This window comes from Clarias gariepinus, chromosome 3 (genome assembly GCF_024256425.1).
Source record: "Clarias gariepinus isolate MV-2021 ecotype Netherlands chromosome 3, CGAR_prim_01v2, whole genome shotgun sequence".
NCBI classification, from domain to species: Eukaryota; Metazoa; Chordata; class Actinopteri; order Siluriformes; family Clariidae; genus Clarias; species Clarias gariepinus.
This window is the reverse complement of record NC_071102.1, coordinates 40,072,450-40,144,538: the sequence shown is the minus strand read 5'-3', so window position 1 is coordinate 40,144,538 and position 72,089 is coordinate 40,072,450. Positions and strand designations below refer to the sequence as shown.

At 38.9% G+C, this 72,089-nt stretch overlaps 4 protein-coding genes and 1 long non-coding RNA gene across 8 annotated transcripts in view; 4 read left to right on the top strand and 1 right to left on the bottom strand.

The window, feature by feature from the left end:
* Positions 1 to 2,181, top strand: part of gpr146 (G protein-coupled receptor 146) — a 13,719-nt gene extending 11,538 nt beyond the window's left edge. Inside the window, exon 2 of the mRNA XM_053493173.1 lies at positions 1 to 2,181. This exon is cut by the window's left edge and continues 611 nt beyond it. Within this exon, the coding sequence (XP_053349148.1) occupies positions 1 to 421 (421 nt within the window). The 3' untranslated portion in view covers positions 422 to 2,181.
* A 1,843-nt stretch (positions 2,182 to 4,024) lies between these two features.
* LOC128519493 (uncharacterized) lies at positions 4,025 to 5,634 on the top strand. The gene is made up of 3 exons (XR_008357854.1): positions 4,025 to 4,377; positions 4,494 to 4,587; positions 4,686 to 5,634. It is a non-coding gene; the product is annotated as an uncharacterized LOC128519493 (long non-coding RNA).
* Positions 5,635 to 25,049: 19,415 nt separating this feature from the next.
* On the top strand, positions 25,050 to 28,523 carry gper1 (G protein-coupled estrogen receptor 1). Of its 2 annotated transcripts, none has more exons than XM_053493026.1 (2): positions 25,050 to 25,146; positions 26,534 to 28,523. In XM_053493026.1, exon 2 carries the CDS (start codon positions 26,970 to 26,972, stop codon positions 28,056 to 28,058), a length of 1,089 nt encoding a protein of 362 aa, XP_053349001.1. In that variant the 5' UTR covers positions 25,050 to 25,146; positions 26,534 to 26,969; the 3' UTR covers positions 28,059 to 28,523. The 2 variants fall into 2 exon arrangements, with proteins under 2 accessions (XP_053349001.1, XP_053349000.1); XM_053493025.1 differs by having other exon boundaries at positions 26,529 to 28,523.
* A 7,053-nt stretch (positions 28,524 to 35,576) lies between these two features.
* On the bottom strand, positions 35,577 to 38,310 carry h3f3a (H3 histone, family 3A). 2 transcript variants are annotated; one of them, XM_053491744.1, is made up of 4 exons: positions 38,174 to 38,310; positions 37,156 to 37,300; positions 36,264 to 36,417; positions 35,577 to 35,939 (listed from the first exon to the last, which is right to left on the bottom strand). In XM_053491744.1, the coding sequence occupies exons 2-4, from the start codon at positions 37,281 to 37,283 to the stop codon at positions 35,811 to 35,813; spliced, it is 411 nt and encodes a 136-aa protein (XP_053347719.1). In that variant the 5' UTR covers positions 37,284 to 37,300; positions 38,174 to 38,310; the 3' UTR covers positions 35,577 to 35,810. The 2 variants fall into 2 exon arrangements, with proteins under 2 accessions (XP_053347719.1, XP_053347720.1); XM_053491745.1 differs by having other exon boundaries at positions 38,179 to 38,247.
* A 1,387-nt stretch (positions 38,311 to 39,697) lies between these two features.
* unkl (unk like zinc finger) lies at positions 39,698 to 63,106 on the top strand. Of its 2 annotated transcripts, XM_053491742.1 has the most exons (16): positions 39,698 to 39,804; positions 40,513 to 40,722; positions 45,169 to 45,345; positions 47,846 to 47,979; positions 48,075 to 48,210; positions 48,304 to 48,421; positions 49,657 to 49,741; positions 49,838 to 50,004; positions 52,010 to 52,198; positions 52,544 to 52,606; positions 52,709 to 52,886; positions 53,021 to 53,113; positions 53,201 to 53,434; positions 54,567 to 54,754; positions 55,012 to 55,269; positions 58,481 to 63,106. In XM_053491742.1, the coding sequence occupies exons 1-16, from the start codon at positions 39,740 to 39,742 to the stop codon at positions 58,634 to 58,636; spliced, it is 2,451 nt and encodes an 816-aa protein (XP_053347717.1). In that variant the 5' UTR covers positions 39,698 to 39,739; the 3' UTR covers positions 58,637 to 63,106. The 2 variants fall into 2 exon arrangements, with proteins under 2 accessions (XP_053347717.1, XP_053347718.1); XM_053491743.1 differs by lacking the exon at positions 52,010 to 52,198.
* Positions 63,107 to 72,089: the final 8,983 nt, after the last annotated feature.

Genomic DNA, 72,089 nt, shown 5'->3' with positions numbered 1-72,089 from the left:
CATGACGCTCATCGGGTACGCCGTGCCGGCCGCCGCCGTGCTCTACGCCCTCTGCTTGATCCTGCGCATCCGCAAGGAGGCCACGCCCTTGGACCAGGACTCAGGAAGGATGGATCCTTCTATCCACAGGCTGCTCCTGGCATGCGTGGGCGTCCAGTTCGTCCTGTGGACGCCTTACTACACCACGCTGCTGCTGCTCACGGTGGTGGACGCGCCGCGGGCGCAAACTGTCGGCACCTACGCCTTTCTGAGAGGCTTCTCACAGCTGCTCGCCTTCTCCAGCAGCTTCGCCATGCCGCTCATGTACAGGAAGATGAACAGAAACTTTGCCCACAAGCTTCAGAGACTGTTACGGAGGCTGCACTGCGGCAAGCAGTCGTGTCCTCACGAACACTCGGTCATACAGCAAGTGATCACGTGAGACGTCTCGGCACTTCCCGGACAAACCACAGACCTCTGTTAAACCGTAAAACTGTGGAATCTATCTCATGTAGAACTTTTCAGCCAGTTAAGTCTCCTTGGAGAAGAATACCGAGAAATCCCGACTCGCCCCGCAGTCTGGGAAAGAAAACTTGAACTTCTGTGTGGTGGCGTTGTGTTACAGGATGTTGTGATTTGATTTCAGTGCTCAGTGACCAACTTGAACTCATTAAGCTGAAAGCTGTGTACATCTTCATCAAGGCTAATTAGCCATAATGCTCTTTTCTGAAGCAAGCGTTATCATGAGACTTTTTTTTTTATTATTGTTATTAAGGATAACCAACTCATTATGTTATGATATTAGAAAACACAATTAATTAATCAAAGCCAGTGAAGATTACTGGTCGAGGGGCAAAAACCCTCCTTCAAGCTTTTTTTCTTTTTTCATTTTGTGAATCTGAAAAGAAACGGGTATTTTGAGACACTGAGAGGTGCGGTGTTAAACGTCGGCCAGTGTGACAAGATGCTAAAGAAAACCGAGCATTCCAGCTTAGTTAATCATTATTCAACTCTGACCAAAGTCTCATCGATTGTAGTGGAAAATATTTTAGGAGCAAACATTGCTTAGTCGAACACCATCAGGTCTAAACAGGAGCAGTAAAGGTAAAGGTAAGACGAGAGTCACCTGATGTATTAAAAAAATGAACATACTGTACGCTTCTCCACCAGATTTATCTGCTCGTACATGGACCTGAACCAGACCTTCATCCTGTTCATACAGAACTGATTAATGAAAGCACTGTGTTAGAAATTAAAAACTAAACCCAATGGGACATAACGAGACGAGCACTTTTAGCACCAAGAAAGAAGTTTACGAGGCAGAGAAACAGCTTTTCTGCTCGCATGTTGTACCATTAATCTACGAGTTTCACTGTGTATACAGTACTGTGCAAAAGTCTTGACGCCCTCATTTCTTCATATTTTGCTATGAAAGACTCACTATTTTTAAAACAGTCTTGAGGAATAGTTGTCCAGGCTTCCTGAAGGACCTTTTTAGAGGAATTTGTTTTTGTTTGTTTGCTGACCTATGAATCATTCAAGCATAAAAAGTCAAGGCATGAAGCAGTGAGAAACAGATGATCAGGCTGGTGATTAGTGTATTGATGAGGCTGAATGCTGAGTGGTGTGAACGGGCGAAAGGGAAAATGAGGTCGCTGCTAATGTTGTTACGTAAACAACAATTTTTCAAGTGTATCTTTAGGCACTGTGCAGCCTGTCGCAGTAAAACATTTGTTTTTGTTTCTTTCATTTAATCTACATCATTTAATTTAATTAACCATAAAGAAGGAGAAGAAGAAGACTTCTGCGCAGTACTGTACTGTCTTCTTGGTCATGAGCCAATACATTGTTACTACAGGAAGAATAAAATCCATATATATTTTCAAAACAGTACTGTATGTGTGTATTGACAGAGCAGATTATCATATAATTTTAATAAAATCCATGTATGTAAACAGAGCAAAGAAAATATTTATGTCTAGCTATCTAACCTGTAAACGATTAAATGCTAATCGTGAAGCTATGATCGTTGCTAGTTGTTTACACGCCCGGTGTAGTAAATGTATATATGAAATATATGTGTATATATTGTATGCCAGAGATTTTACAGGAATAGACATCATTTCAGAATTACAGTATTGTTTCTCAGAGATTTATGTAGTGATGATCGAGGCGAATATAATAAACTAACATGAACATTAATTAGAAGTTAATGAAGTTAATGCTAAAAGATCAAAGCTCAAAATAAAAAAAGTCAGAAAAAACATATTTCTTGGACAGTCTGATGTTTTGTGGAGATGATTATTAGATATGAGTGTGTGTAATTTTACAATGTGTTGTCCTGGAAAAGCACTCCAAAACCAACAGCACTGGGATTGTTCTGTTATTTTGCTCGGCAAATTAAGTATATTTGTTTAAGTTAATGTGTGTGTGTGTGTGTGTGTTTCCAAGAAGCGTACAGTAGCTTGGAACATGCACTGCATTTTGTTGCCTTTTATTATTTCTATTTAAACTATGTCAGTTCAAAACAAAACCATTACAAACACACACACACACACGCACACATAAACCAACCGTTAACTTAAGGTTAAATCCATATTAATTATTAAAAGGTTAAATGTTTTTAAAAGGTTTTAAACTGTTGAAAAGCTGCTCAATACAGCGCTTAAGGTGTTTTTTTTGTTGTTGTTGTTGTTTGGACTGAGGTCGGGACTGTAATAACTTAAAACTGAGTTCCTGTAATGTGCAGGTGGTGTCGAATGAGTGTGTGTACGGTCACACACACACACAGATGCATCTCTTCTGCACGCTGGCAGTTTTCAAGGATGAGGAACGTCACTCACAGATGTTCGGCCTTTAAAACGTTTTATTGCAGTTAAGAATCTCATGACTGTATAATCTTATACTTGGTTCGTAATCTTATGTTTGGAAATCCTAGATAAACGTAAGAGCATTTTAGATACACTTTCAGATATTCTGAAATATTTAGATCAGAGATCAGAGGCAGAGATCAGATCCGTCCAACCTCACTTTACTAACGGAACATTCCACACATTCTAAACATCGCCGCGACTTCCGAACGCCTACCGCACCACCATACTGACGGGTAAGAGGGTGTAAAAGAGCCTGGGCGGGTGTTGGTATTTGGGAATTCGTTGTGAGATTTGCAGAGAGAACAAATGACATGTTGTTTAGTTGGAATAAACCCACATTCACGAGAACAATGCGACAAAGGAGAAGACCGGGGTTATAATTATTCATTTCTTGGTTGTGCTGTGGTGGCATGGCGGTGTAGCGGTTAGCGCTGTCACCTTATCCCTCCAGGGTCTGTGTTCGATTCCCACCTTGGGTCCGTGTGCATGGAGTGTTGCTTTTCATTTCTTGTCTGAAACCAAACCTGGAGACCCGGATAAATAATCTATAAAGAAAAGAAAAAAAAAATAGAATTGGTAAGCTACTGCACAAACACACACACACACACACACACACACCTGCACTGAGGCTTAATTTTCAGCAAGACGTCAGTGTACAGTTCAGGCCATGCTGATCTTGCTAAAACCCCACTGCCTGCACATCTGGAAATAATATGATAATGAAGCCGAATGGAGTTGTTGCCATGGATACAGCTCCCCGCTGATCATACACAAGCCTCCAGGCTCGGACTGTGAGCTGTCGCATTTTTATAAACGCTTAAAAGATCAATCAGCGAGGCCCTGACCATCATCATGGCGTCTTGGTTTTCGCATGCAAAGAAATAAATGTGATCAGACGCTCATCAGATCGCGTCATAGTCTGTAAAGATGATGTCACACTGAAATCTGCGGCTCTTCCTGTTCTCCTACTTCACTACACCGTATTCTGGCCTCCGGCTGCAGGCGTCCTATTTAATTCCTCATCCGAAAACACCGGTCTGTTTACAGACAAGTCATGAAGTGCGTCCGTTTGTTTTGGTTTTGAAACCCCGCGCCGCCCACATGTAAAGGTTTACACAGCGGCCGTTAAATCTAGACTCGGTAAGACGTCCCTGTTCTGGGCGGGAGCTCAGTTCCACAGCGAGTTCTTCACTGGTCTTGCTTCAAAGAGTTCAAAAAAAAAAAAAAAAATGCTGTTGTTAAAAAGAGCAAGAGGTCTCAGCATGGAGCTGTGTGACAAGACCACCAAAGTAGCAGGCACGTTTGGTTTGTTGTTCAAAGTTTGCGTGTTTAAGTTGGCTTCTCCCCCAGATCTCCGAACGAAATGTGCACAAAGATTCCTGTTCCTTAGCCAGAGGCGAGCGGGGCGAAGCCACCAATCCTTTCCAAAACATGATCTGTTCTTCAGCATGGCACCGAATTCAACAGGCGCTCGGGATTTCAGACTCGTACCACACAGATGTTCATCAACAGTTTCCTAAAAAATGTAATTAGTTGGATCTGATTTCAGATTTATGCTCATTTACGTCTTTTTATTGTTATTGTTATTGATTTTTTAAAATCTTGGTCACTCGTTCTTTAAAACATGATTCGTGAACAAAGAGAGCGAGCAGCCCAGAGACTGACTGGAACCCACGGCTTTGACCAAAGACTTTGAGAGAAGCTGAAATCGAAGAATAAAGCTTAATGGCACGAGGTGAGACGAATCTCTGATGTTTTCTTTAATGCTTTCTGGGTTTATTAACCGCCATCAGCGAAGAAGAACTCCATAGATGTGATATCCTGGTGATTCAGTACATTCAGGTGGTCAGCTGACTTCATGTTATTTCCACATAACGTTGCCGTGTCTAGACCTGAGCGACTGATCAACCCCAGACCATAACACCATCTCCAGAGGCTTGTACAGTGGACACTATGCATGATGGGTGCATCGCTTCATGCTCCTCCCTTCTTACCCTGACATGCCCATCACTCTGGAATAGGGTCAGTCTGGACTCATCAGGTCACATGATCCAAAGTCCAATCTTTATTCTCTCTAATGGACACACAGCTGTTTAGTCTCAGTCCTGTGAGTTCTCATCACATTATGTGTGTGTGTGTGAGTGTGTGTGTATGAACATTGACTATTGAACACAGCATTGATAACTACCGCCCATTTGTATCATGATGCAGCTTCATCACGTGTCATCTCCGTGTGTGATTTGTTTCTGACCTCATTTCTCCCACGGACTGGACGGTTCAGCGCTCTTCTTCTACATTTGGTCAGTTACTAAAACCCTTAAAACTCTAGTGGTTCAGGTCCATGCCGGCAACACAGCGTAGGTCAGTGATGATTAATAAAAGAATGAATACGTATATGGAAGCCCTGCTGCTGATAACCTGGCTTCTGGTTATCAGGACTCTCAAAATGAGCATATTATTATTAGTTTGGTGATAAAAACAAACGGAAAACACGCGATCATGTAGAACTTTCCTATGTCTTTGCCTGTGTCAGCCATTTTTAAGTTTTTGCCCAATCAGATTGCCTGTTTTGTGCTGAAATAAAGGACATGTTACTCTATACAGCACAATCCTGAGCCTTATATATGTTTATATATCTTGTATGTCTTTTTAAAGAAACAGCAAAACAAATAATGTCTAAAATGTCTTAAAGGGCTACATCTATTCAAATCTCAATCTCAAATTGTAAAAATTGTTTTCTTTTCATGATGCAGGCCAATAATGAATAAAGATTTTTTGTTTGTTTGTTTGTTTGTTTGTTTGTTTGTTTGTTTGTTTGTTTGTTTGTTTGTTTGGCCAGGCAATGCATACTGTGTTAAGTATATATTGCTTGAAAGGAGAAAAAAAATGTATTTTTGTTGTTGTTGTTTTTCAATTCTGAATCTTGAAACACAGACTCTTTGAAGTGGGTTCAACTTGTTGAACGCGATATAAACGTCATTTACAGTGAATTAAAAGGCCAGATTTGCACTGGTGCTCTGATACACACCTCATCATCGTATTTAAGATCTCTCGGGGGATTTTCTGAGGTGGATGAGAAGAAAGAGAGCTTGCTTGGAAGACGGAGATGAAACGCAGATGTGCGTGGAGAACGCCTCGTCTGATAAGAGAACCCGCCGGTCCTTTTGTCAGGAGATGAACTCGGGCGCAGACCTCACTCGGCTTGTCATTAGAGCGCGCGCATCCTGTTTGTGCAGACAGATAAGTCGAGGCGGTGCATAATGAGAGGAAGCGTTTCTGCTGAATGGCTGATTGATTCTGTCTGATTACACAGTGCTGAATGTTCGCTGCGCGTCTTATTTATCTCTCAACAGGGAAATTAGTAATAACTTTAAGCGGTTGGAGATCCATCATCATTAACTGAAGCTGGTACACAAACAGTCCTCGGCGTCTGAGTGAGTGTGTGTGTGCGTGTGTGTGTGTGTGTGTGTGTGTGCGTGTGTGTGTGTGTGTCACACTGACACCTGGGTTTGAGGAAGACAGCAGGGTGGCAGGCGTCCTGTTTTTAGGCTGAACAGCTGTAGTCATGCCTCCACCATTCTCTCTGTCTCTCTCTCTCTCTCACACACACACACACACACACACGCACACACACACACACATACAACCGTCTCACTATCCTAGGACATAATGTTGCTAATTAATCTTTCACTTACACTACAACCTAATGACCAACTTTAAAGAGGGAATCTGCAAGTTTACGGCCAAACGACCCCCCCCCCCCCCCCCGTCCTGAAGCTCCGCCCCAAATTGATGGATGCACGTTACCAAGGCAACGACACTGACACGTGAGCAAGGTTACCAACGTTCATATTAAACATCAGTGAGCATGGTACTGCTGTGTGGTCTTTTCCCAGGTACAAAGTGACAGGGTACAGAAACAACTCCCCCCATCACCCCCATCACCCCCACCCCCATTTACACCCCCCAACCCCCCCACCCGCTTTCACCCCTCCCCAGGCGGGGTCATGATAAAAGTCATTGACCTGTGACCCCAGTGCGACTCGACATGTTTAACAGGCTTTCCAGAGCTGCTGGCTCGTGATTGTACCTAAATCACCCAGAACATTTATCTTTCTTTCTTTTTTAATCAATACACATTTAGCCAATTATTAGCACATGAGCTCCCCCTGGTGGTCAGACACTGAAGTTGTTTTCGTTTCCTTTTCTTGTAAAATATTAGCTTTTGGAAAATACAGGATTCTTTAGGAGTTTCATCACACTTCCTAGGGAGGCACAAAAATATAATGTCATGTTAACTAAAATCTATTTTTCAGTTACACAGCTGCACTCTTGACCCACACCGCTGGGATTTATCTCTACATCGTCTACCGTGTATCCCCAGGTGAGGACGGGGTTGCGTTTAAGTCTGGTTCCTCTCAAGGTTTCTTCCTCAGGATGTTTCTCCATACCATCATCACCTCCGCTTTACTCATCAGGGGCAAATCAATAAAGTCATACAGTTATAGATCTATATATTTTTGGAAAACTTTGCGACAAATATGTATTGCTAAAAGAACTATATAGATAACATTGAATTGGACTGGAGAAAAATCCCAATTTGGAATTCAGAACATTAATCAACACCCGACACACACACACACACACACACACAATTTATAACAGCAGTTAACCTACTGCTATCTTGGCAGGAGTAATTTGACGTTCTCTAAGAGTGTGTGAGCGACAGAAAGCAGAGCTTAGGATTGATTGGAGATTTTTTCACCCACTGTCCCATTAGACTGGCTGATAATTTTATTATTATTATTATTATTATTATTATTATTATTATTATTATTATCCATCCATTTATTATCTAAGTATCTGTCCCGCTTGTCCAGTGTAGGAAGCCAGGGGATACAGAGTCTGTCTGGATGGGGGGGATAAGGCACAAACAATCACACACTGATGGGCAATTTGGACAATTAGCCTATAATGTCTTTGGGCCGTTTGAGGAAACTGGAGTACGTAGAGGAAACACCCCCCCCTCACACACACACACACACACACGTTACTGGATGTGCAGAGGTGAGATTTGAACCCCTGACCCCGGAGGTGTGAGGTGACAGTGCTAAGTTCAATAATAATGTGCCATTGTGTCACATTATTATTATTATTATTATTATTATTATTATTATTATTATTATTGTTGTTATTATTGTTATTATTATTATTGTTATTATTGTTATTATTATTATTAGTAGTATTATTATTCCGACCCTCAGTAAGCCAGTCCACGGTCTTATAAAATATATATAAAACTGATTATCTGTTTCACCCAACAATAAGTCTCTGATGAATTTCAGCTCTAGAATCTGCAAGAAAGGACAAAGGCAGAGAGCTCCTTCGCCTCCGCAGTCCCATTTCCATTTCCATGAACCCCATTTTCTGGATCCAGTCACTGTCACCAGGGCTTTGAGATGGCAGTTTAATTGACGGAGCTTTGTTCCAGCTCGGTTAGAGAGGGGATTTGGAGGGTATGTTGACACAGTAACTTTAATCTTTGTGTTAGTGACGCTTCCTGTCATGTCTCTTCTCTGGAGGACTTGTTCCCTCCTGCCACATGGCTCCTGTCACGCTGCCACCAACGCAGAGTAGGGCTTTCATCCCAAATTCACATCACCGTATTGGTACTAATCATGCAGGAAGCTGGAAGATGTTTTATGATCAAGCAGCTTTGAAAGATAAAAAAAAATACATGGTGAAGTTAGTGCACGCCTCACGCCGAACCTCCGATTTCATTAAAGTGCACCATTAAAGAACAACAGGAACAACAGCCTTCACTGAATGATATCTCAAATATATTTCAAATGATTTAATATTGACTTATTTTATAAGATTCCTAAAAACGGTTACTAATTTTAACCATAAAAACTGAATAATTAAAGCTTATTTATGATTTATTGTGACATAATAATATGTTATACTACAGTAGATACATTAAAAATATATTTAGGATATTTTTACTTGCTGAGAAATTAAAAATTTTGAGATGTATAAAGTTTTATACATTTTGACATAAAGGTCTTGTAAGTTGTTTTCATTTGTAAATGTTTGCTAAAAATATTATAAAATAAATAATAATAATAATAATAATAATAATAATAATAGAAGAACTGTACACACACACTCACCAACACCACTTGCACATTACAGGAAATCGGCTGGATGTTTTTTATCACGTCCCCCGTACAGTTCTGACCTCATGACATTTCCACATGTTTGAGCCATTAAAGGAGTTCCTGGGAGTCCGGAATTTTGGGAAGACGTGAAGCAGGTCATATGATTATGGCTCGGGCAGAGTGGGAAAACCTTCTACCTTGATGGTGTCCAAGCACCAGTGAAACACTGGGATAAGTGCATTAGTGTAGCAGGAGATTCTCAGTCTCAGTTTAACTCGAACACCTGATTATTATTATTATTATTGTTATTATAATTATTAATAAAAGCTGCAGACCAAAAAGGTGTGAAGATAATAATATTAGTATAAAATCAGATTGTCATGTGCAGAAGTTAAAATGTGTGTGTGTGTGTGTGTGTGTGTGTGTGTGTGTGTGTGTGTGTGTGTGTGTGTGTGTGTGTGCCATAGCCATGGAGTTGCCATGGCAATATTTATTAAGAAGACTCGTTTACTGCATGTGAATATTACTGTTATTGCTTTTTTTTCACCCCCCTCCTTTTCCTAATTGCGCCCCCTCTGGTGTCTGCGTGTTTTTTATTAAGCTGATGTGATGGTCGCACGCAGCTGGTGACTCCAGACAGGGACAACAAATTAAATCTGACATTAGCTCTGTTTAAGCTTGACATCAGATGAGCTAATGACACACGGACCTGAGGTTCTCAGTCCCGACGACTTCCTAGAATCTCTGCGCGTGCTGTTGAGCAGCAGCTCGGCGTGAGACCGGGCGTTCAGTCAATATGGAGAATAGGTTTATATACCAGGTTTGGAATAATAATGTTGAGTTGAGGCACGGATTCGAGTGCAGCAAGGAGACAGACATAAGTGAACTGAATTGAGGAGGACCACCTGACCATTATTGCTTCGTGATGATCTTATAATGTAAAGAATATATAAATAGTTTATAACTGTACTCAAGTAGAATTCTCACTTATATGTACTATTTATATTTCTTGCAGCTTTTACTTCACTACATTTCCTAAATGAAATGACTTAATAAAATTTTTACTTCCATACAGTTCCTCTGATTATCCTCCTTACTCGTTTGAGTTAAATCATGATGCCTGTTTTTCGCCAACTGACAGACAGCCTAAACCATCGTCACTGCGGAATCAACGATGACTGATATTATCATGGAAGCACCTGCTGCAGGCTTTCTTACCAACGCGATCTACAGCGGTGAACTCGGTGAACTCTGAGCTGGAGACGAAGATAACGTTACACACCTGTGACTTTGTTTGCAAGAAATTATTTGATGCTATTTAAAGATTCTGCCAACTGGAAGAATCTTTGCCAATATATCACTGACATACAGTGGTGTGAAAAACTATTTGCCCCCTTCCTGATTTCTTATTCTTTTGCATGTTTGTCACACAAAATGTTTCTGATCATCAAACACATTTAACCATTAGTCAAAGATAACACAAGTAAACTTAAATGATGGTTTTTATTATTTAGGGAGAAAAAAAACCCCAAACCTACATGGCCCTGTGTGAAAAAGTAATTGCCGCCTGAACCTAATAACTGGTTGGGCCACCCTTAGCAGCAATAACTGCAATCAAGCGTTTGTGATAACTTGCAACGAGTCTTTTACAGCGCTCTGGAGGAATTTTGGCCCACTCGTCTTTGCAGAATTGTTGTAATTCAGCTTTATTTGAGGGTTTTCTAGCATGAACCGCCTTTTTAAGGTCTTGCCACAACATCTCAATAGGATTCAGGTCAGGACTTTGACTAGGCCACTCCAAAGTCTTCATTTTGTTTTTCTTCAGCCATTCAGAGGTGGATTTGCTGGTGTGTTTTGGGTCATTGTCCTGCTGCAGCACCCAAGATCGCTTCAGCTTGAGTTGACGAACAGATGGCCGGACACTCTCCTTCAGGATTTTTTGGTAGACAGTAGAATTCATAGTTCCATCTATCACAGCAAGCCTTCCAGGTCCTGAAGGAGCAAAGCAACCCCAGACCATCACACTACCACCACCATATTTTACTGTTGGTATGATGTTCTTTTTCTGAAATGCTGTGTTACTTTTACGCCAGATGTAACGGGACACGAACCTTCCAAAAAGTTAAACTTTTGTCTCGTCGGTCCACAAGGTATTTTCCCAAAAGTCTTGGCGATCATTGAGATGTTTTTAGCAAAATTGAGACGAGCCTTAATGTTCTTTTTGCTTAAAAGTGGTTTGCGCCTTGGAAATCTGCCATGCAGGCCGTTTTTGCCCAGTCTCTTTCTTATGGTGGAGTCGTGAACACTGACCTTAATTAAGGCAAGTGAGGCCTGCAGTTCTTTAGATGTTGTCCTGGGGTCTTTTGTGGCCTCTCGGATGAGTTGTCTCTGCGCTCTTGGGGTAATTTTGGTCGGCCGGCCACTCCTGGGAAGGTTCACCACTGTTCCATGTTTTTGCCATTTGTGGATAATGGCTCTCACTGTGGTTCACTGGAGTCCCAAAGCTTTAGAAATGGCTTTATAACCTTTACTAGACTAATATATCTCAATTACTTTTGTTCTCATTTGTCTGAATTTCTTGATTGAAACAGGTGTGGCAGTAATCAGGCCCGGGGGTGACTACAGAAATTGAACTCAGGTCTGATAAACCACTGTTAAGTTATTTTTTAACAAGGGGGGCAATCACTTTTTCACACAGAGCCATGTAGGTTTGGATTTTTTTTTCTCCCTAAATAATAAAAACCATCATTTAAAAACTGCATTTTGTGTTCAATTATGTTATCTTTGACTAATAGTTAACGTTTTTTGATGAGCAGAAACATTTAAGTGTGACAAACATGCAAAAGAATAAGAAATCAGGAAGGGGGCAAATAGATTTTCACACCACTGTATTGGCATCGAAAACATTCCATGCAACCTGAAAACATCACACTGAGCTGATTTCAGCTAATATTGATGTTAGTTATTATCAATATTATCATTTTTAACTCTACCACTGATTCTTATTTTTCCTGGAGTAATAAAAAAGAATTATGCGATGATTTAAAAAAGGAGCCATATGAGAAGGCTTCTTTAGTATAATGACATCACAATGAAGTTCATACTTAAAATTAGGACTGCTCAGTTTTTTTTTTTTTTACTTTTTGCAGTATTTCTAATATTCAGAAAATTACTTTTGATATCTAAGTACAGGCGTGGTGCAGTGGCTTAGTGGTTAGCACTGTCACTTTGCACCATCAGGGGCCAGGTTTGATGTCTGTGTGCATGGAGTTTGCATGTTCTCCTTGGGCTCGGTGGGTTTCCTCCGGGTACTCTGGTTTTCTTTCAAAGACATTTAGATTAAATTCATGATACATTTTTATTTATTAGCATTGCTCACTAGTTCATGAAATTACAAGGTGTGGCACAGTCAACATCTTCAAAACAACTCAGTTGTTGACACGTTATTTCTGTCGTCCATTTATGCAGTCGATTCAAGCATTAGAAAAAAAATAAACATAAAAGAGATGCAAACAATAAAATAATATTTGTTTAAATACTTGCAAATGGAACACATCTGTGTCTTCATGTCATTCCATTTGCATTGTCTTAGATATTCGTCTTCTGGAAAATTATGAAAGCAAATTATTTGAATTATATCACCCTTTGAAATCCATTTTAAAATTTAACCACTGTTGAATTGCTAGTTTTAAAATGAAAATACTTCTGAATTAATTAAACTGAAATTTTTAACTTTAAAAAGTAATATCTTTGAATTTATGTCCTCTGAATACATGAAATTCTCAATAGTCCATTTCAAGCTGTGAAATTTCAAAGTCTTGATTTCAATCCACATTTAATTCAGTTTCCTGAAATTCAGAAATTCAAGGAGTAAAATTAGATACAGGAAAAGCAATTGAGCCATAACAGACTCCATCCATCAGTCACATGACCCCGGGAAGTGGACGTCTTTGATACCGGCTCCAAATGACGTCTAGCTAGAAGACAGAACAGACCTGCAGGATAAAGTGCTTCACCATGATGGCGGACGACAGCGGCCCGGTTGGTGGCTTTCTCCATGTGTTGACGTGTGATCAGGAGCACAGCTTGAATTTTCGTTTTCATGTCTTGTACATGACTTGACAAATCTTGATCACAGAGCGGAATGGGAAGGGCTGTTTCTTCTATGCTTCCTTTGCCACACAGTCCACGCGGGCTTTTCTCGAACAGGAGCTTGAATCGGGTGAATCCAGTGGATGTCCTAAGAGCACATATGGAGTGAGTTCATCCCAGTTCCGAGTATTTCAGTCTGCTATGGGCTGCCACATTCTCGTTAGTGTTTGATTAAAGTGCTCTACCGATGTAAGATGTATTCGTGTCCTCGCTCAGACTTATGGCAGACGAGGTCCATGACGATCCGCAAGATCTGCTATGATGGGTAATAGGATGAAGGGGGCAGGGGCAGTTTTCTTGGCGATGTCCTTTGGCACTCAGGGCAAACTGGGCCAGTGGAAACAGTCACAGATTTTTTCAGTTGTGTTATGGGAGCCACCGAAGGAGTGTGAGTGGGCCAGGTGCATTGCCGTGTCAACTTTGCCTCGGGCAATCACTAAGAGGTTTCTGGGTTCACTTCTTCTAGTGCTATGGTAGTACAAGAGCTTATCGTGGCCATCCATTCTCCTTAAATTCTCCGTCCACTACGTGCACCTGGCCCCAACAGTGTTTTACACGTGTGTCCTGTTTTTGCAGCTGTGAGAAGTTGCCTTCGCGCACCATCTGCTGAGATAGGGAGAAAGATGTATTAGGGAATAAAAGGGGTTCACATTTCCCATGTGTCTGGGCCATCCAAATGTGGCAGGGGGGCTAGTAAGAGAGGGACAGGCAGGTTAGACACCACCCCTACACATATGGAAACCCCTGTTATCCTCCACCTGCGATGATCCCCATGTACACAGGTGATCTGGAGAGGCCCGCTCGGTTTTGCATCCCGGGCAATGATTGAGGGGCAAGCAAGGCTAACCACACTGCCTGTGTCGAGGAAGGTGGGTATGAGGGCGCCACCGATGTGGACCCAAATTGTTAGTACGAGGCTGTAGTAACTGGTGCATCCGGCCCAGAATCCACTAGCAGGGAAGGGCTTGGGGAGCTCAGACTCAGTTGGCATGGGCTCATCAGTGGGTTATTCTACTTTTGCTGGAGGGATGGACTTCTCCCTTCTGATACCATGGTGAAACGGTGGGGGGTTCCGGTCGGGAACTCTTTATTTGTCTGGGCTGAGCGAAAGTGTGGATACTGTGTCAGTGGCCTCCCAGAGAGAGCTGGAAGCTTGCATGCCTACCGCCTTCCAATCCTCTAGCATGAGAGCTGGAGATCACTAGGAGAGTGCTAGGATCTCTGCCTTCAGTCGCTCGTACTGATCTGCCTCCTCCTCTGTGAGCAGGAAATATGCTCATGCTGCAGCCAGCCCACTCAAAGTGCGCTCAAAGGTTTGCAGCTACACCTTGAGGTCTTTGTCGGGGGACAGCCTTGTCAGTAGCTGCTGTGCCTACTTCCGAGAATCCGATAGGGAAGTGTGTTCACGCTCATGCTACTGCAGCCGGGAGAGCTTTGTGGTGGTAGCCTCCAGGGATGAGCAGCAGCAGTGAGGGGCCAAGCGGGGCCGACGAGCTGGGCTGGCGGAAGAATTAGGTGAGGATGCGGAGGACTTGGCTGAGCTGCGGCCAGGCTTCCTCCGGGGATCTCAGAGTCTATAAAGAAAGACAAATCTGAGTTTTGTCAAGTATGTAACATTACACTCACCGGAGAGGCTGTCTGGCCTCATTTTTATAGCTACTCTCTGACTCCCAGACGTTGGGTGGTAATGGGAAGCCGGCCGTAAAGGATTATAGCACACTGCCCCTTTCATAAATGCCTTGATGTTGGCCTTGATGATGTCAATATCAGTGTACTGGTCTCGTTGATTTGACGTCAGCTGTGTTTATGAGGATATATGTGCAATAGTGGATTAAATATTAAGTAGAGTAAACTAGTGACTGTGGTAACGATGGTAACGAAGTAGAAAAATCTCAGTTTTAAAAAATACCCGGCTAAGTGTGGACGTGGCCTAAATCCATGCTCTGGGGACTTATCAAGTTAATTGTGCTTTTGGTACGTAAATGCAATTATTTAGCAATTTTGTCTTAGGTTGGAGGCCATCTACTGCTGTTAATTTTAATGAGTAACAACCCCAGAACTGATTAATGGACATGTCTTTAATATGTTGAGGTAATATCAACACACATTTACATAAAGTATATTTAGCATATTCCAAAAATCACCAATTACATTGCCATACAACTATCAGTACTTAGTATAAGGACATTTCTTCTAAGATTTTGTGGAGACCATGGCTTCAGTAAGTACACGTCCTGCCACTTATTTGTTCTGTGCACAGAGAGAACTTACATATGGCACATGTTGTCCAAATACTTTTGGCCATCTCTCTCTCTATCATGTGTGTATGTGTAAGTATGTGTGAGTGTGTGTGTGTGTGTGCGTGTGCGTGCGTGCGTGCGTGGGTGTGTGTAAATTAATTTTATGTATTCACATTTCAAAAGCAACAATTCAACAGTGATTAAATTTGTTTTTCAAAGTCTGATATAATTGAAATAATTTAAAGCTAATTTGCTTCCATAAAAAATGCACCAGGGCCGTAAAGGCCATAATCTGTAAACTTCAGTAGTTACAAACTGCCCACTCAGAAGGATAAGGAAACATTGAAAGCTTGGAAACCACTTCTGACTCCTCTGACTCCTAATCAGTGTCTCACGGGTAGTTTGTGTAAAACGGATGTACTGAGCTCCATCCAGGTTCACTCTCCTCCACCGAGAGTATCACATCATCAGTATCATCATCAGCGTCATCATCAGTATCATCATCAGCGTCATCATCATCATCATCATCAGTATCATCAGCAGCAGCTATGAACAGAATTTCTATTATTTAACACACTCACACAAGAACGCCTGATAAGTCTATTACACTGTTATACATCCTACAAGTTATAAACACCATTTATAACACATATTTTTCAGTATATTTTTATTATTTGTAATAAACATTACGTTTTATGTGACTAACCTCGAACCCTGAACATGTCTCTGAGGTTGTGCCAGGCCCAGGATGCAGATCTGCGGATGGCGACCCAGAGAGTCGCGCGGCAAGAACCTAAAACAAACAATACAGGCCACGCTAGTCTCGTTCTCAAAACACTCAGCATGTGCAGAGTAAAGCTATGGCTCCGGTGCAGAGTGACTCACAGTCCTCAGAATCACAGAGAATCCAACAGATAAATGGAGAAATAAAGTAAAACTAAGAGAATAAAAACAAGCTAATGGCTAAAAAAGCTAGTGCTTGCTAACGGTGCAGTAAAATGTTCAACTCTACAATCAGACACAATGTTTAACACATTCAATCAGACGAATCACTGAGTAAAGTTACTTGGATTTTTGAAAAATACAGATTAAAAAAATTGTGAAATAATATAATATTGTAATGAACATACTGTTAATAAGGCCTGCACGATTAGCTAGCTGCGTCTGAGAATCCCATGAGCACGTACTGCTTACGCTCAGTGATTAACCAAGTCAGACCTAAAGTGCACCTGGACGTGTTTACCTTCTTCACGTTGTAGAATGTTGCCCTTAGTTGTTTTTTTTCCGAAAAAAAATTATTGTGGACAAAAAAAAATTACGCACGGTAGCCAGCAAGGTTTTTGGCGGACAGGAGCGCTGAGCGATCACGTGACCAATGCATGTTTTACTGGCATTTCTTTTTGTTGTTGATAAATAATCAATTTATTTTTAGATCATTAAAAGTTTTCTAGTTAACTAAAAGTAAAGTAAAAGGTGCAATAACACCAAGCACTAGTATAAAAGAAAAATTACTAGGTGCATAAACAAGCTTTAGCTAGACCAGAATGCAGCAGCCAGAGTTCTCAATAGAACCAGAAGATATGGCCACATCACACCTATCTTATCCACATGCATTGGTTTCCTGTCAAATTCCGCATTGATTTTAAAATACTACTTTTGACGTATGAAGCATTAAATGGTCTCGCGCCGCAAGATCTGAGTGAACTGCTAGTGTCTTACGATCCGCCACGCCTACTTCGATCAAAGGATGCAGGCTGCTTATTAGTACCGCGTATTATTAAAACTACAGCAGGGGGCAGAGCTTTTTCTTACAAAGCCCCAAAGTTATGGAATAGCCTTCCCATTAATGTTGGGACTTAGACACAGTCTCAGTGTCTAAGTCTAGACTGAAAACTTATTTATTTAGCCAAGCATTTTTATAAATAGATTAGCCTTAGGATTAGCCTAAGGAGCAGATCTGGGGGACTCATGGACGTAGAGTATTATGGTGAACTGGTATGTTTAGATGCTGTCTTCCCCACTCTCATTGATCACTCAGGTTTGTTGACGGTGAAGTGATTGCTTGCTTTACATTTTCTGTCTTTCCTTCTGGCTCTTTCTTTTAGTTATGATGTCATAATTAGTCCTGCTGGAGTCCCTGCTTGCACTCTGCACTAACAATACATTTACATTATACATTGTGTGACTGTGACGACTGTTATCTCTCTTTCTTTCTCTCTCTCCTGAGCTGCCAGTGATCCAGCCCCCCTCTGCCCCCTGGACCTGTCTGACTCGTCCTGGTGTCCCTCTTCTGGTTGGAGATCTCGTCACATTGATGCCCCGTGTGGTCTGCATGGGATGCGTGTGGTGACTGGGGACGGTTTCACTTTACCATGAAGATGGTCCTGTCCTCGGCTGATGCAGACAGCTGTTCTCTGAGGACTCGTGACTGCAGTTGCTTGATAGTTCAGGCCTGGAGTTTCCCACAGTCTACCTGAGCCTCCAATAACGAACCGGACTCCATATGAACTTAAACAAATCTGTTTAAATGTGAGTGTGTGAGTTTTAACATCGGTGATGTGTGTGTTGTAGAAATTTTTTATTGAGTTTTAATTATATATCAGTCAGTAAATTAACACTCCAAGCAAGCCAATGATTAATGTCTATTACCCAGAAGGCCTCTGTGCTTTCAGCTGGCCCTCTGTTCCTCATCAGGGAAAAACAAAGGCATTTAGTTTAGGGAAGTAAATGAATACATAGGCAAGAGGCAGAGACAAACTCTTTAAACAACTTTAATATTAATAATATAACCTAATATAATATAATACAATACAATAATACAATATACTAATAATACTGACTACGTTTATCTTATTTTATATTATTGTATTATATACCCCCTTTGTAACCTTACTCAAGTAGAAAACTCTATAAGAGCATAACCAAGGAATGACCCGTACACACAGAGTGCAGGAAATAAAATACTTCAAAGCAGGCAGATCTAATGGAAAAGTGCAGCGAGTACTTTGCCAAAATATTATTAATAGAGACGCTTAGGAAAAATTATAGAAATAACTTTCAGTTCCGTTTTTTTTTCCAGACACAGAGTACAGATGGCCAGACTTCCCTTTTTTAGCTAAGAAACAAAGGGATTAATAATCAATAATCAAATCCGTTATTATCCCTTACTACTACAACTAACTCACTCCACTGTGTATTACACTACATGAACAAAATTCATAAATGAAGGTTGTGATTTGTTTCGAATATTAACGAATTCATTAATTATATTTATTAATATAGCTATAATTACTAATCCATGTATACGTATACTATCAAACGTCAATGTTTAAAATCATACAGGTTGATGATCAAATGATTATTTAAGAATAGAATTATCTTATCAATCAAAATTTTAATGGTCAGTCTTTTAAATCGGGAAAAAATAATAATGTAATAATTATAATCATTAAAATTATATATTCAAATGTAATCAAGCTTAATCATATTGATCCTAATCATAATTAAGTTCAATAATGAATCATTATATATCGTGTAATCTTGAGATCATAAAGGAAAAAATAATAATAAAAAAAAAATTTATAAATAAATGATTTCAATAACGTTAAGCATACTAGAATACTGTTGGGAAAGGAATAGGAAAATAGGAAAATAAGATTAAGATTAGTATGCATCAAAACTTAAGAAAAATGAAGCCATCAGCACTAGGGGTCAATATTCTGGATAGGAAATGAGGAACAAACCAAACTCTCTTTAAAAAAAAAAAGGAAAAAGGAGAATTTAATTTTGGAGGCCCAATAAAACCAACTCAGATATAAATACTGTAAGTATTCATAAATAATAAAAGATGAGATAAGAGGGGGAAAGCATGGAATTGGGAGTTACCACACCACAGTGCCGAACAAAAACCCCTCTACAATTTTGCATCCTCAATGTCTTTAGATCACATCAGCCCAGTTTGGTGGCGATCGTGTAAATCCTTTAGAAAGATTATATCAAATTCCTTCTTGTGCATTTTGCGAAGACTTAGATTCATTTCACAGTTAACGTATACAACGACATATACAGTACTACTGCAAAAAGGGGTCAAATTATTGTTTTACATCAAACAAAGAAAAAAAAAATTTGGAATTGTGTTAAGAATTCTCCAATGCAGCGTTAGGATCGTGCTGAAGTTTTAACTCTACTGAAACAATGTGGTATAAAAAAACACCATGAATGAAGCAAAAACAAGTGGACATCATGGCTGTGTATGAAATGGAAAGAAAGTTAGCAACAAGAAAACAATCTGTTGAGATCCATCAGGAACAACAAGTCTAGTCAGTTTGCTACGGAGCATAAAGATTGGACTGTACAATCCTGACTCTATAAGGTCATGTGTCAGGGGAAGTGGGAAGCACATGAAGTCAAGTCAAGTCAGGTCGAGGCATTTATTGTCATACAGTTCAGTAAAATATAACAGCGTTCCTGCTGGACCAACGTGCTCCATACATACAATATAAATATTAACAAACAGACTAACTAACTAACATAAGACGCCTGATTAGCTAACTAGAACTGAGACAATTCAAATCAATTCTATTCAAAATAGCTGAAACAAAGAAGAGGTAAAAGGAGAACGTAGAAGAAGGTGAAGTAGATGTAAATAAATGTACTAGTGAGTATTTACACGGAGTTGTGCAGTATGTAGACATCGGTATGCAGCAGCAACAATAGAGACAATATAAATGAACACCTATCTAAGGACTGCACAAAAGACATAAAGTGCACGTGCAAATGTGCAAACAAGAGCGACGACATGACACAATGCAACCCTCTGAGTTAATGAGTTGAGACGGTGTGAGTTACTTGTCCGTGAGATGAGAAACAGGAAACGCTTCTTGTTGAAGTAGCAGTGAAGACAGCGAGGAGTTCTTGTGCAAATAACAGCTAACAAATATTGCGCGAGAAAAGTTACATGTTACAGCTAACACATGTTGGTGTGTGAAATTGCTGAGTCTGTTTGCGAGATCAGTGTGTTCGCGAGTGTGTCTTTGTCCGTCCAGTCCCATTGTATTGAGGTGATGTCATATACCCATCATGCAAAGTGTCCACTGGAGACGGTGTTGTGATCTGGGGTCGATCAGTCGCTCAGGTCTAGACTCGGCAACGTTATGTGGAAATGAAATGAAGTCAGCTGACCACCTGAATGTACTGAATCGCCAGGTTATCACATCACCTGATGGGACAGGAAACATTGCAATGACATCGCAGGGACAAACTGTACTACACATGTGCATCTTCTAACAGTTCAGGATGTTCTACAGGATGTTTTACTTGGATGTGAGAAGAGGGAACAGGCAGCGCATTCTGTCTGTGTTGTCATTTGGGACAATCTGAGCTTCCATAATGGAGTACGTGAGGGGTTTATTAATGACCACAGTTTCATAAATGTTTTCCTTCCACCATACTCTCTCTGCTTAAACCTGATCGAAGAATTGTTTTGGTCTCAGCGTGAAGGTGACTGAAGGTTTATGAGCAAAAACACTACATATGGAAAATCTACGTCATCAATGGATGTGTCATGTGATGACAGAAGATTGGTTTCAGCATGCCAAAGGATTTTTTTTTCTTGTTGCCTAGCAAGGGAGAAGGAAGTGTCTGTGCTACACACGCGCATTAATGTATTTATTTATGCTTTTTCTTTTGTATAGATATAAATTAAATGTAGATTTTCAAGTAAATATGCAATATATAATAATATAATATAGGTCCAGAATAAAGATTTTTTTTCCTCCTTCATGAAAACGTATATCGTTAGTAGAAATCTTTAATTTTGATGTCTTATAAAATTCAATGGACAATTAATATACTGATTTTGAAGCAAAGCAACAAACAAAGCACCTAACAGTGTGCTGGACTCTATTCTCTTTTGAGATGACCCAGTTCAATACGTATGAATAATTTATCTAAACGCCCCTCATGTTGAAGAGCAGTTGGGTTTCCTTTTTTTCTCCCCAGGACAGAAGGTGGAGTAAAGGTGTCAGATATGTGCACCGCAGGGGAGATATGGAGCTTCTGTCACTTTCACCATAAGGAAACGTACCGTGTATAAAAAGTGTGCATTACCGCCGAGAGCAGGAGGCCGAGACACAGACGAAGAGCCTACAGCGTCTGGAAGAGAGAGAGAGATGAAGAGTGCAGAGGAACGAAGCGGTGGGAAACACTGGACAGCAGATGGCCGTCTCTAGACACCCGAGTCTCTGCAGTGTTGTTGCCCTTTGATCAGCTGCTTCACAGAGAAAAGCTGAGCACCAGAACGCAGAAGAGAACCGCTTGTTATACAAGGATGACTTTCATTCTGCTATCTGGGGAAAAACTGTGCTGAATTAACACGTGCTGCGTTTGATCTGTTTGTCGCGGTGCTTTATTGCGTCTGACAGTAACTTTCACTTTATTTTCTAGAGACGTAAAGGCCCTTATTCATCAATGTCAATGTTCAGTCGAAATATGATCACAGCATTTGTCATATCTGTACGCACCAAAAACTAAACACTGTCTATTTCTTGACTTAAATGACACTTTACTTGAATTTTAGCACTTGAATGGAATGTGTTAAATAAAGAAGAGCATTGAAGAGCAAGAACAAATACTAATAGACAGGCGATAATATAAACAATATAATGTATATAATAACTTACACACCCTGAGCCCATTTTCATTTAAACATGATGATAAACCAGAAAGCCTTTTTTCAGCCTGTCTTTCATGTTTTATAAACGATGCCTGCAAAAATGCCCTCATTAATTAACTGTAATGACATTACAATTAATTAATTAATAAGGGTAATTTTTGGACTTCATTCCCTAAGGGTTGAAGATGTTCATGTTATATTTATGCACAATCTTCTTCTCTGAAAATGAACGGCATTTAGATGAAGATAAGGCATTTCCAGCTTTTGATGCATAGACTGGGAAAAAGAGAAAGTTTTGTTTAAAGAGTTTTTAACTGCTGCACAGACCTACTGTATTTTTTTTCTCTAGCTATATCATACATAGAACCTGATGGAAATAAATTATTACATTAATGCTTATTATGTTACGCAATATTTCTGTAAACAATTAGGTAGTCAGAGGCATTTATTATTTGACAGTAATATATCAGAAAATGCAATGCATAGTGGGATATCTAATGATATAATCAAACTCTATCTATTTTTCTATATGATGATAATGATCATGACGATTATTATTATTATTATTATTATTATTATTATTATTATTATTATTATTATTATTATTATCCACTGTAATGGTATTAGATCTTTGTCACTTTCTTTAAACTAGTTTTTCAACTGGCAGTCAAGTTAAATATTAGACTGTAAAAGTGGACGTGTTTATTTAACTCAGCCTCGGCCAAAAGCATTCAGCTCTTAAAATGCTTGTGTAAAAGACATCAGTGACATTTACTTGCATCTCATTTTGTAGTCTCTCTTTCCCGTGTGTGCTCTGTTCAAAGGAATGAATTCCCAAATGTATTTTTCTCAAGCTATTTATAGCAAACTGACTAAAAGATTCTATCTGCTTGGAGTTAATAAATATATATATTGATAGAGGTTACATATTTTATTTCCTTTTAATACAATTATAATCATATATATATATATATATATATATATATATATATATATATATATATACACACACACACAGATGTACTGTATACTATTCCTGTCCTGGTTAAAGGGTAATTAATAATTAAAGATTAATGACAGAAGTCTTAGAACAATGAAACTGTCTAAACTGATAGCTTAAGTACACTTTCAGTTAAAGACTACCTACTGTACTTAGGGCCCCTATAACACATTCATAAGCACTGCAAAAATATTCGATAATGTAAAAAATTAAAGAAAAGCTTGTCACATGATACTGAAGGCTTTATGCAACGTCATTAAGATCTGCTACACTCCTCTGATATATTTATTATTATTATTATTATTATTATTATTATTATCATCATTATTATTATTAGTAGTAGTAGTAGTAGTAGTAGTACATTACACAATATTAGCTTGTTTTATGAACAGAACATTCAGCACAGTTTGTAAAAGATGTAATAAGTATTAACTTTTTCATGAGTCTGGCATAAAGTACGAGCTATTACCATTAATTAAATTAACATAAGATGTACAATACGTGCAATAATAAAGTATTGACAAACTGAGTTTCAGTTAAATTTATGTTTTTGTTTTTATAAAATCTATTTATTGTCCTTTATTATTATTTTTTTTGTTGTTGTTTGTTTGGATGTTGAAAATATTTTATTAAACATTATACACTATTTATATACAATGAAATGTTCCCAGAATGTAATCAAACAACATTCACAAGACCTACAAATACAGTTCTTAACACGTTATACAAACCTTGTTGAAATGTTCCCAGAATGTTATTAATGTTATGCAGAACATTCCCAGAACTTTGGAAAACTTGACAGTTAAACGTTCTAGGAATCCAAAATCGCTCCTTTATAAGACGCTTCTGCTAATCTGCAGTTGTCAGCTGGGACAGTATCTAACTTTTAGTAAGGTGTTTTTATAGTAATTATTTCTTACATAACCTTGGTATTGAGTGTTCAGTCCACTTGTAGTCTTTATTCTATTCTCATTTATGAACTTCATATGTTCTGGGTCATACAGTGACCATGTCGGGTTTCTTTGTTTTATTTATTTTAAAGACAAATGAAGGAAAACAAGAAAAAGACTTGAGACTTGAGAAAATGGGAAAACAAACACTCTGGAGCTGAATGATTTGCAGGTCTTTAAGCTAAAAAATTAATCAAATGTACATTTATAACAAATCTAAAAAAGCACTAAGTTTGCAACCAACATTTATTAAGATTTGTTATAGATTGACAATAGATTGGTCTAAATCAATCACCTCATCGGGTCAATCTTATTGCTTTACATTAGACGCTCATAAATATTCTAGCACTTGATGAAATATTTATGTGATGCTTATAAATGTGTAGCGAATGCACCATGTACTTTAAATTAAATGTTATACAATACATAAATGTATCCACCAGAATCTATTATTCATTTTCATTTTATGTCATGCATTTGCAGATATAATAAATCTATAAACATAAATAAATATTAGATAAGTATAATAAGATAACTAATTTCTCTCTCTCTCTCTCTCTCTCTCTCTCTCTGCGCTCCTTCTCTCCCAAAACTACAGCGCTCAGACTTAGGAGAATGCTCCTAAACTGCATTTTCTGAGTAGACACTCAAACCAGTCACAAGGTTTGACGTTTAAAAGGCAATAAATCAGGATTTTGAACACATAACTGAGAAAATCAGGAGGTGTGTCTGCATTCACCTGTTCCAAAGTCACTCGGGTCAATGAGTTCCTCTCATGTATGATGCGGCATGGGCGCGGGGCAGGAGTGAAGACAGAGCTGAGGAAGGAGGAGAAAGCAAATGAGGAGGTGGAGGAGCTTGACAGGAGGCAGACAGTGCGCACACACACACACACACAGACACACACACACACAGCAAATCTCAGCTGAAGGGTGAGCTGGTGGGATGGTGGGAGGCTGCTTTCATCATCGCTGGCTCGATCCCGTTCTCAGGCAGGGTTTTGCAAGTAGGGGGCGCTGGGAGTGGAAGTGGATGTGGGATTACAAATCTCTGAGGCTGTTCTGACATCTGCGACGGAGCCCTGCACTGCTCGTGTGATAAACACATACGCCTGGAAGGTAACCACCTTTACGTTTTATATACCATACATTTTTTTTAGCTGGATCATTAAAGTTGCTCGTGAAAGGGAAATCTGTTGATTTTCTGGGGGATAGGAAAACAGCAATCTGTAACAAAACAGCTTGACCGTGCTTTTCACGTCTTTGCCAAATCAAAAGTTTATCAATTGCAGATCTATCAGAAATAAATGGAAATAAATTAAAAGGTCAGTGTTTGTTCGGAGTGTATGGAGACTATGGAAAAAGTTGAGCTTTAAATAAAAACCAGGATGCAAACAGGATCTATACTTTTTACATCTTTTTACATCTATTATCTAAGGTGAGGTCACGTCTCAGTTTATTATTATTATTATTAAGTTGCATGAGTAAAATATCAGCAGTTTTATCCTGGTAATACTTTCTATTCAAAGAGTTTCCTTAGAGTTTGTTGAAATTCTAATTTTAGCAATTTGTCATACGCAATATTGTCCTCCTTAAGTCAATCAATTTCACTGGGAACCTGATCCCTAAGCCCAGGGCTTTGCTGTGCAAAGGATTTACATCTGTTGATTATTAGGTGTCCAGACTATATGATTAAATCCCACTGAAAAATGCATCTGCTCTATCGCATTGCCTTTCATTTTTCCCGACTTAAATCTGAAGTGCACATGCATCCTGGGACTGTATCCGTGAAGATGTGTGTGTGTGATTTACTGAAAAGAAATTAATATTTCACAGCTTTTATCCGCGGGGAAAGACGGAGCAAGTTCAGGGGCTCTGGTCATCCGTTAAAGGTCAAGATTTCTTCTCCGCCTCATGTGATTATCACTCTCATTATGCCGATGCCTTTGCATCTTTAATGAACTGAAGCGCATAAAAATAAAGAGGACGGAACAGGGTTTATAGACTTTTTTTTTTTCTTTTACATTTTCCAGTGTCAGACTTCAAGCTGAGTGCTGCTATTTGTCTTGACCTCGAATCAATGCTCATTTAATCTGATTGAAAAGAAATAGTTCTCATTATGCCTGCGTCATTAATTATGCTCCTGTAGTTCACTTCTCATCGGGTCTTCTGGCTTTGTAAGAGAATCAGCTGATATACATTTGGTGCAAAACTTATGTCCTTGTTTTGCATTTAAATCACTTCCTAATTTTTTCCTCCACTGTAGACAATAATACTGTTGGTAAATTGGAATCCTGGCACACAGTGATAGATATTATTAAATATTGACACATTTTGGTTGTGTCCGAGGCGCCAGAACGAGACAGGAATTGATGTGAGGCGCACCGCAGGAGCAGGGTGCCTGGTATTTTTCTCCTCTTGTAATTACTTCTTCTCTCTCTCTCTCTCTCTTTCTCCCTTTCCTTCTCGTTCTTCTTTCCTCCCTTCCTCTGTCTCACTAGATTAGGTGTCACAGTAATAGCGTCATCGACTACCGCCTGATGAATAATCATGCTTTTGGACTGGAGGAGGCAAAGCAGCACTGGAATTAAAACGTGTAAAGAACAAACTGTACAACAGCAACGCAGCCCCTAGAGAGAAAAAGTGAAAGGAAGAGGGAGAACGAGACCTCTCGTGTCAGTGTCATGGATCACACAAGTCCAGGCAGCCCTCCCAGATAAGACGACCACAAACATGGAGGTGCTTATTGGTATTTGTTCCCACGACCGTTTCGTCCCAGGAGGCAAGCCCCTCAGGATGCTATTAACTCCTGATGAACTGTCTCTCTCGTAAGATCTGACGGGTAAGAATGGGAACGACAGCCTAAATGAGCGTTACACCCAACACTGCAAGCTGGGCACACACTCGAATGCAGTATGTAGCACTAGTGGAGCGTTTGGCCTATGATTCGGGACATGGAATACAAAGACTCTGTCAGTATGGAAGAGCAGACAAGCACTCTGATTCACATTTATCAAAATAGCACCGAGCACTTCAACGCTTCGTTCAACTACAGCTTGACGGATCTGACCGAAAACACAGACACCTATGAGTTTTATGTGGTCGGCCTCTTCCTCTCCTGCCTGTACACAATCTTACTCTTCCCCATTGGGATTATTGGGAATATCCTCATCCTAGTGGTTAACTTGAACCACAGGGAGAAGATGACCATCCCCGACCTTTACTTCATCAACCTGGCAGTGGCCGATCTCATCTTAGTGGCTGATTCGCTCATCGAGGTCTTTAACCTGAACGAGAAGTACTATGACTACGCCGTTCTCTGCACCTTTATGTCCCTTTTCCTGCAAGTCAACATGTACAGCAGCATCTTCTTCCTGACCTGGATGAGTTTCGATCGCTACGTGGCTCTCGCCAGCTCCATAAGCAGAAGACCCTTACGCACAATGCAGCACGCCAAGCTTAGCTGCAGCCTCATCTGGATGGCGTCCATCCTGGCGACCCTGCTGCCTTTCACCATTGTGCAGACGCAGCACACGGGCGAGGTCCACTTTTGCTTCGCCAACGTTTTCGAGATTCAGTGGCTGGAGGTAACAATCGGTTTCCTGGTGCCTTTCTCGATCATCGGTCTATGCTACTCCCTGATCGTCCGCATCCTCATGCGGGCTCAGAAGCACAGAGGCTTGTGGCCGCGCCGACAAAAGGCCCTGCGCATGATCGTCGTAGTGGTGTTGGTGTTCTTCATCTGTTGGCTACCTGAGAACGTCTTCATAAGCATCCAGCTTCTGCAGGGTACATCGAGGCGCAGTGCGACCACCCTGTGGCACGACTACCCCCTGACCGGGCATATCGTCAACCTGGCAGCCTTCTCCAACAGCTGCCTGAACCCCATCATCTACAGCTTCCTGGGTGAGACCTTCAGAGACAAACTAAAGCTCTTTGTGAAACAGAAGGCCAGCTGGTCAGTGGTTTATCGCTTCTGCCATCACACTCTGGAACTCAACATCCCCGTCAGGAGTGAGTCAGAAGTGTAGAACTGGATGTCATGCCACTGTTATTAGGAGAGATTGTACTTCATTGCATTTCACAACAATTGGATTGAACAATTGGAATGTTTTTTTTTTTCTTCTTTTTCTAAAATCCTGTATGCCTTTCGGAATTAAGTTGCTTCTAATCCGCAGACACAGTAGGGTAGGAGAAAGGGCAGAGGACGTACTGTAGGTGTGGCCACCGACTCACAGGGTTATACAGTTCGGCTTACAAAAGCAGTTGAAGAAGTTTGATTTATTTCCTGTAGAGTGTAATATATACTGAGGAATGGATTATTCAGGGTATTTCTTCGCAAAGCTATTACGATGGAAAGTGAACGGCAAATCTGTTTTATAAGTAAACTTTAAAGATGAATATATCATGTATCAAGGTGACTTTTATACTCCAGGAAGATTGTGCTCAGTGAGCCCATGGTAAGGGAACAAATAAAAAAAAGATCTGTTTCTTCACTGGATCATTTCTTCTTTGATGAGTAAATATTTGAATACACGCCCTGTTGTAATTAAACACAGGTTCATTTGAAGTTCACTAGCGTAACACAGTAACATTCTGAGACTGGCTCACGAGACTTCCTGTGCGCTCAGACAGAGGTGTTATCAATTCTAACCCCAGGTGTTGGCTCCTGTTTACCAGGGGTAGGGCCGGGGGCAGGTGGCTTGCGGAAGGCAAAAGGTAATGTAAACACATTACTCGAGCCCTCAGTAACCTATCCAGTGGTGCTCCATCAGTGCTGTTTATTCAGTGCACTGCCTTCAGTCACGTTTTCTAGCCCTGCTCATATCTCTGGGCCATGTCCCTGATCCGGCATTGTTGCTTTGAGAAGAATGGATCGTTTACAAATTTCGAAAGAAAGATGAAAAAGTTATAAACCGCCTCAGACACATAGAGTCACATGGAGCTTCCTTTGTTTTATTAAGGTATGGTTTATGACTGTAGATTTTGTTACCATGTTCACGGTTACATGTTCGCGGTTGAAGATTGGAAAAACATAACCTGGTCCAAGTCTTAGGAAGTACCTCTTCCTTTGTAGCCGGATGCGTATGCATTTGTGGTAGACAGGAGCGGGGGGAACCTGATATCATCGTCTCCTGTTCTAGCCCATCCTCCTTACGATGCTTTTCTGCCTCCCATGTGTGTAAAGGGTGGTTATTTATGCTACCACACCTTGAACCAGTCTGGTCATTCTCCTCTCAACAACAAGTTGCTTATGATCACAAAACTGTTTTCATACCATTCTGCATAAACTTTCAAGAGATCAGACGTTTCTTTGGCCTTTCCTCCATGCTGGTGCTTGAATGGGATTGTTACCTGAAGGTCACTGAAACCCACATGATTTTATGCATCCTGCTCTGCCATGTGATTGGCTGTTACTTGCATTAATGTGCAGTCGTACCTGAGCTCCTGATAAAGTGGACCGTGAGCGTATGTGCTTGTGCTTTATCTTACTGTACCTGCTCCCGAAGACAAGCCACCCTTACAATGAGCGGTACAGTGACATGATACTGACAATCCCTGAAACATCAGTTCTGCTCAGAGTAAAATTTCATAAGGATTTAGTCATTTTCAATCTGCTAAGAGAAATGAACAAACGCCACTGGAATAGAAAAAGTGAACGCCTACTAATTACAGTGCTCATAAATATGTACAGCTAATAATAATAATAATAATAATAATAATAATATTTTTTATTTATATAGCGCCTTTCCAGAGCTCAAGGACACTTTACAATGAGTGAAAACAAAAACAGCTTCACTCGCTTGGTGATGCAGAATTCATAATTATGTCCCAGGCTGATCAAAAGGTTATGATTTGCTTATAATCACTGATTTAGTTAGTAAGCAAATGTAATTAAAATAACACAATAACGCACATCATGCACAAAGTCACAGATGTGATGAAAAGCTTATTTCAGTTACAAAACGGGTTACGGTCTATAAGAGTAGTGACAATCAAACAACATCTTAACTTTTAAAGCTTTAAAAAAAAAAATTTGGTTTTAAAATCTTATAAACACTCGAAAGGCAAATACAACTCAGAATGATTATACACACAATGTCAGAACTGGACTGTAAGGAACTCATCTTCTCTTTACGTTACAGCTCAGTGTATAAACATATAATCAACAAGCTTGAGAAATAACATATACTGGATATTACATAGAGACAACCACATAATATCAAGTAATGTATATGCATTGTCAAGTGCATTTACAAAACCAATCAAGCCCCATGATGAAACTGTCTCTCATGAAGACCTTCCCAGGAAAGCAAGACCAAAACTGAGCTCTGCTGCAGAGGAGAAGATCATTTAGAGTCACCAGCCTCAGAAATCACCAATTAACAACCAGCACCTCAGATTAGAGCCGTTATGAAGCTTTACAGAGCAGAAGTAGCGGATATACATCTCGATATCAACTGTTCAAAGGAGATTATTGTGTATGTTGGATAAACGCCTTCAGCGTTGTTTTACAGTGTAGAAAGAAGGAAAAGAAATCAGGAAAGACCACGGAGTTAGAAGGTGTGTCCAAACTTTTGACTGGTATTGTAGGGATTTGGTTTCCTGTCTCCTTCCAAAAACAGGTGGGTAGTGTCAGTGTGTGTGTGTGTGTATATGAAGCCCTGAAATTTCCCTGACACTCCAGTAGAGAAAAATGAATTGATAAGGCGTTCAAGTCAAACTGGGACTTTTAATTGTGCAGAATGACAGAACACAGTTACGAAAGTTTTCTTGACTTGAGCGAGGTCAGGACTGGATGGGGACGCGGCAATGGCTCACAGCTTTGTTACTGTAATGGGCAAGTGGTATTGTTAAATGATTGTGTGTACGGTTCACACAGACGGATGCGTCTCTTTTGCAAGTTGGCGACATCAATTTTCGCTGCGGGGCGAGCAACCTCGGGCAGGACCGTCGTTCACTGGCGTACGGCCTTCTTTTAAATGTCTTCACTGTTTAAATGTTTAACTGCGGTTAAGAGTCTCAAGACTACATTGCTTGAATTCTTCTGGAAATATCAATCGGTATAAAACCATAAAGCCATAGGCATTAAAGCCTTTACTTATCAAACATTTCATCAGAAGTCCCGGTTTGACTTGAACACGCCTCTACTTACAAAAAGTGATGGAAGAAAATTGCTGATAGTGTATGTATATGAATACAGTGTTTTCTAGCCTATTTTTCTTATATTATTATTATTAAAACTTTTTTAAAAATAATAAAATTTATAAAAATATTTTTTTAAATTATACAAAAATTAATAATATTAATATATTAATATATATTCATATTTAATAATATAAAAATATTTTTTTAAATAATTAAAAATTCATTTTAAGTTTTGTTAACATCGAAGAGCCTTGCTGTTTCCTGATGAAACATATCCGAGCAGAAAACATAAACAAATCCTAGTTTGCATGATACCGTGGGCTGCATCAGTTACGTCCTTTAGCCGATCCGAGGAAAGATGAAGCCTGGACATCCTGGTGCGTTGGTTTCATATCCTCAGCATTGGTTTATGGAAAACATTTCAGTGAATTTCTCATCAGAGCTGTTTACAAAAGCAAGTAAATGGCAAATGATTGTAAAAGATAATCGGTCATTTCTCAGAAAAACAATGAAAATCTCAAAAAACCCTTTTACGACTCAGCTCTACGTATACGCTGTGTCATAAATCTTTGGCTTATGCGCCTGGTATATAAAATCTGTAAAAGAAAAAAAGAAAAAAAAAAGGAAGAAAGCAGTAAAACTGCCTTCCGGGGATATAATACAATATAAATAACACTTGCCTTTTTCGAAAACATTTTAATTGATTCCCAGGACTGTTATAAAAAAGGGCAAACAAAGTTTTCCTGTAAGGGCAAAGTCCAATGTGTGAAAGATAGTGATTATTTATTATTTTAATATGATTTTATTACAATCACATCATACAGTAGAACAGTGTGATATTTCTGACTGGCTGGGATTCTTTACTTTTTGTAAACCTGCCTGCTGTAAGTGATCTGTTATGAACACATTATTTCGCATTATTAGGTCTTAATCTGATTCTGATCTAATGTGTTTTTGGTGAATCTTAACAACAACAAAAACCCTCATCTTTTAACAGACATTAATCAAGCAGACGTCCAAGATTATTTTAATAAGCTTTTTATAGCCTTTAGGTGACATCATGAAGTCAGAAAATGGGAATCTAATCTAAATTCTCACTGATGCCAAATAAGGAATAATGTGTATGAGATGCTTAAATAAATAAATATGCTGTTGTTGGTCTTTCGGCTGCCACCACCAGAGTGGAACCTCCGGTCCGCACGACCTTTCTGAAGCAACCTTCGCATTTTATCCAGGACCGACATTGCAACCAGTGGCTGAGATTTGAAGTGTTTAGTGGAAAATGAATCTGGGCCTTCTGCATGGCAGGTGAAAAACTGAGCCACCGATGCCCTTGCAAATAAATAAATAAATAAATGAATAAATAAATAAATGAAATTTAAACATAAATGTAATGTAATGTTATATGTAACTAACATATATACAATATTGTGCATTATTAGAAATGTAGTCCAATTATTAGAAAAGTACTTGTTATTCGATGTCTGCCATTCTTTTTCATATTAAATTTAAGAAACAGGAACAAATATTTTACTGTGACTGCAAAGTGCCTGAAGATATGATTTAAAGATTATTCGTTTATGCAACAGCCTCGGCAGCGATCTCGTTTCCCCTCTCATCTGTCTCAAACGCTCAGCATTCAGCATCACCAGTGTACTAATAATCGTCCTGATCATCTGTCATCATCTGCACCTGTTTCTTACTGGTTTGGGCCGTAAGTTAGATGCTTTTTATGTTTAAATGGTTCATAGGTCACTGTGTGGCTTAACAAACAAAAAACATTGAGAGCCAAAAAAATCCTGAAGAACTATTCCTCAAGATTGCATAGAAATGCAAGAAAATCCATCTCTTTCTAATTTCTTTGTGATTCAATGTTTTCTACAGACATAAAACCATACGTAAAATGATTTATGTAAAAGAGTAAATCGTAAATATGAATACATAAAGGGGCCAAGACTTTTGCACAGTACTGTAAATGTCAGTTTTAAATGTTATATGCTAATTGCCCCACCCTGAGGGAGTGAGCTGGAAACACACTATGCCAGCGGGGGTGCCAGTGTCTTCATCTGTATGCCGCATGTTCGTTTCTTAGTGCATGAAATGTTAGGGACAAGATTTGGAATAAGGTCAAGGACGTTAAAAAAAAAAAAGTCAGCCAAGAGTCAATTTAAAGCTGCCCAAAGCCATGAAAGATATTGTTTAAAAGCAAAAATAGGAACAATATTCCTGCAAACATAGGGAGATTGTGTACATGGCTATTGTAGATGTAGTACAGTATTATTACTTTAAATCATACTGCAAAGACGCTTGTTTTGGGACCCTGTAAATCATGAAATGAATCTCTGCAATAAAACTGCAAAGGTCTATGAAACATTAACCTACAGGTATACAGCGGTACCTTGGCAAACAAATGCAATCCGTTCCGGAGGCAATAAGGTAAAATGTCATATTGTGAAACGCATTGTCCCATAGGAAATAATGTAAATACAGATAATCCGTTCCAGCCACCCGAAAATATTACCAATATTACCTATTTCCAACACTATAATCGTATTTTTGCATTAAAAAAGTAATCAAAACATTTAGAAAAGACATATATGAAGTAAAAATAGATATTACACCTCACTTAACCTTAATTTATGATTCTTCTTGGCACAAACTGAAAGCGGCTCCCTTTTCTTCTTGCTATCTAGGCTAACTAGTCACGTAGCCATATTAGCTAGCTTTATAATTAATTTTTCTGCTTGTGTGCAAAAACTAATTAAATGATTTTATATAAATGAAATGCCGGTTTTCTCCTCTGTATCCTAATTGTTTTTCCAGAAAGCTTTGATTTCCCAAACTCACTTAAGTGGAAGCACCCCAGACCCACCACACCCCACCCCTCCCCTCCCCTCCCCATCACATGTCAGGTTTAGTCTGGTCTGGGAAACATGACCAAAACAAACCAAAAACAAAAACAGTGACCAGCCAGCAGTTGTTTTCTCAGCTGTGACAAAGGGAGCGGCCTGGGAAATGGGAGCCGTGTTATCACGTTGTGATTCTAATGTACGGATTTATGCAAGGTTATTTCAAACCATTAACTTACTCAAGTAGCCTAATAAACATCAAATAACAGACAGACCCCAGGGAGACTTCTTTATGAGATCTGTGTATGCCCAGGCCCAGAGAGAGACACGCAGTCAGGAACATGCTGAGAACCGCCTGGGGACGGGGACAAGAGACAGGAACACAGGGAGCACGATGGGAAGAAATACAAGTGATAATTTAATGAAGGGCTTGTACGTGCCACTGAAACAAGCAACGCCAGGACATGGGCTCAGAACCCTTACATCTCCCGAGGGAGTGAACGAGTGGGTCAGGTTCATTATGCACGTGTGAACAAAAAGTCTGAATAACACATGAACTTGCGGATACAAAGAGCAAGAGAGAGGGACAGAGGTCCAGCGCAGACTGTGAGAAGAGTGTGACAGGAGACCTGCGGATGCAGCTGAGACTTGAGAAAGGGTTCGAGCTGTAGGGCTCTGACGTCACGCCTGCTGGCATGTACGTCTGTGGTATGCACGGAGTCTCTTATGTGGTTCAAACAGCTCTAAAGTCATAGTCTGACAAATATACACAGATAAAACACTTATAGGAAAAAGGTTAGATCTTGATTTTTTTTTTTTAAACATATGGATGTCTTAGCTCTACGCAAGGAAAATCAATTAAGCAATATTTAGACAACCACAAGTGTTAAATTCACCACAACGTGCAAGCTGAATAATTTGAGTTTTCCTGGAATTAGTGGTGCACCGATTAATGTAATCATGGCTGGCGGCCATGGATTATAAAACTGATATGCAAACCAAACAGCCTTGGGCTTTCAAGCTCCATTAATGCATCACCAGGAGCCCAAGACCAATGAGTGTACTGTTAGGTCAAAGCTAATTAATGAAGTGTGAATTAATGCATAAACCTGTCGCTGTGTATACAGAAGGAAAAAAAAAAAAAAAAAAAAAAGACTGAATAATGGAAAGGACCTTCAATTACATTTGCATATTAACCTTCGCTGGAGAAAGAAAAAAAATTGATTGGAGTTTCAAACATCAGCATGGGCAGAAGAAGCACATCCAAGGCAGTGCCACCAATACAGCGTATTATATTTGCCAATTGTAGTCACTATAAGTTCTACCACTTTTCTACAGCAGTTGTTTTAAAGTGGAGAAACGGGAGGCAATCCAATCCTTCAGACAAATGTGTGTATAGCAATGATTCTGACCCCTAGTGGGAGAACTAGAGGGAACAACCACAAACTAATTACATTAAATATCATTTGCAAAGTTTTAGCAGTAAAACTAAGAAAACCCCTTACATACCAAGATTTATACAAGGGGAGGGGAAGAAAAACTCCAGACAAATTGAGGTAGTGAAATTTTATTAACAACCCAATAATCAATGTAAAAAGATAAATATCGCTGCATGCAAACTAACGCTACTCTACAATGAGCACTGCTAATAGTAAATCCACATTTTTCACCAGAAACCTGAGTCTGTAGGGAATGTTTTTACAAAATTATGCAATCGGTTAAAATCCACTGCTTTTGAGTGTATGGTTAAACAAAGTTTAAAACAAGACAAATGTATAGTCATCATTATGCTCGCTCCCCTCGGATCCGCCTTGCCAGCTGGATGTCCTTGGGCATGATCGTGACCCTCTTGGCATGGATGGCACACAGGTTAGTGTCCTCAAACAGGCCGACGAGATAAGCCTCGCTTGCTTCCTGTTAAAGTAAGAGTGAACTGGTTAACCCAAGATTATTTTGAGCTGGTACAATCACAACCCAGTAAAGTCAATTGTGTCTATTTAAAAAGAAAAAAAAAAATAACAATCTGCTCATGTTGCATCATAAAGCAGCTGGAGGAGATATTGATTAGACCCCTTCGGTTTATGAGCTCACAGACAACCGCATCTGTGTGACATGGTCTGTAGTATGGTCAGGATCCAGGCTCAATCTCATGACATTGCGAGTAACCTGATACAGATCGTGTTTTATAAGAGAATTCATAAGGATAATTAATTATGTAACTCGAAAGAAGAAATATACCTGGAGAGCACCAATAGCTGCGCTCTGAAACCTCAGGTCGGTCTTAAAATCCTGAGCGATTTCTCTGACCAGACGCTGAAACGGGAGCTTGCGAATGAGCAACTCTGTCGACTTCTGGTAACGACGGATCTCCCTCAGAGCAACAGTTCCAGGCCTTTGGATGGAAAAGCAAGCAAATGGGGAAAGTTATCACTTCAGCAAATGCCTTCTTAAATTCCATTGCACGTAATTACAGTGGTACCTCAGCATACAAACATCACACCTTGGAAATGTGCATCTTACGAATTTTGCAAATAATCTGCCTCAGCAGACAAGCGAATGAACCAAGTCAAACCAGCCAAGATAAGTGTATGCTTATCCATACACTTAACTTGGCTTGTATGACTTGGTTCATTTTAAATGCTGCATATTTTACACTTCTTTTCCAAATGTTTAATTTGTGAGAGTGCATAGAAATTGGGAGTATTGGTAATATTTAACACAAAATTGTACAGCAATTTAGCATTGCAATTTCACTTAAGTTTGTGTGATCTATGGCTCCCTTGCATCTTGAATTTTTGTTCTTAGCATTGCACTAAACTTCTGGTCAGTTCTCACATTACTCTGTACACTTACTATATGTGAGAAACGGTATATAAGCACATCTACAACCCGTCTGTGTTGCTGCTGGATATCTAAAATTTCCTTTGGGATTAATAAGGCACCTCTTTTTGAGGATTATCCACATTTACATTATTAAAGAATTATTGTTAGCATGTCGAGGTACAACTAATAGCTTCTGGAATTTATTCCAAGGCAAACAAACAAAACTGAAATACATCTCATAGCATCAAAAGGGTCCCTAATTAAATATGTAATATGCAAATATACACACAGGATGTTTTGTGATTACCTGTATCTGTGTGGTTTCTTGACTCCGCCGGTAGATGGCGCACTCTTCCTGGCTGCTTTAGTAGCCAGTTGTTTCCTGGGCGCTTTCCCACCAGTGGACTTACGCGCAGTCTGCTTGGTACGAGCCATGGTCTCTCAAAAACCCGCTGGAAATTCAACACAAACAGCACTGTTACACAAGAGGACTTAAATAAAAACAAAAGACACAGGCTGTCTCGAAAATTAAGTCCCAGTGATGGTGAGCTAGCCCTCACACAGTGCAGAATTAACCTCCGTTTTCACTCCAAGTGACCAGAGAGAGAATTAACGAGGCAGATTGTGTCGCAGACAAAATGGCGGCTCTGCCCGCTGTACAGCTTCCTTCTCAGGTCCATAATAATGAGGCAGACCGTAGAGGATTCGACGACATAAACACACGCGTATGTTGACGTGGACATTTTGGTTAAGCAAGAAAAAAAAAAGCGTATTTCCAGTACATTTTGACGCATATGTGTTTGTTTAGTCAGAGCTGAGACGTTACCTCAAAACACCATTCTTACGTTTTACCTCAACAGCTAACCAGCTAGCAGTTACGGTTAAACGCGACATCTCCTTTTTTAATTTAAATAAAACATCGACTACACTGAACAACTCATTATAAACGGTTAAACACAACTGCTTTGTGTATATTCAAATAACACTGAGCTTTAACTCATCATTAGCGTTCCTGAGGTACTCATTGTCCAAAATGGCGGGCAAATAATAAAAACAGCGCCGGGGAAATGTGAATTAACGTCTCACCAAACCAAGCAAACGATTAGTATCTTTTAAAAATACATTAAACAAACATAATAATGACCAAATAATGTGTTTACAGGCTCTTTACAAAAATGATTATAAATACCTAGCTACCTAACTTGAAATGTATCTTTGTTAAAAAGGAATCTCATTATTTTTATACACCTGTTATATGCCTTAAACTAACAAAAAAAAATTCATAAACATTATAAAATACGCAAAAAAAATCTTGATTATACTACCTTACTTTACGTCTTGGTGTGTCCCCGATCTCTCACTACGGCTGTCCCGATGTGTATGAAAATAATGAGTGCGTGCGCATGTATTTATAGTAACAGACACACACCAGCGTCACGTGACGCGCAAAGCTCCTACCACATTGGGTACACACCAGCATTGCCAAGCCAGCGTCACGTGATGCGCCAAGCTCCTCCCACGTTGGGTTATATGGAAATATAGCAGTGACATCATAATATATGTGAGAGAAGAGTTTGTGAAAGTAGTTAAAAGGCTAAAGCTAAAAATAAGATGATAATGTAATCAGTGATGTTATTTCAGGTTGAAGCCCACGTACAAATCTGCCTGCAAACAAAGATGAACTCCTAAATTCTTTAAATGTAAATTGTAATTTCACACACACGCACACACACACAAAAAACTGGTGTGACATTACATGGTATTTTGAATCTGGAACATTGGTTTCCACTGGATTGGTGGCTAAAAATTAGAAAATTGTACAAAAATACCTAGTTTATGGCAAGATTTTGAATCTACTGTCATTTCATCTTATTACAATCAATTGGAAAAAGAGGATAGAGGAAAAACAACTTTTTCAATAGTGTTTAACTGATGGTACTTAGTAAACTAGTATGTAAATGAGTGTAAACATCTAATTATGATGGAACAGTCAAAGAACCTGGTAACTGGAGGAATTGAAAAAGTAGATTGGATAAAATGAAGTTGTCTTAAAACAACTCCAGCATGTCAGCTCTGTCATTTCAGTGGTGAAAATATGATCTAATCCCAGTAAAAAGATTCAGTTTAGCTTTTCTAATAATATCTCTAGGTGCAGGTGTTTACATTGAGTATCTTATTCGTAGCTTATTTTAAATTAAATTATTAAATCTGACACATAACTTACTGTTCATAACATTGCTTTTACTCAACATTTTAATTTTGGTGCAGGTTAAACTTCAGGCAGATATCTAAGGACTGCCAAAGTTTCGTTACATACTGTCGAGACAGTTTTGCCTGATGATGTGACAAAATCTAGCTGGACAGACATACAGAAACTCAGTGGTTAAGGCATTGGACTACGGTTCAGAAGATCCCAGGTTCAAACCCCACAACCACCAAGTTGCCGCTGTTGGGCTCTTGAGCAAAGCCCTTAACCCCTTAACTGCTCAAATGTGTAATGAGATAAAAATGTAAGTCGCTCTGGATAAGAGCGTCTGCCAAATGCCTAAATGTAAATTAAAACAGCGAGTTCTGACCAATGCACAGACAAAACCCTTATTTTATTTACCACTATTGAATTAGATGTAAATCAAACACCAACAATAAAACACCTGTCATGTCGTTCACTTAAAAAAAATAATAAAACATGAATGTGTATGTAAGAACACCAGTGGTATTAATAAACGCGCGCACACACACAAAAATATTTCCAATGTTGTATGTTTGGGGGTTTTGGTTTGTCTCTCGCGGCACTGTCTCGTGTTGGTCGCGAGGTGGCGTTGTGAGAGCGCGAGCAGAGGAGAGAGGGGCCCGCTGCCGCCGCGCATGCGCAGTTATTGTTTTGACCGAAAATGCCGTCGGTTTCGAAAACGGCGGCGAGCGCTTCTCCTCAAACCGAGAAACCGACCCACTACACGTAAGTAAAGTGCGCGCTCACAGGGCGAAATGCGTTTTCTGGTAGAAGAGGCTCTCTCTCTCTCTTTGGTACTCGGGTTCCTGGTGGAACTGTGCAGCGCTCGGTATCACTGCGTTCCTTCGTGCGTTTAAATATGGAGCTTTTCCCTTTTCTAAATTCTTTCGTACACACACACACACACACACACGCACAAAAACATACTTACACAAACCCTGGTGAAATACATAGATAAATATACTGTTGTTACGAAAAGATGCAAACATGTTTTAGGCGGGTGTGTGTGTGTGTGTGTGTGTATGTAAAACAAGAAAGCTTGATGTGTGAACACGATTTCAAAAGCAACAACGCAAATCGGGTAGAGGAGCTTCTCTTCTCTTCGCCTCGGCCCGAAGGCTTTTACGCTGCGCTGTTGACGTACGCCATTGCCGTGACGCTGAGGTGCACGTCTCAGATTGTGCGTAAGTTCGGTCTGTAATCGCGATTTGCGTTACGGTTTGTTGTGTTTGAACATCTCCGACATCGGTGCAAGAAACTAGCGCGATGCCTCAGTTCTGATAAAATAACAACTCTCAACTTTGCGATTGTGCCTCTAGTAGTTTTATTCAATTAATCCGATCATAATAATAACTATAGCCGCAATGGCTCACCGCCGTGTTGTTTCTTCCTGCCCCAGCTGAAGTCTCTCCCCCCCTCCCCACTATTTGGCAGGTATCTGAAGGAGTTCCGGACCGAGCAGTGCCCGCTGTTCCTGCAGCACAAATGCACACAGCACAGACCCTTTACCTGTTTCCACTGGCATTTCCTGAACCAGCGGAGGCGCAGACCGATCAGGAGGAGAGACGGGACGTTTAACTACAGCCCCGACGTGTACTGCACCAAATACGACGAAACTACAGGCATCTGTCCGGATGGAGACGAGTGAGTAGCGTTTAACACTTTGCGCGCGCGCGCGCACGCACGCACACACACACGCGCGCGTTTACTGTAATTACAAAACTCCTCTCTTTGCACGAGCGCATTGACGGTTAATACAAAACTTTACGCGCTGAGCGCGCACGCTCGCTTGCTCTCATTATTGCTACTTTTTTTATTTTGCGCTGAGCACGCGCTCGCCGCAGCGCGTCACGCACGAGCGGACACAGGTGACAGTTGGTTTAGATGGCGCGCGTACACGCACGCCCACACCTCTGTGTGAAGTGGCGACGAAGTGAGGTTTTCTTATTTACTTATTTGCAACAACAACAACAAACACTCTGTGTGATGGTACCCTCCTAACTATAAGCGTGTCTCGCGCATCTCGGTCACGTGCTAATGTGGCGGCTACCAGTTAAACTTTGAGAACGCGCGCGCTGGTCCGAGCGCATAAAATGAAACCAGGAAATACATTTGTTATTATAGGTGTGTGTGTGTGTGAGAGAGACAGAGAGAGAGAGAGAGAGAAGTCTGTGTGTGAGAGAGATGGAGGGGTGCTGACTGCTGAAAAAGAAAAAAAAACAACACAAGCAACGACAGGACACACCCCCCGGAGTTCTGTCTCCTGATTGGTTCCCTCCTGCACGTAGTCTTTTTTCATTGGCTCTTACTGGACTGTTTACTATCTGGCTTGGGAAGTTATGGATTATTATTATTAGTAGTAACATTATTATTATTAATGCAAGAAGTGTGTAAGTTTTTTTGGGCTCCAATAAGAAATGCACTTGGCCAAAACACAGTATTTTATTATTAATATTTTTTTTATTATACATTTAATTAGAAAATGTGTGTGGCCAAAGAAGCTACTTCTGAGGTTTATGCAACATGGAAGTGACCAACTGTGCTTCCCTAAAAAAGTTAAAGTTTTACTAATTTTAACCGTTTTGGAGAGATGATTTTATATATACCCCAAAAATAGCCATTCTCAGCGTTATACTGTCTTGTATAAGACAATAATCATTTAAAATGTAATTTATTTATATTTCTATAAGTATTGATACTTAATTATTGTAAGCTTCTAGAAGTAAAGGACCTGTACAAATTGTTGCTTAAATTAATGCATTCCTTGCTAAATTAAGGATTTTCCCTTAAAAAAAGTCTGTAGCGTCAGTAATCATGTCAAATTCATGTTGCAATCAATTTTGTATTTTGCAATACTATGCTTTTTCATGTTTGTCTTTTTATGTAAAATCTAGATTGGCCAAGATCCATCTGAATGATAGTTAAGATTAAGATTAAAAGATATTAAAAAAAAAAGTTACAGACAGTACAGACATAAAAGGACATGCATGCATTTGTGTTTCTTTTTGTCTGATAAAAATACAGTGTGTATGCATATGTACACCAAACAAAGCATGGATCGGCAGATAAGAAGCATGAAGTATTATGTATTGAAGTATTACTATTACCAGTTTAATCAGCTGATGTGAAAATGCCTGTTTTTGTGAAGTATTAAGGTTGGGAGAATGCACCTTGGTTTTTATATATATAGGCCCTTATTTATCTTTCTAAATATTTCTTAGTTTGATATTAATACTCTCACAGAGTTTGGAGAAAAAGGCAGATCAGAGGCTTTTAACATAATTTTTGATAATGTAACGCCATAAAAATGTGTTTCTGTTGCGCCACTCAGAAGCTTTTGCGCTCGGTACAGAATCGTTTATATCTGAGGCTGATCGGCTGATCAGTCACACTGAAAACCAAACGATTCTGCTCATTGGCCGATCGTCCGGTTCATCTTCGTTCGTCGTCCGGATGTAAACCCTGTTTCATTGTAAACCCTTATTCCATTTCTGCTGTTATAGTTCTTTATATTGATTTCCTGCTGTGGTTAGTCGTTGCATCATAATTGTGAACGCATCACGAGTGTTTCCATCCAGTGGATAATAAGAGACTTTATTGAAAATTTCATGCAATAAAAGCCTCGGATTTGCCTTTTTCTCCAAACTCTATAAGTGAATTAGTCTCAAACCCACTGATTACACACGCTTACTCCAGTCTCACAACACTGTGAGTGCTAATTAGACTAAAAAGCATGTATTAAAAGCTGCATGTGTCGTGTACGCGCAGACACTCAACCTGCGTGCTCACTGCATGATGAGTTTTGAGACTTGTTTGGAGGTGTGTGAGTTTCTTTATAATCCTGCAGGCGGTACAGTCTAAGCTACTCATTTGCATCCCATGTGGTATGCGTGAATTTTTTGCAAGTAACTTTCTTTGAAAATAATAATTACGGCGGATGACAGAGATACAGAATGCTTAGTTAAATGTTAAGCTCTTGTATTTGAAGTTTGTATTGTTTAAATGCTGTGCTCAGTTTTTAAGCGAGGAAACTAACATAATAAGGAATGGGAGACTTTAATTGGTCGGTAAACTTATTTAATGGTTTAAAACTAAAACTACAAAAAAAAAATTGTAAGAAGTGTAATATCGAATGGAGATATTTATAAAATTGTGATACTTATTGAATAATAAGTTTAATCGAATTAGCACCGAGGTATCGTGATAATATTGTATCGGGAGGTGACTGGTGATTCCCATCTCTAGTGGATGATGTTTTAAGATTTCAGTTTATTATTTTAGAAATGCTTTTGCGGCCTCTGAGGATTTATATCATGAGATCATGAAGGCACACATTAGTCAGATTGTTTATGCTAATCCTAAATGTGTACAAACTGACACATGAGCTCAAGTGTCCTGTTAAAAGCCTTGACTGAACTCAAGCCCGTTTGGATATACTGGATCCTCTTCATCTTTCCAGCCCTTACTAATGCTGTTGTAGCTGAATTTTTATAAGAAAAAGTGGAGCTTATTATATAACGCAGATGCTCAACATGTGCAGTCTATACAGTGTATACATGAGAGTCAGGTCACTTTGGAACATATAGTGTGTCTGAGGTTGATTCTGTGATTGATTTCTATTCAATTATTATTTATTGCTTTAATGTGGTGTTAGACTTCCTGTTCAGTGCCGTATGAGGGGAAGATTTTGAGTAGCATGCCTCTTTGCTGTAATCACGCTCACGCTCAGACGTTCATTCATCCAGCAGAAGCCATTCTGTCATTGCTTAGCTGTTACCATAGGAACTGTTGCCACGTAAATGTGAGACGGTTTCTATATTTGAGAAATGAACAGAATCCGCATTTTCAGTATCATACTGTGAGCTCATGTCTGACTTTTTTTTTTAATTTGGTTATAAAACCTATTTTGTGTAGATTTCCTTAACCTTTTTCATCCTTTTTTTTTCTGTAACGCTTTTGAGGATGCATATAGCCACGTCTCTCTCAGACTCAGAGATGGCAATAGACTTGCTCGTTTCCTGTCATATTAATCCAGATATGTGCAAATGTTCCCCTGTGTGAGCTCCTTATTATTTAGATTATCAGTATTTATTTATTTATTTATTTTTCTATTTATTTATTTGTTTATTTTTTGTGTTTTTGCATCACAACCTGTAAAATCATTTGTCTCTGATGATTCAGAACGATTTGTCTGACTGATTTAATCTGCTGCTCAGTTAGCGTGTAGAGATTAGAGAGAGCCTGTAGAGTGTTGTGATTATGTCCAACTTGTACGTTCACTATCTCCGTATCTCACGTTATTCTGGTCCTAAAGTGCACCAGACAGATTTGAGGATGTCATTTTGTTGTACCACTGTTGGCATAGCTGTGTTTCTGGGAGATTAAATAAAGTTTAATCTGTGTAGACAAGTTTAAAAAGAAAAAAGAAGCTTCATACAACTGTCAGTTCCGACCGAGTAAAGCCGATTGAATCCAAGTGCTGGGATGTTCAACTGTACGTATCACTCGGCAGCACAGATGTTCTAACGGTTGTTAATTACACTAACTGTGAGGAGGAACAGCATGGGTGAGAGTAGATCTGTACGGTCCACACAGCTGGAACAGGGGGAAGATCAGCTCAGAGCCAGTCACAGAAGCACTTTCAGAGAGAAAACACATCGCCTTAGTAATCACTTCTACGTCGTTCCGAATCGCCTCTGAAGCGTCTGTGTTTGGTTTGAGTTACAACAAGGTGTGGAGAGGACCTCGTCTGTCACTTCATTCTCACTCCAAATAGTCCCTCGAGTGCGATGCGGTTTTTTGGTGTAAATTGCAAATTGGCAGAGAGAAATCTGTGCAGTCAAAGACAAGCCTTGACCTCGGGTCTAGCAGATTTGCATTTTATTACTAACTGAGAAATGTGTAACCTGGTGTATTTGCATGAGCAGGGGTTTAAAAAAGGTGCAGCTGGTTTGACGGGTCTCAGAGTCTCTTGGCAGAGCGGTAGGTCTCACGCGTTAGATCGTCCACGAGACCTGGCAATGACTGGGAAAAATCGGGACAAAACAGAGTTAAACAGAATTTTTAAAAATGAAATGTCCTGTTTTTCAGCTGCCCTTACTTGCACCGGACCACTGGTGACACAGAGCGCAAGTACCACCTACGCTATTATAAGACTGGCACCTGCATCCATGAAACAGACGCTCGAGGCCACTGCGTGAAAAATGGTCTCCACTGCGCCTTTGCTCACGGGCCTCACGACCTCCGGCCTCCAGTCTATGACATCAGGTGAGTGCCATTACTTTTACACACGATTGTGTATCGATGTGAATTGTAGTCATGTTTTATACTCGATATAATTAAGTTTGAGGCTATCCTCGAATACACCGTGTCTCAAAGCACTTTCCTCAGAATAGGATGTGTCATTTAGCTGGAGCCTAAAGTCTGGTTTCAGGCATCTCCAGATTCATGTTTGCACCATTCTGGGGTATCAAGAGCGAGAGTTAAGGCTCTTCATGATGGCCTAGCTCAGGGGTCGGCAAGCCCTGCAGTCCTGCAGATTTCAGCTCCAACCCTAAAAAAAAGAAAATAACTGACCCGTCTGTAGCCTTAGTAATCCTGAAGACCTCAGGATTGCGGCTCCTTAGGACCGAACTTGTCGACCCCTGGCCTGGTTGTATCTCTTACATACCAAGGAGGGCATGACGGTGCTCCTACGGCTCTGCTCCACAAAGTACCTGATGTGCCTCCTCCACACAGCTTGTGGGCTTCGGCACCAACGGAACACTTTCATACACAGCAGAGTCTGGATAAGAGTTAAGAGCAGAAGAACACCAAACCAAACCATCTGCTCTCATCTGCTGTAAAGAGCTCCTGTAACACTGAGATCAGAGCTGTCTCTCAAAACATCATTTCGAAATGATGCACAGTGGTGCAGCAGGAGTAATCTTTAATTATGAAAAGGTAATGCGGTGTCCAGTGTGGAGCTTCACAGAGACAGAAGAGCTGTAGCCTCCAATGTTATCTTCTGTCTCTTTTAGGGCTGCAACAACTAATCGATAAAATCGATAATTATCGATAATGAAATTCGTTGTCAACGAATGCCGTTATCGATTGGTTGGGCTGCTCACGTCACTGAGGAGACCGACCACAAGATGCACAAATACACAAAGATAGACAGCCGCTCGCACAATGGAGGTTACAGAAACGTCTGCAGGAAAAAGCGTGCGCCCAGAGTCCTGATAGCAATTTACATTAAACGTCTCTAAGAAGACGGTAACCTGCACGCTATGCAAGACCGAGCTTTCATGGCATGGTAGTACCACAGTCATGCACGAACACACGTGTTACGGATGGGGAAATGTCAGCAGGGTCAGTAAAAACTGTATCTCTTCATCGTGTAAAAGTTGTATAGTTTACGTGCTTTCGTTTAAACTATTTGCTAACTTCGGGACAGTCGCGCTAGATCTGTTCACGTGCTACTCGCTGGCATCACACTGCGCAATCACCTCAGGAGCAATAGTGATTAATTTAATGGCGCTATTTTAGATTAACTTAAATTACACGCTGCGAATAACAGTAGAATATTACATTTAGTGATTGTTGTGGTTTTCAGCGAATGCAAATGACAGTATATTTGTGACTATTAGCTTTTTGCATTTCTACAGTTTTTTTATAGTTTACTACAACGTTAACTTGTTAACTAGCAAATGTGTTTTCAAACGTAATTTACTGTGGTTTTAGTTATGCATATATCATTTTATTATACAAAATTGCATTATTTTAGCTGTTTATATCTTAACAACTGAATGTCAGTTTTATATGCTGTATATATCTATAACTGTGTGTATATATACATATAAACACACACTGTCAACTTGCCGTCTGCAATTATTGTTAAAAAAACAAAACAAATGTTGATTTACATAAAATAAGCATTAAATGTCAAATTTAAAGATCTTTAAACTCTATATGTGGCTTTTGCATTTTTTAAAGTTTACTTTTACACATAAATAATACCCTGATTTATGGTTTTATATAGTTATAAGCAAAACATCAAATTAAAGAAGCGTTTAGGTTTTATCTGATTAATCGCCCAACTAATCGATTATTAAAACAATCGTTAATTGCAGCTCTAGTCTCTTTTATTTTTGTCACTCGTATCAGGGGTAAGGGGTTAAAAGGTGGGCAAGATTGCAATAATCAGCAAAAACTGTTTACAGACAATCAACACATATGTGTCAGTAGGTATTGTTGATACTCTTAATATCATGACGCCATTGTCTAAAGAGTTTTTATTGTTTTCGACGCCGTGAACGAAGCTGGAAAATAACAGACCTGCTCATTGGCAGAACCAGGAAGTGATTTGATTTTCTTTCCTGTTTCTGCTGAAGCAGGGGATTTCTGTGGCGGCTTCCTAAATACTCTTCAGGCAAAATGTTCAGTTACGACTCGTTTACCTTAAAGGTGAAACCAAAAGTTTAACCGTTGCTTGATATGTTCTAAAAGAGAAAAGGCGATTCATAAATAACCCAACGCAGTCATGCTTGTAAATATCCCGGAGAGAATGTGATTCCCCGGTTGAATAACAGAAAATAATAAAGATTTAGATATGCTGTCTTGCAGTTGCCTAGCAACCAGTATGTGGTAATTTGAAGTCACTGCTGCATCTTTGTTTGAGTTTTCACCTTTTCCAGCTCGAGAGTCCCTGGCTCTGAATGCATGCGTTTGTTTGTTTGTTTGTTTGTTTGTTTGCTTTTGTCTAATTTGTTCACATCCCCTTTCACAGAGAAATACAAGCACAAGAAGCTTTGCAGAACGGCCAGTTAGGTTCTGGAGAGGGAATCCCCGACCTGCAGCCGGGGGTTCTGGCCAGCCAGGCCATGATAGAGAAGACTCTTATAGAAGATCCTCGATGGCAGGGTGAGACTCGTTAAACACTACACTAGAATCACGAAGACAAAGCAAGTGCACTCGGTCTGATTCGGGCGCCGTTCTCTTTGTCCTTATTTCCACAGACACCAATTTTGTTTTGGCCAACTATAAAACAGAGCAATGCACCAAGCCCCCTCGTCTGTGCAGACAAGGCTACGCCTGTCCCCATTACCATAATAGTCGAGATAGAAGACGGAATCCCCGCAAGTTCAAGTACAGGTAGGAGCGAGCGTCTCGCTTTGCACACAGCAACGTGTTTGGAGAAGGAAAAGAGCGCTTGGGCATGAACCTGCATCCTCTGGTCCCTCACAGGTCGACTCCGTGCCCGAGTGTGAAGCACGGCGATGAGTGGGGAGAGCCGTCAAAGTGTGAGAGCGGAGACGGCTGCCAGTACTGCCACTCACGCACCGAGCAGCAGTTTCACCCCGAGGTCAGTGAAATACAGCTAAAATTAAACTAAAATTATCACTCAAATTATACTAAGAGTTTCTTTCCTGTCCGTCCAGATGGAACTGTTTATTTCAGGTTTACTGCAAACCTTAGAAACTCACGTGTCTTCTGTTCTACTCATTCAGACTCTCTCTGGCATTTTTATTCATTTACATTCACTGTGTATTGTGTATAAATATATATGGGTTCACATTAGAATTAGAGCTGTGATATGACGGGCCTAATCATGATCTGTATCTAGTCAGGACTGTAAAATAAAAAAATCTGATTTTGATTTCATTAACAGTTTTGCATTTTGCTTTCACATCTCCTTCCACACTGTTCTCATGTTTTACGTTTCCTTTATTGCTTATTTGTTTCATACCAATAATATATAATAGTGAAAATGCACTTTTTTAAGAACAATGTTTATTTCCCGTTCAATAAATACACAACAGTTGTTTAGTAATAACTATTATAACCACCTGATACCATAATGTCACAATAACTAGACGATGACGATTAGATTTATATCTCGATTCTATAAGGATCGGTAGTTTATAAAGATCAATCTTCCATTTTTTTTTAAAGAAAAACTCGCTTTTTGAAATTTACATTTAAACTTTATTACATTTGTGTAATAAGATGTAGCCCGTTCATATTTACAATCGTTTTCACACCTAAAAACCAAACACAGCATTTAAACAAAACAAATTAACTTCTTAAACAAGAGCTACATTATTACTGAGCAGCGCGTGTCTGTCATCCACCATAATTATTATTTCTAACCAAGCTCGGCAAATAATTCGCTCCTACACCACAACATGTGAATAGTTCAGAGCGCCACCTGTAGGATTATAAAGAAACAGCCCCATTTTACTGCCTGAAATGCGGCTTCTAACGCGTGAGATTACTCAGACTTGATTTGCGCTCGCAGTGTTTTGAGGCTGGTGTAAGAGTGTGTAATGAGTGTTTTTAGACTAATTCACTTACAGAGTTTAGAGAAAAGGCAGATCAGGGCTTTTAAACACGTGCGACTCCTGGTAATGTACTGTAATAACAGTGTGTTTTTGTTGCACCACTTTCTTTCTGAGGCTGATGAGCTGGTCTCCGCTCGCTGCCGCTTAAACTGAAGTCTATCCAGTCCTGTGCACCAGCTGATCGAAAGTAAAAAATTATTTTTTAAAAACTGATTGTGGATGCGTGAATAACAAATGTCCATGTGTATTTCTGCAGATTTATAAGTCTACAAAATGTAATGACATGAAGCAGACTGGATACTGTCCCCGGGGGCCATTCTGTGCTTTTGCACATGTTGAGAGTAAGTTAAAAGACGTTTCTGTGATTTCTTTTTTGGAATTGTTTTCGTTGACAAAGACTAAAATCAGAAGTTAAAAATTGTTTGTTTATTTCCTAGGAATTCCTTCTACTGAGGAGACCATGAGCACTCTGCTCACAGCGATGCAGTCAAGCTCTCAAGTTAAACTGGGTTCCCAGCAGTACCCCGAGTGTCCCGGCAGTGACTGGAGCAGCACCGCCAATTCCATCACCAGCAGCACCAGTAACAACGGGCAGACGGCAAGCGTATGTGTTTGCCTGTTAACACACACACACACACACACACACACACACACACACACACACACACACACACACACACACACACACACACACACACACACACACACACACACTTCTGGAGTGCTGAGAGTCGAAATATGACATGTTTAAACTCTAAACACTCAATCCACAGTATTTAACCCTTAGGAGTCTTAGGATAATTTGGTCATTTTTTAATCCTTTGGATTTTGCCTTCATATCCCACAGTGATAAATGTTTTCACTGCCACTCTCATTTTTTTTTTTTTTGCCTTTTTTCCTCCAGCACAATATTAAATCATAAAATAGGATTTAAATGTATTCATTTATTTATTAAATAACTTTACCATAAAAACATAATGAAGAATTTTAAATGTCTTTAAAAGTCACCATGTAAAAAACTATTTGCAACCAAAAGCAGGTAGGCCTGTTTTTTGGTTTCCTTTTTATAGCTGAGGTAGCTATACTCTCACAGTCCTGCGTATCATTGTAAACTAACTTTTGGTATGGCACAGATATAAAAAACAACAACAACAACTTAAAAATTAATATCAATAAATAAATAGTTTTTACTGGGGAAGCACATGCTCAGCTTGTGGCTTTAAAATTCATTGAATCCACATCACGAAAGGATTTCCTAATAACAATGGACTTAAAATCATGTCTCCAAGCATTAGAAAATATAAAAACAGATTATCCAACAATCATGGAAATCCTAACCAAGTTATGCTTTTTAGAAGGCAGTCATTTTAACATGATTTTCTGTTGGATACCCGGACACTCAGGAGTCCCTGGTAATAAGAAAGCGGACAAAAATGCTATTCATACCCTTCCAGTTTTAAAACCAATTTTAAATGTATACATCAAAAATAAACAGCGATTGGAATGGGCCCAATGCCTTAATAATAAACTACATGAAATAAACCCTGATGTTGGATCAGAACATACTTTTCCTTTTAATAATCGTTGGTTTCAAGTCACTTATACAAAATGCAGAATAGGACAATCAAAAGCTACAGACATGTTTACTGTCTAGAGAAAATCCCTTCTGTCCATCAAACATATTTTATTAGATTGTAACTCTTTTAGTCCTTTGATGAACTTGTTTTATTCTGTTGACACTTTTTAAACAAAAAAAAATAAAAATTTAGTTTTAAAGTTCTTAGAAAAAGTTTATTTTAAAGATCTTTTTTACTTTTAAAATTGTATGAAAAAAACCGACTCTCACCATGAATATAGGTGTAGAAGTCGGCATGGCGTTAAAAACAAAACAAGTGCAACTTCAAACTCCTTAAAACCTCTAAATGTTAGCATAATATCTCAGTGTTCTTCTCTGTCCATGCGCGTCTCCTGTGTGTGTCTTCTGCCTCCCTCTTTCTTTGCAAAACTATTTGTTTATTTTTTCCATTTTTATTTGGTCTCTGAACATCAGATACGAACCAGCATAGAATTTCGAGCCAGCACTTTTAATAGAAGTTCATAGCCATCTACGTGATCTACACTTTTTTTCCCCCAAAAAAAATGCTTACGGAAACATCATTTTCAAATTTATATGATCCTATCTACATTTTATGTGGTCTGTCAGACCAAGCTATTTGTCTTGTCGAGTGTTTTTATACTCTAACGTGAACTTGATCACACCGGTGACATTTGACTCTTAAGGGTTAATACACATCAAATCAAATGGTCCTTATTGTCCTTATTGTCCTTTTTCTTTCGTGATATTTTGTTCAGTTATGTTCTTGTTGGGTTGATTTGCATGTTTATTTTTTTCACTTGCCGTCTGTAGGAAGAGTTGCACACTTTCAGACTGAGATTTGAACTTAAATTAGGCTTACGATGAACAATTTGGCCAGGCCCGGAGCCCAGACCACTCCTGACGCTCCCGTAGAATTAAAAAGTGAATTAAATGAACCAAAGGCTGCAGACCCTGGCTTTCTGGCCGCCTCTGAAAGATCTCCTTTAAGCTCCTCTGTGCTTCTCTCCTTCAGGTGTCATGCTCTAATAGTCCAACTGTAACGTCGAGCTCAGGAAGCATCAGTTCATTGTCCCCAATTGGACCCATCGGCAGGCCCAAAAGCTTTACTAATGGTAGCTTATGTTCAGAGTCCACCACGTCCAGTGTTTCGTCTCCGACGTCTAACTATCCCAAAGCTCCGGGGTTTGAACGGGAGGACCAGGTATTCCACGACTCGTTTCTCTTTACGCTCTCTGAAAGCGCCTTTCCTCCAGAACTGCAGACGTGGCCACACTGCCAGCCTTTCTGTTCTGTTCGATTCTTTTTATTTCCATTTAATTATTTAAAACTTTATTAATTTTTTTATGTTTTTTTTTTATACCAAACGTGAAATCATTTGACACGTTGTGGAAAAGTTTTTTTTGTCCTGTGTTTGCATTTTGCATCACTAATGGGCTAATTTATACAATTTCTTTCTCACCTACCGTATAGTACTCCTGTTAATTATCTGACTTTATAGCTTCCATTTAATGTGATTATATGTAATTTTCTTTTTTTTTTTTTTTAGGCAAAGAACCATAAAGGCCAGTGTGGAGAAAATAATCAGAAGATATTAGACCAAGATAAGCAGGTGAAGACATGCAGCCCTCAGCCTTGATCTAGAGATACGTGCTTACGCTTTTGCGCTCTATTACGATACGGCGTCCTGACCGTGTGTTTCATGTCCTTTTAGGGCCACGGCAGCATATTTTCTGTGGTGAACCCGCTGGCGTCCAGCATAACATCAAGCATCACGTCCAGCTTGGCCTCGAGTATCGGCTCAGACAGCTCTTCTCCCACAACGCTATCAACTATGAATGCAAAAGCTACGCCGTTCTATCCAGGAAGCAATACGGTTGAGTCAGTAATAGGTATGTGAGAAGCATATTTATGTGATATTAGCTTTCTCTAAGAAGTGCATTTCTGCAAGATGCACTGATGTTTATTTAAATGATAAACTTAATAAATTAGTTTTTTCCCCTTATATATATATTTTTTGTTTAAGGCTCTGCACTGGATCTAAACTTCAATGACATCAGCGTTGCCTCCCTCGATAAAGACCTAGAGGACCAAGACAATAATGGCTTCGGGATAGCAAGTAAGAAAAGCATGGAATGCTTATTTTTTATCAAAGTATGTGCATGTTTTCTTTAATCTGATGCTTGATGTCTTCTCTCATCTGAAGGTCAGAGGTTATTAGGAGGCTCAGACCCTGTCAACATTCCCGGCTCTCTGGCACGCTGTTCGTCCCTGCATTCCTCCTCCTCTCTGTCCGCCTCTCCGCTCAGCTCTCTGTCCCAGTCTTTGTCCCAGTCGTTGCTCGGCGGGATGGCTTCCCAGCAGAACCAGACGCAGAGCTTGCCCATTAAAGCCGAGCACGGCCTCCTGGGGACGCCTACGTCTACACAGAACTCTTTGGGTAAGGGAAACGTAAAACTCAGGGCCAAACGTTTATTTACAGTATACATGAAGTTTATATAATGGAAGTGGCTGTTATTCTTATAAGAGCTTTGCTTTAGAGACGGTGTCTTTTTGCCTTCAGTGAGAAAATGTAAGAAACCACCCTGTGTATTTCCTCAATTCTGGTTCTTCCTCAGTAGCAGCCCCCCCCATACCCCGAACAACTAACGAGAACCTAGAAACGTCTTTGGACTAGGGATGCACCGATACCGGTATCTGGTATCAGCCTCGATACCACATTTTCTAAAGTACTCGTACTCGTAAAAAATCCCCCAATACCAGAGACCGATACCACGGTCTGAGAAATGTCTATGTTTGAGCGGCGTGTAAGGGGTTAATCACAGGCGCCGAAATGTCCAGATACAAACTAATCCCTTTTTTGGTTAAATTATATGATTAAAGCTGTTACCTAAATTAAGAGGTCATTTAAATCATGTTTTTATTAAGTACTCGGTATCGGTATCGGCGAGTACTGAAATGCAAGTACTCGTACTCGTTTTCCAAAAAAGTGGTTTTGTTGCATCCCTACTTTGGACCACACAGACACTTCATGTTCACAAATAAACATCCAGGGATGAATGAACTTCTGTCTAAAAGGTTCGAACAACCCATGAGACAATAAAAACCGCACATGGTGAAAGAGTTGGAGGCGCGAGGAGCCACATCCTCATGTTCATCCATTATGTGTATTTTATCTTGGCTTGAAAAGCTGTCTCATACAAGGTCCAAGCTCATACTTCAGAGCCAGGCTGAATTTAGCAGGTGATCATCAGGCCTTTGGAGGACTGTCCCCCTGTCTCAGTTCTCTGTTTGACCGGAAGGACGAGTAGTGTGTATGAAGAGGAAATGGTGAGACTTTTACTACATGTGGAGTGAACTGCAAGGGAGGATATAAACCTGACCTGGGGGAAAAACGGAAGGGGCAGAAATTCCATGAATTGTGACGTTGACCCCCCAAGCATTTGTTTGAAGTTCAAGCACTTTAAAAGGCGATCCTGAAGCAGTTTCTTGAAACAGGCGATCCTGTTTTATATAATAAAAGTCTATAAAATATCATATACCTATGTTTCTGGTTCTGCTTGGTGTGACAGGGTTGAACGGTGGAGCCGGAGGTATTTGGGACTTTATGAGTGGCAGCCTGTCTCCGAGTCCATCACCAGTGTTCAGCTCAAGCATGGTCAGCTCCGGCAGCACAGACCTGGCGCGGCTCCTCCGCGATCTGGACGAGGCGAAGAAGAAAATCAAGCAGTGGGAGGACGCCTGGCACCAGGTCAAACAGGTCAGAGACGAGAGAGCGATATTTCAAGCAGCACTCACTAAACAGATGATTGTTTGAATTTTTGATTAGTTTTAAACATGTTGGTCACAAAAAAAAAAAAAAATCACCTCAAACATTCCATAACCCAGTATACTGATGAATATGCTTCTCTGAACAAAGCTAGCCTGCCAAAGTGGATGATGCGATATTTTTAGCAAATAAACGTACATGTATTAGAAGGATATTAATCTTTACTCCTCTTGCCGGTTTCATAAAAGGCGTGCGAGGCATGGCAGAAAGACGCGAAAGAGGCGAAAGAACAGGCGAAGGTGGCCGAGGCGGAGCGGCAGCTGGCCGAGCAGAAGCGCAAAGACTCCGAGCTCAAGCTGAAAGAGCTGCACGGAGACTTTGACACGCTCTGCCGTTCCCCCGGCACGCCCCTGCTGCGCAGCTACGGAGACCTGGACCAGCTCCCACTGCCAAAGCTGCACTCCATCCAGAACCAGCTGCGCACAGACCTCGACCTGATCGACGGGGTAAGAAGATCACGATCCCACAACCTAACACTCAGCATGTCTGTGTTTATCATAGGGGTGTGAGGGAACAGCACGGTACTGCTTTCCTGTGATTAAGGAAATACATGTGCTGGGCTGGAAAAAGAGAAATTTTCTCTGATTTAGTGTCTGTAAGCATCCAAACGGAAACCAGGAGTGAAAACGCTTTTGCATTGGATATTTATGTTACAAATTCTGAGCAATAACTTGTAAAGTAGAATCTTTTAAACTTTAATGTTTGTTTTAGTAATTTAAGGGGTTTCCCGGGTTTTTTTCTGGAGAGCGTCAAATTGTCCTTGGCAGCCTAACTCTGTGACATCAAATGCCTTAAATCATCTCCTCGTTTATTATGTATTGCCTATAAAAGGGTGCGATGTGTGCGACGTTTCTGTCGGCCCATTCGGATGGCGGTGCGCTCGGCACAGCAGGTGTTGTATATCCGAGACTGATCAATCTGAGAAGCAGACAATTCCAGTCACTGGCTGATCAAACGGTGCATCTTTATTATAAATGTAAAAATAAATAAAACCTTTTAGATTCAGTGTGGCGATACGTGACTCAGCACACAAAAGAACTGTGATTCATAACTGAATAGATTTTTCTCTAAAGTGCACCCTTTTCCTGCAGGGTCAGATTTACTCAGTTTAGCATATTTGTTCCGCCCCTGTATGAGAGGCTTTTACGAGGTTTCTCTTCACATCATCACTAGACAATGGATTTGGCATATTTCTTGACTTTATCATCCTTTATGAATAGCTGTGGATTCACCTGTAAAGTCTTCACACCACATACAAACTGTTATACAGGGCCCCTGTGAATAACTCATGCACTGATCTGACGTTTTCTTCTAGATTACATTACATTAAAAAATGTAAATCACGCTCGAAATGTTTTCACAGTGCGTTCTAACGTATCGTAATGAGCCATGCTAACTCTGAGCAACCTCCTGATGATCTTCAGATCGTACCAGTTCAGGATGAAGTTAGGGGAATGTGGGAAAGCCCTCTTAGTGTCTTAAACCGAGAGACTCCACACGTTTTTGTAAAACCTAATCAATAAAATCCGTCGGTGTGTAAAGAAAACGCAGTCTTCAGTGGACGTGATAAAAAACGTGATCATTTGTACAGTGAGAGTTGTAAAGCCGTCATTATTATGAACTCACTTAAGCGTGATCTGAGCAACATCGCGAGTATAGTCGGGTCCAGATATTGCACTTTAATTATTCTCATTTTTTTCAAAATTTAAACGTTTGTGTATTTCAAGTTAAAAAATTTTTTTTTGTTTGTTTTTTAAAAGTATTGTTTCAGACTGCACTGTACTAGTTTAATTTGCACTAGATTTAGTTCAGGAAGACATAAAGATATTTTAAAACAGTGTAGAGTTTTTATCACATTCGCTCTCTAACTTGTTCACAAGAAAAGATTACGTGAGGTAAGCAGCGAGTCTAGTAAACTCTGTGATTTAATAAACAGTCAGTTTTCCCCAAAAGTGCATTAATTGCTATCTTGGTAGCCGAGATCATGAAGTAAATGTAACATGGTAAAGGTACATGGGCGGTTAGTGCAGTACTGCCACCTGCTGGGCACGAGTGGTAAGCAGAAGATCGGCAGAAAAAAGCTCTTTCGCTTAATACGAAACCATCAGAAACACAAGTTTAGGGCTGCAACTAACGATTATTTTAATAATCTATTAATCTGTCGATTCATTTTCCGATTAATCGGATAAGAAAAAACACAAAAGCATTCATTTCCAACACTTTATTCAATAACAGAACTAAAACCTTTAGAAAGTGCACAAACATGTTGCTCCTTGAGCTGTTATAACAATAATAAAATAAAATAAAAATAGACTAACACAAAAAACACAGACATGTATGCTCTACATCTGCCAAATAGATACAGTGAAACCTTGGATTATGAGCATAATTCGCTCCAGAAGCGGCTCGTATTCCCAAACACTCAAAAACCAAATTAAATTTTTAAAAACTCACTAACGGAATCACTGCGGCCTCCGCCATGTATCTTTCTTCTACCTCAGCTCATTTTTAAAATTTTTGCTCCGCCCTGTCTATGAGGCGCCGAACTCTGCTAGCATCAGTGCGCGAGACTGAGTGTGTTCACTTCGCTCCACGCTCAACTGAAGTTTTTTTTTTTTTTTTTAAAATCAAATGTCTCCGCATCGCACGACACAACGAATCGATTATGAAATTCGTTGCCAACGCTTTTAGTAATCGATTTTTATCGATTTTATCAATCCGTTGTTGCAGCCCTACACAAGTTACTCAGCGTTTTAATGTGCTTTGATAATTGTTTTAGTTTTTTGATACTAGCTGAAAAGCCCTAACTGCAGCGTAAAGTATATCAGGGCGGGGCTAACACATGTAGCTCCACCCCCAGCTCTGATTGTTGCTGCTTCTAGGTGGTACAATCAAGTAATTACAAATAACAAAAAGGATGCTGCAGTTGCAAAAAAACTAAAGAAAGTGATCAAAATTGTTCTAAATATATTTTGATTGTACCTACGCAGTGAAATTATTAATTGTAAATCTTCAGTCTGTTACATAATACAAATATATAAACACCTGCATTTGTACATGTATAATTTATAATCCATATTTTAATTGTAACTATGCAGCAAACTGATCAGGTGTTTCATATATAAAATACACAAAAGACAGTGGTTTACTTTAATATTTGGATAAAGCTGGTGTTTTAATACTTGTGTTTAATAGACAGCTAGATCTTGCAAAGGACAGCATGAAAGTAATGGCAAAATATGTAATGGTGAAATATTCCTGAATATTTACAATTAATTAATTTGCTGTGTTGTTGCCATTAAAAAGAAACTTTAAATGTTTAAATCCCTTTGGAAGTAATTACTCGATTATACCACATGGTGGCAGCAAGAATCACAGTTGGGGTGGAGCTGAACTTGGCTGCAGGACGGGCTACAGGGACGAATCAGACAATAAACATTAGTGCTAGTGAACTGAATCGATTCGAGTATCACAACAGGATCGACTCGACTCTTTACCTTTGATTGACAGCCTCTATATATTTAAGATGAAAGCGTAATGTTAAGGCACTTGGCTTTGTGTGTAATGCAGATTAATGGAACTGACTGCTCTAACATGCAACTCTATTTTGTTTTTTGTTTGTTTGTTTGTTTGTTTGTTTGTTTTCCTTCAACACAGGTAATATATCAGCTTCAGTCAAAGAAATGTATAGTTTGCCAAAAGCATGATCGTTGCATCGTATTGCAGCCTTGCCAACATTATGTACTTTGTGAAAACTGTGCACCTAGTAAATCCGAATGTCCTTACTGTAAAACGAAAATATTGAAGTGGTGATGTACAGATGTTTAAGGTACTTTTTAAAAAATTCTAGCCCTTTGAAGAACTACTAATACAGATAAAGCTTACAGATTCCACATAGCAGAAATGTTTTTGTGTGTTTGTTTCAGTATTTCATATAGTGATTCAAAATTACAATTATTAGTAGAATATAATAAATGGTGTTTGACTGATATATATGAATCAAATACTTTAAATGCAATACAGGTTTTTATACTAGAATTATAGGTCATTTTTATTAAGCATTAAATTCCCCCCTTGGAAAAAGAGAGAGAGAGAGAGATGTCGTGGACTTTCTAATCCAGAAGCCCTGATTTGACTGTTAATTACAGAAGCATCAGTCAGACATCATTACTGCTACATTACTGTGTGAAGAAAAATGATTTCTTGTTTAAAAGCACTTTGTTGACCTGGAAATTGTCAAAGGGTATTTTAGAAAAAAAAATTGCTTTAAGCTGCTTTTTGTAGAGGTTTTTTGTTTGTTTGTTTGTTTGTTTGTTTAATTATTATTTTATAGATTTTTTTCCCTTCTCATGCTAATGTATGAAGCTTTTTTGCGTGTACTGTGAAACCTAGTAGACTATTTCACATTTCTTAAATCACAACATAGTATATAGTTAGTATTTAGACATCCAGTAGTGCAAGACTGTAGTTACTACTTTTCAATGTTACGTAAATTTTTTTTTTTTACAATCAATAAGTGACAATTTTAAATGCATTTTTAGGCATAACCAGCAGCTCGGATATCAGTAAGGCACATACTGTATGCTAAAGCGTTTAGGTAAAAAAATAGTTTTTTCTGTCTTTTAGTGATTATAATTATTATGATTATTAGTATTATTACTATTATTATTATTATTTTTATTATATCAGTACTGCATTACATAGTTGTTAAAGGAGCACATGTGTTTCTGAAGTTCAAAAAGAAAATTTTTGGGACTTTCAGCCTTTCAGACATGTCAGCCAGGACGTATCTGACACTAGGCCACTCACTCTCAAGTGCCTTGCCTGTTCGATTACTTCAGTGTTTGTGTGCAGCTAGTCAGTGCTTTCGCAAAAACCGACATATTTCCCATTGCTTTCTGGTTTCTCTTGGAGCGTACGCGTGTACTCGCCCAGTTCAAGTGTTTCCTCAGAGATCATTTGTGCTTGCTTGCGCTCAGGACCATAAGCTTAAGCTTTTGTTTGTTTGTTTTTGTTTGTTTGTTTGGTCCCCATTCCTTTCTCTATGATGAGCAATGGTGCTTTATGGGTGCAGCTTCAGTATCTTTAAAATAAAATTAAGAAAAAAAAAATCAATATTAAAATCATCTTTGATTTCAATATTTAGGAATATACGAATAGATTCAGGAAATAACCGTGTAATTCTTTGATTGCAAATTTAAAACTGGCTTTCTTTTTACGTTGTTTTGTAACGTTTTTTTGAATTGTAGTGCTCTTTAGTGTTTACAGATAAACAAATCTATGATGTTTAACTTTATTATATTTTTTTTCTTTCCATTTGAAATTTAAAGGTTTAATGTGCTTTGGTTAATCTAATTGAATGACCTACTACTGTGTACAATAGGTAAATGGATTTCTTTTCTTTTTTTTTGTTTGTGGTCCTTTAATTTTATAGCAATGAAGCCGTGCATTAAACAGCCATGTTTCTTTGACCTTGGGATAAATGGTTTAAATGTGATTTATGATAAACATGGCCCAGACTTTTTTTTTTTTTTTTTTTTAATCATATGATTTCTTGTTGTCTTTTTGTCCACCTTTAATTTGTAGAGCTGTTTGTAGTTAGTGAGGAGATTAAGCTGGTTAGAACAATCGCCGCGTCTCTTAGTCGCGTTAGCTAGATCACCCTGCCGTAAAAAGTTTGTCGGTGCAGGCAAGAGGTGTCGAGGTATTTTTAAATTTTTTTTATTTTGCATTTTTTTAATCCGTAAAAGCTCCGAACAACATAACACGCTCTCAAATCCATTTCTCAAATGAGGTTCGATGCGTGTCGTTTTCAATCAGCTGACGCAGATCTGTTTAGTATTGTGTCTGGTGTTTGCCATTGTTGTATATTTCACTCTAAACTCGATTGAAAGTTTAGTTTCCTCACTTTTTTTTAATGAGGGAGTGAACCCTCTCATTAGGTTCCTGGACCATAATATAGATTTTTTAGATGAAGTTAAATTAATAGATAATAAATAAATGATGCAATAGCTGCATCTGGAATGTGGCAGGCTATGTACAGGAGAAAAAAAAAACACAAAATAACACAAGTCTTTAAAATTAGACAACTATTCAATCGAACCAAAGTGGTATTGTAGTTTCATTCTTTTTTTTACTTTCTTAAAACCTTCTATAGTAATTAACAATTCACAGCCCATCGTGTTCAGTTCAGACCGAAACTATGCCAACTGCTTTTTTCTGACAATATTAATGAACTTATAGTTTGTTTTGTAGTTTTTACCAAAGACCCGTTCCCTCTTTTTATTTATATGGAGATATTTTCAGTATCATTCTCAGCATTTGGTAAAAAAAAAAAAAAAAAGGGAAATAAAATTGACGGAATGTCCTTTACACTGCTGTGTGTGTTTAAAAAATATATAACCGAATGGAATCAGTATCGGCCTTTTTATTCTTCTTTGTTCGTGTTTTAGGTTCTAATTGGCTGTTTCTCTAGTGAAGGAATGCCATGGATGTAAATTAAATTTGTGTTAATAATCTTATGTGGCCATATGCATTAGTGCTTATTTGAAGTGTGTGTGTGTCTATATATATATATATATATATATATATATATATATATACACAGTATATATATAAAATTTCTTTTTTTTAAAATGCTAATAGTACTTTATAGTCAAATTATTAAGCCAGTTTCGAAATATTAGTGATTGTGCACTACTTGTATGCTGTCAGAAGTAAAAATGTAAAAGAGTGTGTTTGGACTGTAGGGTGCTTTCTTTAGTTTCTATTTGACTGGTGTTATTATTATTTTTTTGAACAACTTTTTTTTTTTTTAATAAGGAAAACAATTGACGTGAACTGCAATGCACTTTTTTTTGTACAATTTAGTCTTAATTATGTTTAAATTGTCCAAATTGTATATCATGATTTATACATCTAGATGAATAGATATATATAATCTATCCAAAGTTGAAGGGAGCGCTCGAGCTCTCGTGTGCTGTAATGGCTGATGCAGACAAAAGGTTGTGAGGACTGTAGATCTTAAAATGATGGCCTTGTAATGCCTTTAAATTGGCTTAATTTTTATTACTATGATGTTGCATGTGGTATTAATGAATTATCATGCTGTGTAGGATTCAAACACTTATGTGGTCATGTATTGTAGAATACTAAAAGTCGATGTCCTGCACTAACACCATATCTGTGCAAGATGAAATCTCTCCTGAACAAATGTGTGCCTTTGTTTAAAAAAAGAAGAAAAAAAAAACTTAAAAAGAACCAGTTTGTAGTATTCTTTGTCATATCAATTGAGCCAAATTCTTGTGCCTTGGGACATTTTCTCCATGGATTTCTCAGCGTGCAGGCGTCCTGCTGTAGACTGACATCATTTTTGTAATGTATTAAAGACTTACTCTTATGCCTTGGTCCTTTGGGACGGTGTAGCTCTAAGCTTACTTCATGGATCAGTGTTGCATATGGCTTGCATGAGCACTTAAAAGCATGCTTTCAGTAAAGTACGTACGACGTGACGGGCGACATTGTACATTTAAATCGAATGATGATCGAGTGCAACGCGACTCGCTATCGCTAGACTGCTGCATTTTTCTTGTAACTCTGTTTGATTTGTGAATGATTACCGTTAACAATATTGTAGGTGGTGGTGTTGAATTCAGTCGCAGCACGAATTGAATTATTTCCTAATTTCACAGCCCTGATGTCTGTGTCAGCCATGAATTAGTTAGTAATCAATGTTCGAATTTTCTTTGGAAAATAAATGCCCAGGAAAGTGTTATTAAAGAAAAGCACCAAGTAGAAAAGTTCTTTAGAACAGTGTAAATTAACTGTAATTGAGTTGTACCATAACACACTGCAGTGGAATAATCTTTTCATTGTTATTATTTTTTTATTATTATTATTATTATTGTTATTTTTTGTTTGTTTGTTTAGTTTATTTTCTATTAACATGATTATCAAACCTGAGGATTTATGCAATCTTGTATATAAATATATAAATATAATCCTTATGTCTGAACCTGGTTAAATTGACCAGTCTAGCTAGGAGAAAGTTCTTACTTTTTATTATAATACATGCTGGTTAGGAAACAGACAGAAAAGTTCTGATTTGATCTAATGTTGAAACCCTGAATATTGAATGTAATAAAATTTTTAACCGTACCGTAACTCCAATTCAGTTTAAAATGGGTCACTGGACAGAACCGTGGACAGCAGTGGATCTCTGATGTAGCACTAGTTTGTATGACTTGCGAAACGTGACGAATAAATTTTTAAGTTAAACACAAATGCAGTTTTCAAGTTTGTGTATTTATCAGTGTAATGATTAGACAGGATTAAGAGATGGGATTTTCTCAGGGTTTTACAGTATAACTATAGAATAAAGACATGTCCGATTTCCAGTGGAAGCTGCAGCTGCAGGTTTATTTGCTAGAAAGGTCCAGACAAGTGACCTTTTATAATGAAGAAACATATCTCATATTTTGGTACCGTATGCATTGATATATAGATATATCAATATGATTATCAATATATATATATACATACACAGAACAGCTTACATCCTAAATTAGTGTTTAACTTTATTACATCATATACAGGTTGCTGTATTATTTGGTGTATGTGATGTCAAAACAAAACCACAGCACATTTATCCGGAGTTTTAATTTATGGAAGCTTCTACATGGAATAGTTGTGTATTAATGGAATTAAAAGATCAAATGGATTTGTTTTCTTCTAAAAAGTTTAGATAAGACATTATTATTATTATTATTATTAGTATTATTTATAAGTCATAAATCTTTTATTCATAGTGTATCATTTAAAATTGTTAACATTTATGTACACTACAGCAGTTATGCAATGGTTTACAAAATCCATGGAATTATTTTTATCATATTGGGAATTAAAAATAATTTTTGATCCTAACCTCGTGTAAGTGTGTTGTATTCTTCTTTGTTCTACTTGTCATTTGTAACTTTGAACCACTTTTCTTTAGCTTCTGAAATTGGATTTGGATTGTTTAAAAAGAAGTGATCATAAAACCCGCAGACCTTCTTGAAATCTCTGTAATGAAACATCACAAAATTTTATCTTTTTTTTTTTAACACTTTAATGTATTTGATAATAAAAAAAATAAATTCCTAATAATTTTTTATTCGCATAGTAATATGAACACTAGACCCCAGTATAAGCTTCTTCCAAACGATCAAGATGTCACTTCATGCTTGAGGTTTTGTTTGGTGGTTAACGGCACAAATGATTTCAGCCATTACATCCAATTTATTTCTCATGCTATGCTACAAGGTTTTCGAAAGGTATACTATTTAATATAGTGACTTCATTTCAACTGTAGGAATGGTAGAGATGGCTCAATCAGGTTCCATTTAGGAATTTTTCAATATGATAATATAGGCTCTGTTCACATTAACAACCTGAAGAGACTTAAATTAGATTTTTTTAACCTAATGTGAGACAGAACACGCAAACATGGAGCAGCGTGACTTCACTGCATGAAAGAAACAGAAAGATGTAAAGCACATTTTAATTCGGAGTTGCGAGTTCATTTATATGGAACAATAGGAGAAATGTAAATGCAAGTCTAATCACATCCAGATTTTTATTTCCTTGTTAATGCTTAAGAATAAAAAATGTTAATTTTAACCTTTAAAGAATGAAGTCAAAACATGTCACAATAGACTTTCCCTCAGTCCAAAGAGCTTCCTGGTTAGGGTACAAGGATTTTATGAGGTAACATCGAGATCGTGATATTTGCATTGTGAAGGGTATGGCCTTACATTCTGTGCTTTATCAGAGTTGTGCATCAGTAACAGAGAGAAGTGATTTATTTGGTGTTGGTTGAGCGAGCAGAGTCTCCCGGGCACCACGCGGCAGCCTGAGCTTAGCACTTGTCCAAGTAAAGAGGTGGGCGTCTCAGCTGGAGTACACACGGGGGCATAACGAGGAGGCATGTAGTCTGGCACAGAGCACTGCGCACTGAGCAACCTGCTGCCACACAAACAAACAATGCTAGTACACAAAGTTCTCCCTTAGTGTCTGCAAGAATTCAGAATAGAATATAAAAAGAACAAGAAAGTATATTAAATAAAATAATAAATGCTTTACTTCTGATCGAATTCTCCATGAGAGACTGGAAGAGTTTGTCTTTGGCTGAGTTAGCAATGCGGTAACCCTGTTGCTGCTTTAAACTATCCACTGGGTCTGATCTCAAACACACACACACACATGTATCTGCTATACAACAACATGTAATAATAACGGTTGTTATTTTTTTTTTCAAGAAGAACAAATTATTAGACAATAAATTAAAATTTGGTGGCACGGTGGCGTAGTGCTTAGCACTGTCGTCTCGCACCTTCAGGGTTTGGGTTTGCATCCCACCTCGAGTCTGTGTGTATGGAGTTTGCAGGTTCTCCCCGTGCTTGGTGGGTTATTCTGGTTTCCCCCCACAGTCCAAAGACAGGCAGGTTAGGCTAATTGGCGTTCCCAAATTGCCCGTAGTGTGTGTGTGTGTGCCCTGTGATGGATTGGCACCCTGTCCACTCGCCTTGTGCCCCAAGTCTCCTGGGATAGGCTCCAGCGCCGCAACCCCCTCGAAGGCTGTTTCAGGACACTCAGATCTCAAGGTTAGTCTTGTGTTAATAGTCTTTGTATGTTGCTGAGCGCTTGCAGCCTTCTAACGGCACAGACCAGGGCCGGAGAAGGTACCAGCCTCTACCATGCTGTTGTGCCACCGGCGCTCAATGACCTTGAAAGGGCTCAGCTCCTGTGCCTGCTGCCAGGATAGCATGGGTAGCCATTTCAATGCCAACAACTCAAATCTGTCCTCACCCACTACACCATTTGGAATTGTTCAAGGTTGCTTCAGGGTAAAGGTATCAATATATTCATAAATCCCCCCAAAAAATAAGAATAAAAAGTTAAACAAAATGTTAAAGTTTAGCACAAATGTTTTAGGGCATTATATTCAGGTTTTTACTTGTGATGTGCTACGAAGCAGTTATAACAGCGTTCTAATTAAATATGTGCATGTACTAAATAGTTTCAGCTCCTCATGCAGGTTTTAGGCTGTGCAGAAATATAGCTTATAACTCTTGTGGTCTTGTATGTTTATCGACCGTTTACTTGTAAACAATTTTCTTCATCACTATTAAAGGAAAATCCTCATGGACAATTACATGAGCCTTATAAAGAACCATAAACCCCCCATTTTTACAAACATCTCTCCTCCGAACATGTCCAAACCACCTCAATCTGGCCTCTCTGACTTTATCTCCAAAACATCTAACGTGGGTTGTCCCTCTGATGAACTCATTCTTAATCCTATCCATCCTTGTCACTCCCAAAGAGAACCTCAACATCTTCAGCTCTGCTACCTCCAACTCTGCCTCCTGTCTTTTCTTCAGCGCCACTGTCTCTAAGCCGTAGAGCATCGCTGGTCTCACCACTGTCCTGTACACCTTTCCTTTCATTCTCGCTGATAGTCTTTTATCGCTCAAAACAAAACTTTCTGTGAATGGAGAAGACTGGGTTTGTTCTTCAGTTTCTAAAGTTTTGGTAAGGTTCACACAAGAATACTTAATGTATAAATTAGGATAAATCATTAAAGTGAATTAAATCTTGAGCTTTTCCCCATTCATATAGGATAGTCAGATACTTAAGAATACATACACATCCTGATTTCCAAAAAATACAAGTTGACATTTGGATTTAAATAATCAAACGCTTAAGAATTTCAGATCGGATAATTACTGCACTGATTAATAGGTATTAGATGGCAACAATTGTCTTAAACCTACATAATGCAGTGAGTAGCTTCTCATTTCTTAAGTGATCGTGTTGAAACGTGTATACTACAGTCGAGCAAAAATGTTACAGTGTTTCAGAGGAGTCAAATTAATGCATTAAGCAAAGAAAACAAGTAATTTTGCTGAAATTACTGGAATTGTGTTAAGAACAGTTCAACGCATTAATGGTGCAGAAGAATTAAAATCATGAATGACTGATCAGAGATCATTTAAACTCTTGGTTAAGTTGCATCATAAATATTTTTTTAAGAAAATCAGAGCAATGTTTAACAGTGAAAGTAAGAGCATTTTCTCTCTCTCTTTCTCATCAAAGCAATCCAACAAAAAAAAAAAAAAAAAAAAAAAAATATATATATATATATATATATATATATATATATATATATATATATATATATTTGATCTTTTTTATGTTTTTTCGGCCAGACAGTATACAGATGTTTTCAATTCAATTCAATTCAATTTTATTTATATAGCGCTTTTAACAACGGTCATTGTCTCAAAGCAGCTTCACAAAGATGAAAGAAATTCAATAAAAAAATAAAAATAAAAATAAAAAAATAAAAAAAATAAAAAATAAAAAAATAAAAAAATTAATAAATAAAAAATTTAATAATAATAATAATAATAATAATAATAATAATAAAATATTAATAATAATAATAAATTGTGTGTGTGAGAGAAAAATGTGTCTAGATAATAACGAGATAAATGAATGAAATTTCTCTGATGAGCAAGCCAAGGGTGACGGCACAGTGGCAAGGAATGTATAGCATAATAAGTATGTAAATACTGTATGTGCCAGTATTGGCATTTACAGTAAGCCTGTGTGATTTATAGTTTCTTCTGTATCACGAGAACTTTATGAAGCTTGAAATGTCGAGCAGAGAGTTAAACAGAAACTGCTCACGACAGGAATCTACTAAATACATCCAGGGCTGAGCTAAACAGACGCTGGAGGGGATGATGTGTTTCCAGTGGGTTATAAAACATTGCCTGATCCACTAAAACCAACATGATTTGAGGCCTAGAAACACATTTGCATTTATTCCTAGAAATAACAAAGAATGTTTTTCAGCAAAAAAAAAAAAAAGAAGCCTATTCACTATTGAGACTAGTGCAAATGACTTAGTCATTCTCACCTCAGTGTGAGGCTGCTGAGAAGTCATGGCCCACTGACATATTTGCTCTTGAGTGTTGAGTGTCTGCCAGTGGAAGCCAGGATTTGTTCCAAAGGCCTTCTTGACAGCATGCAAAAGTCCACTATTAGTAAATATTTAAGTCAAATATTAATACACTGAATAAAACTTATCAGTTTGCTTTGCTTCAGATTGAACCTCTATGTCAGGGATGATTGAGACAAATCTATCAAGCCTTAAAAACGACAAGGAAATGAGTGCAGGGTGAACCTGCTTTTCAAGTAGGTGGTTTAGCTTTGGCGAGCAGCATACCCGTGGTCATCAGAGAGAACACTCGGTTTCCAAATGGTGTCCAGCCCTGCTTTATGTTTCTATAAAGATATACAAAAAAATTTAATTTAATCAGGACCCAAAAACTGAATCTTTATTTCTACTAAAGAGTCATCCTTCCAGAACTTTTGCAGCCAAGTGACCCAAAATGGAGCTGTGTTGGTCACAGTGTCCTCTGCACTACCGCTTCTGCCTGACGCACATCAGACCAGTGCCACAGTAGACTTAACATACTGTATACACTCAGCAAAAAAAGAAACGCCCCTTTTTCAGGACTGTGTATTTCAACAATAATGTTGTAAAAATCCAAATAACTTTACAGATCTTCATTGTAAAGGGTTTAAACAATGTTTTCCATGCATGTTCAATTAATCATAATCAATTAATTAACATGCACCTGTGGAATGGTCGTTAAGACCTTAACAGCTTACAGAAAGTAGGCATTTAAGGTCACAGTTCTAAAAACGCAGGACACTAAAGAGACTTGTCTACCGACTGTGAAAAACACCCAAAGAAAGATGCCCAGGGTCCCTGCTCATCTGCGTGAACGTGCATTAGGCATGCTGCAGGGAGGCATGAGGACTGCTGATGTGGCTAGGGCAATAAATCACCATGTCTGCACTGTGAGACACCTAAGACAGTGCTACAGGGAGACAGGAAGGACAGCTGATCATCCTCGCGGTGGAAGACCACGTGTAACAACCCCTGCACAGGATGGGTACATCCGAATATCACACCTGCGTGACAGGTACAGGATGGCCACAACAACTGCCCGAGTCACACCAGGAACACACAATCCCTCCATCAGTGCTCAGACTGTCCGCAATAGGCAGTCCATGAGGAGGAGATGCACTGCAGTACTTCAAGCAGCTGGTGGCCACACCAGATACTGACTGGTACTTTTGATTTTGAGCCTCCCTTCATTTAGGGACACATTGGGAAACATTTTTAGTTTATTTCTTATGGTGTTGACTCTTTTAGTGTTCATATAAATATTTACACATTAAGTTTACTGGAAGTAAAAACAGGTGAAAGTCAGAGGACGTTTCTTTTTTTGCTGAGTATACATCCAATCCAAGTTTCCTATTTTCTTTCTAAATTTAAATAAAGTGATTCATACCAATGATGTGATCCACACTTTAAGAGAATTGTAAACAAGTTCTGTTTTCCGCATTTTTATTTTTGCGTGTCCTGACATCACACCAGGGCTCAACAAGGAACTATTAAAAACAGTTTTGGGGTGGGGAGGCAGAGTGTTAACTAATGGGAGACAAGAACAATGCTGAGAATGAAGATTAAGGATGGAAAACCAAAAATGGTCTTGTTGCCATAATAAAGAAACATTGAATGTCCTATCAAACACCAGTGGCTCTCAACCCTCAGCATGTCATAATGTTCAGCTTCTAGCACAAATGATTGCCATAGAGGATTCCTAGAAGAAGAGAGTGGTCCGAAGTAAATAAGCTAAACTGGATTTTTGTTCAGGATCAGGAGGAAAGTAACTTCAGAACAATTGAGGAGGGGCATAGCAGCGTACATCGTGGAGGAAATGCTGCCCTTGTCCACTGTGGAATCGCAGTCATTCAGAGACATACTTGTAATGAGACCCGTGATGGACAGGTTTACCTTGCAGGACTGAAAGACATTTGCAAGGTACTTAGATAAATTTATGCTAAAATGGAGCATGAACGTTATACTGCATAATATTGTATATATATATATATATATATATATATATATATATATATATATATATATATATTTTAAAAAAATACGTGTTGTTGTTCTTGGCTTATACTTAAGATTTTAGGAATGGAATCCGTATCACTATCACAAACAGTAAAGATATACAGTATAAAATATGCATACTGAACATCCTAGAAAGCAAAGTTTTATGCATTAAATACATTGTACAGACACATTAAAGATAATACAATTTTCATTATTAGACAGGTTTATATGAAGAACATTTAGATTGATCTTAATCTTTCAATCAATTTCCATCTTTAAAAAAAGATTTACTTTGTAGTTTGATGTTTTGAAGTAACTTTAAAGTAAAGTAATTAGTAATCTGATTACTTTTTACATGTAATAAGCAATAACATAATCAAATTGCAATTTTAAATTAGTAATTTGTAGTTTTTTTTAACTTACCCCAAACTAATTATAGAGCAGGGATAACGCTAACATGTACAGGAGAACCATAGCCCTAAACAGTGCACTATATACTATATAGGACCCTCATACAATGCACTGTAATGAATAGTAATTAATTAGTACGTTGTTAGAACTCTCATAATGCAGTGTTTTACTGATGAAAACTACTGTAGCCAACATTCTCCCCTCGTGTCTATAGAACCATTTCGATACTGTGCAGAAACTCAGCTTACAGTATTATAAAGAACATGAGTCGTCTTAGCAGCCGTCTACTTTGCCTTTGTATACTGTTGTGGCCTGAAGGCAAAGAGATACTTCAGATGTCGTTGCCACTGCACTCTGTTCTTCTGCTGCTCCTTCTGCATGTGGTCACTGCAGGACTCACAACGTGGCAAAAAAAAGACAGCACCAACAAGAACAAAAACCCGACAAGTAAAACCAGGACAGTTTCATAATCAGTTGTAATCTTAAAAAAAAAAACGGTGTGATTTGAACATGCGACGTGTTGCTGCCGAGTGCCAGGCTGCCGATCCAGGTGCAGAAGGAACATCCTGTCGAAATCTGCGAAGAACTCCGTCAGCATTGGATGACCCGTCCGTCACCTTGAGGATCATTACGGTGACGAAACTTGGGTGTACACTTTTGTCGTTATCCCCCAGATATTTTTATCTAATTATTTTAATTCATACACGTTCACATTTTATTCAAGATTGATACTAGATTGTGTAAAGATGCTTTGCGACAATGACATTTGTTAAAAGTGCTGTACATATGAAATTGCATTCAATTTTATTTCATATTTAGTGCAATTTTGATTGTTACCAATGTTGTATCCAAAATGAAGAACAATAACTTTTGCCTTTGTGAGTAGAATACACTATATTTGCACATTATGTAAGAATTCTGCGTACACAAGAAAGTGTATCCCAAGTGCCGCTTTCGAGGTTGCCAGATCACACAGACAAGTCCCACGTAAACCAACCTGAATTTCCATCCAGTCTGAAAAAAAATATATATATACTATATTTATATTGTCTGAAAACATAGTCTGAATTCTTACAAGTCTGTTTTCTGCGGAATGCAGCCAGCTGTTTCATTATATTCACTTTCATTTTGCTATCATCTGTAAACAATTGATATACATTCAGTTCTACCTGACGAGTGGTGTCCTGATCCCAGTTCTCTAGAGGCTATAAAGAGAAACAGTTCTCAGAATATACCTGGTCTTAAACCTTTATTGTGGTGCTGATAACCCTCAGCATGTCATACAGTTAGACTCACTTTTGAAGACAATACATGATGGAATTGTGTGTGCATTTGTTCTTTTCTTTCTACAGATTTTTACAGATGTTCTATTACAGATGTTTGGAGAAATCTTTTAATTTTAAGTTGTCTACATTGTCCTTCAGTGACATTTGTGTCTGAGTTGCTATTTTTCTGTGCTCAGGAGCTTGTGCTGCGGTCCTCAGATGAATTGGGGAGTTTTTCTGCTTTAGGGGGCAGGGATAGGCTCGGGGGGTTGAAGTCCCGGGTTTGAGCCCCAACACTGCCAGGCTGCCACTGTTGGACCCTTGAGCAAAGTCCTCAATCACCAAATGCTCAGATACAATTGTGTGTCGAACTGGCAACCCAACCCTATAAGTAACTCCCACAGAAACAGTGGATATATCTCCAGGGTGGGGAGTATCCGTCGCCTGATGTGCTGAGTGGCACGTACACAGATACACGCCCTATACCCCAGACACCACCACCAAAAACTCTTTGTCATGCTATTTAAACTACCCCTGAACAATATTGTGTTGTACACTGCTATTGGGG

Coding starts and splice junctions, on each gene's coding strand:
- unkl (XM_053491742.1), top strand. CDS start 39,740: ATGCCGTCGGTTTCGAAAACGGCGGCGAGCGCTTCTCCTCAAACCGAG. Junction 48,422..49,656: donor AGCAGCAGTTTCACCCCGAG/GTCAGTGAAATA, acceptor GTATTTCTGCAG/ATTTATAAGTCTACAAAATG. Junction 52,887..53,020: donor TACGGTTGAGTCAGTAATAG/GTATGTGAGAAG, acceptor TTTTTGTTTAAG/GCTCTGCACTGGATCTAAAC.
- h3f3a (XM_053491744.1), bottom strand. CDS start 37,283: ATGGCTCGTACCAAGCAGACTGCGCGTAAGTCCACTGGTGGGAAAGCG. Junction 36,418..37,155: donor AAGAAACCACACAGATACAG/GTAATCACAAAA, acceptor TTCCATCCAAAG/GCCTGGAACTGTTGCTCTGA. Junction 35,940..36,263: donor CAGCTATTGGTGCTCTCCAG/GTATATTTCTTC, acceptor TTACTTTAACAG/GAAGCAAGCGAGGCTTATCT.
- gper1 (XM_053493026.1), top strand. CDS start 26,970: ATGATTCGGGACATGGAATACAAAGACTCTGTCAGTATGGAAGAGCAG.